Genomic DNA, 54,116 nt, shown 5'->3' with positions numbered 1-54,116 from the left:
AGAAATGCATGACATACCTGTGTGTGTGTGTGTACGCATGTATGTATATATAGGGAGAGAGAGAGCGTCAATATAAACAGACTTTATTTCAATCAAGCTGTCTTTTCTATACTTCAGGAGCAGAATGTTCTGATCATCAGCGCTCCAGAATGTTGTGTTTTCTTCGCAAGCATCACATATTGTGATGTGTTAGCTAAAAGTTCCATATCCTACAGACTGATATATTCCTCTGTACTTGCACCTTGGGGATTCATCAAAACCTGGCATAATAAGCAGCTTTCTACTGCTCACAGACTGGACAGCGAAACAATTTAAAATATCCCAGAAAAAGAAAATAAGCATGCTTAATCAGAGCTTTCTGGACAGGAAGGACATTTGAGCAAGTGAGGAATAAGCACTGCTTTTGTTAATTTGCATAGGCAGAATAGAGACTTCTGGGAAAAGGCCGAAATTACAGACACAGAAAATGGCTGCATCTATAGAGAACGCTAAGAAGTGTTGGCAGCTTTTCCTCTGACCCTGGCCACTTTTACAAGCAATCCTATGATAGTCAGCAGGACCCACCCTAAAAAGGAAGGGGCATCCACTTGGACCCTTTCCACCTTTTCTAAGTCTCGCCTGATTGAGCACTGATTGAGCAGATAAGCACATGTAATTCTCATTTCAGAAAGGTATTGGTTAGCTTGCTGCTAGCAGCTCAGTTATGTTATGATGTTAGAGGCTATGCAAGGAATGCTTTAGTCCAGCGATATGCAGTTTTTATTGCGCCTTGCATTCAGCAGGAAGATCTTTAGCTTGAATCTGTGGCCTAGGTATTCACCTTGGTATTTCTATTGGCTCAAAGTGAAGGAGTATTTGAGAGAAAATGCACAATGTGTTTCTTATGTTGTTATGAACAACTTGTTACTCTTTCTCATTAAGCTTCAGCCACTGCAGAAATATATAAATAAGGGCTGACTTCCTGTAAGACGTGTCCAAAGCTGGGACGAAATAAAAGGAGACACTTGTAAATGATAGTGCTATCGTTTGAGAAAGGGTAAGTTGAGACTGACTTTCATGCGTATTCACAGACCAAGCATCATAAAGATACCAGCATGATCTTCATTGCGGGCTTAGAGCCGGTATTGGCTTTTGAGAGGTAAGAGGATTTTGAGGGCTCGTTGGTCTAGGGGTATGATTCTCGCTTTGGGTGCGAGAGGTCCCGGGTTCAAATCCCGGATGAGCCCTTTTCTTGGTACTCTTTTCAAGTTGTTTTGAAGTTTGCGTTTCAAAGCCAACATCAATTTTTTCTTTGCAGTAGTGGATAATTCTTTGCTAGAGTCTCATGCTTCAGCCCTGCCCAGTCTGAGCTAATACCAAACATCTGGTCTTGCATGGCATGTACGAGCGTTCAGCTAGGGATGTCGGGCAGGTTGCATGAAAGAAATCTAAAGCCAGAGGCCCATGGAATAGCCAGTTCGGAGCAGTTTCATTACAGAAAAATCAACTGTAGGTATCTGTTTCTGTAGTGTAGTGGTTATCACGTTCGACTCACACGCGAAAGGTCCCCGGTTCGAAACTGGGCAGAAACAGTTGTTATATTGTGTTGGCTACAATGTTGATTGGTGCCGTTTTGCCATGGAATTGTCCAAGCCCTGAAGATTATTTCATGCAATCTCGTTCCAAGAAAGGGAATTCTCTCAAAACACTAAAGTAATCGGCGTGTGGATGTATCTGTTGGTTCTCAGACCTTGCTTTCAAAAGAGCCCAGCAATCGGTTCGCTGCTCACCTAGAACAAGCATTAACATGAAGAATTGTTGGCACCAACAGGAATCTTATTTTAGTGGAGTGTTTCTGGCTTTGAGTGCAGAGGCCCTCGGCTCAATTCCAAGATGATCCTTCTCAAGGTGATGATACAAATGCATTGTCACCTTTACGTTTAATGTCAGAATCATTTATTTCCAGTTGGTGGTGTAAGAATGTTTGCAACAGTATGGCGATTTTTCCTAGCCATGCATGAATGAAAGCATATCACTCGCCTTTAGGTGTTTTTCTAATACATTGATATTTGCATCTTCCTTCCTAGCCTGCATGTTTGACTATCTTACAGGAAGCATGTAATAAGTATCACATCAGGGCCCTTCTTCTACTCAAATCACAACTGTTCTATCACGACATAGATAAGAAAGCTGCATCTGCTTTTGTTGTGTAGTGGTAATCAGGTTTACCTGACGTGTGAAAGCCCCATGCTTTGAAATTACACAGTAACAAAGAAACCGATGACTTTTATAAAAAAGGTGTCATGTGTGTATCTTACTTTGCACAAAAAGTGCCAGAGATGACTTCATTTGCAGTCACTTGAAAAGTAGGGATTCTCCAATAAATGGTAAATGGTTGAAACAAATCTGAAGAAATGCATGACATACCTGTGTGTGTGTGTATACGCATGTATGTATATATAGGGAGAGAGAGAGCGTCAATATAAACAGACTTTATTTCAATCAAGCTGTCTTTTCTATCCTTCAGGAGCAGAATGTTCTGATCATCAGCGCTCCAGAATGTAGTGTTTTCTTGGCAAGCATCACATATTGTGATGTGTTAGCTAAAAGTTCCATATCCTACAGACTGATATATTCCTCTGTACTTGCACCTTGGGGATTCATCAAAACCTGGCATCATAAGCAGCTTTCTACTGCCACAGACTGGACAGCGAAACAATTTAAAATATCCCAGAAAAAGAAAATAAGCATGCTTAATCAGAGCTTTCTGGACAGGAAGGACATTTGAGCAAGTGAGGAATAAGCACTGCTTTTGTTAATTTGCATAGGCAGAATAGAGACTTCTGGGAAAAGGCCGAAATTACAGACACAGAAAATGGCTGCATCTATAGAGAACGCTAAGAAGTGTTGGCAGCTTTTCCTCTGACCCTCGCCACTTTTACAAGCAATCCTATGATAGTCAGCAGGACCCACCCTAAAAAGGAAGGGGCATCCACTTGGACCCTTTCCACCTTTTCTAAGTCTCGCCTGATCGAGCCTAATTGAGCACTGATTGAGCAGATAAGCACATGTAATTCTCATTTCAGAAAGGTATTGGTTAGCTTGCTGCTAGCAGCTCAGCTCAGTTATGTTATGATGTTAGAGGCTATGCAAGGAATGCTTTAGTCCAGCGATATGCAGTTTTTATTGCGCCTTGCATTCAGCAGGAAGATCTTTAGCTTGAATCTGTGGCCTAGGTATTCACCTATTGGCACAAAGTGAAGGAGTATTTGAGAGAAAATGCACAATGTGTTTCTTATGTTGTTATGAACAACTTGTTACTCTTTCTCATTAAGCTTCAGCCACTGCAGAAATATATAAATAAGGGCTGACTTCCTGTAAGACGTGTCCAAAGCTGGGACGAAATAAAAGGAGACACTTGTAAATGATAGTGCTATCGTTTGAGAAAGGGTAAGTTGAGACTGACTTTCATGCGTATTCACAGACCAAGCATCATAAAGATACCAGCATGATCTTCATTGCGGGCTTAGAGCCGGTATTGGCTTTTGAGAGGTAAGAGAATTTTGAGGGCTCGTTGGTCTAGGGGTATGATTCTCGCTTTGGGTGCGAGAGGTCCCGGGTTTAAATCCCGGACGAGCCCTTTTCTTGGTACTCTTTGCAAGTTGTTTTGAAGTTTGCGTTTCAAAGCCAACATCAATTTTTTCTTTGCAGTAGTGGATAATTCTTTGCTAGAGTCTCATGCTTCAGCCCTGCCCAGTCTGAGCTAATACCAAACATCTGGTCTTGCATGGCATGTACGAGCGTTCAGCTAGGGATGTCGGGCAGGTTGCATGAATTAAATCTAAAGCCAGAGGCCCATGGAATAGCCAGTTCGGAGCAGTTTCATTACAGAAAAATCAACTGTAGGTATCTGTTTCTGTAGTGTAGTGGTTATCACGTTCGCCTCACACGCGAAAGGTCTCCGGTTCGAAACCGGGCAGAAACAGTTGTTATATTGTGTTGGCTACAATGTTGATAGGTGCCGTTTTGCCATGGAATTGTCCAAGCCCTGAAGATTATGTCATGCAATCTCGTTCCAAGAAAGGGAATTCTCTCAAAACACTAAAGTAATCGGCGTGTGGATGTATCTGTTGGTTCTCAGACCTTGCTTTCAAAAGAGCCCTGCAATCGGTTCGCTGCTCACCTAGAACAAGCATTAACATGAAGAATTGTTGGCACCAACAGGAATCTTATTTTAGTGGAGTGTTTCTGGCTTTGAGTGCAGAGGCCCTCGGCTCAATTCCAAGATGATCCTTCTCAAGGTGATGATACAAATGCATTGTCACCTTTACGTTTAATGTCAGAATCATTTATTTCCAGTTGGTGGTGTAAGAATGTTTGCAACAGTATGGCGATTTTTCCTAGCCATGCATGAATGAAAGCATATCACTCGCCTTTAGGTGTTTTTCTAATACATTGATATTTGCATCTTCCTTCCTAGCCTGCATGTTTGACTATCTTACAGGAAGCATGTAATAAGTATCACATCAGGGCCCTTCTTCTACTCAATTCACAACTGTTCTATCACGACATAGATAAGAAAGCTGCATCTGCTTTTGTTGTGTAGTGGTAATCAGGTTTACCTGACGTGTGAAAGCCCCATGCTTTGAAAGTACACAGTAACAAAGAAACCGATGATTTTTATAAAAAGGTGTCATGTGTGTCTCTTACTTTGCACAAAAAGTGCCAGAGATGACTTCATTTGCAGTCACTTGAAAAGTAGGGATTCTCCAATAAATGATAAAGGGTTGAAACAAATCTGAAGAAATGCATGACATACCTGTGTGTGTGTGTGTACGCATGTATGTATATATAGGGAGAGAGAGAGCGTCAATATAAACAGACTTTATTTCAATCAAGCTGTCTTTTCTATCCTTCAGGAGCAGAATGTTCTGATCATCAGCGCTCCAGAATGTAGTGTTTTCTTGGCAAGCATCACATATTGTGATGTGTTAGCTAAATGTTCCATATCCCACAGACTGATATATTCCTCTGTACTTGCACCTTGGGGATTCATCAAAACCTGGCATCATAAGCAGCTTTCTACTGCCACAGACTGGACAGCGAAACAATTTAAAATATCCCAGAAAAAGAAAATAAGCATGCTTAATCAGAGCTTTCTGGACAGGAAGGACATTTGAGCAAGTGAGGAATAAGCACTGCTTTTGTTAATTTGCATAGGCAGAATAGAGACTTCTGGGAAAAGGACGAAATTACAGACACAGAAAATGGCTGCATCTATAGAGAACGCTAAGAAGTGTTGGCAGCTTTTCCTCTGACCCTGGCCACTTTTACAAGCAATCCTATGATAGTCAGCAGGACCCACCCTAAAAAGGAAGGGGCATCCACTTGGACCCTTTCCACCTTTTCTAAGTCTCGCCTGATTGAGCACTGATTGAGCAGATAAGCACATGTAATTCTCATTTCAGAAAGGTATTGGTTAGCTTGCTGCTAGCAGCTCAGTTATGTTATGATGTTAGAGGCTATGCAAGGAATGCTTTAGTCCAGCGATATGCAGTTTTTATTGCGCCTTGCATTCAGCAGGAAGATCTTTAGCTTGAATCTGTGGCCTAGGTATTCACCTTGGTATTTCTATTGGCACAAAGTGAAGGAGTATTTGAGAGAAAATGCACAATGTGTTTCTTATGTTGTTATGAACAACTTGTTACTCTTTCTCATTAAGCTTCAGCCACTGCAGAAATATATAAATAAGGGCTGACTTCCTGTAAGACGTGTCCAAAGCTGGGACGAAATAAAAGGAGACACTTGTAAATGATAGTGCTATCGTTTGAGAAAGGGTAAGTTGAGACTGACTTTCATGCGTATTCACAGACCAAGCATCATAAAGATACCAGCATGATCTTCATTGCGGGCTTAGAGCCGGTATTGGCTTTTGAGAGGTAAGAGGATTTTGAGGGCTCGTTGGTCTAGGGGTATGATTCTCGCTTTGGGTGCGAGAGGTCCCGGGTTCAAATCGCGGACGAGCCCTTTTCTTGGTACTCTTTTCAAGTTGTTTTGAAGTTTGCGTTTCAAAGCCAACATCAATTTTTTCTTTGCAGTAGTGGATAATTCTTTGCTAGAGTCTCATGCTTCAGCCCTGCCCAGTCTGAGCTAATACCAAACATCTGGTCTTGCATGGCATGTACGAGCGTTCAGCTAGGGATGTCGGGCAGGTTGCATGAATTAAATCTAAAGCCAGAGGCCCATGGAATAGCCAGTTCGGAGCAGTTTCATTACAGAAAAATCAACTGTAGGTATCTGATTCTGTAGTGTAGTGGTTATCACGTTCGCCTCACACGCGAAAGGTCCCTGGTTCGAAACCGGGCAGAAACAGTTGTTATATTGTGTTGGCTACAATGTTGATAGGTGCCGTTTTGCCATGGAATTGTCCAAGCCCTGAAGATTATTTCATGCAATCTCGTTTCAAGAAAGGGAATTCTCTCAAAACACTAAAGTAATCGGCGTGTGGATGTATCTGTTGGTTCTCAGACCTTGCTTTCAAAAGAGCCCTGCAATCGGTTCGCTGCTCACCTAGAACAAGCATTAACATGAAGAATTGTTGGCACCAACAGGAATCTTATTTTAGTGGAGTGTTTCTGGCTTTGAGTGCAGAGGCCCTCGGCTCAATTCCAAGATGATCCTTCTCAAGGTGATGATACAAATGCATTGTCACCTTTACGTTTAATGTCAGAATCATTTATTTCCAGTTGGTGGTGTAAGAATGTTTGCAACAGTATGGCGATTTTTCCTAGCCATGCATGAATGAAAGCATATCACTCGCCTTTAGGTGTTTTTCTAATACATTGATATTTGCATCTTCCTTCCTAGCCTGCATGTTTGACTATCTTACAGGAAGCATGTAATAAGTATCACATCAGGGCCCTTCTTCTACTCAATTCACAACTGTTCTATCACGACATAGATAAGAAAGCTGCATCTGCTTTTGTTGTGTAGTGGTAATCAGGTTTACCTGACGTGTGAAAGCCCCATGCTTTGAAAGTACACAGTAACAAAGAAACCGATGACTATTATCAAAAGGTGCCATGTGTGTCTCTTACTTTGCACAAAAAGTGCCAGAGATGACTTCATTTGCAGTCACTTGAAAAGTAGGGATTCTCCAATAAATGGTAAATGGTTGAAACAAATCTGAAGAAATGCATGACATACCTGTGTGTGTGTGTGTACGCATGTATGTATATATAGGGAGAGAGAGAGCGTCAATATAAACAGACTTTATTTCAATCAAGCTGTCTTTTCTATCCTTCAGGAGCAGAATGTTCTGATCATCAGCGCTCCAGAATGTAGTGTTTTCTTGGCAAGCATCACATATTGTGATGTGTTAGCTAAAAGTTCCATATCCTACAGACTGATATATTCCTCTGTACTTGCACCTTGGGGATTCATCAAAACCTGGCATAATAAGCAGCTTTCTACTGCCACAGACTGGACAGCGAAACAATTTAAAATATCCCAGAAAAAGAAAATAAGCATGCTTAATCAGAGCTTTCTGGACAGGAAGGATATTTGAGCAAGTGAGGAATAAGCACTGCTTTTGTTAATTTGCATAGGCAGAATAGAGACTTCTGGGAAAAGGCCGAAATTACAGACACAGAAAATGGCTGCATCTATAGAGAACGCTAAGAAGTGTTGGCAGCTTTTCCTCTGAACCTGGCCACTTTTACAAGCAATCCTATGATAGTCAGCAGGACCCACCCTAAAAAGGAAGGGGCATCCACTTGGACCCTTTCCACCTTTTCTAAGTCTCGCTTGATCGAGCCTGATTGAGCACTGATTGAGCAGATAAGCACATGTAATTCTCATTTCAGAAAGGTATTGGTTAGCTTGCTGCTAGCAGCTCAGTTATGTTATGATGTTAGAGGCTATGCAAGGAATGCTTTAGTCCAGCGATATGCAGTTTTTATTGCGTCTTGCATTCAGCAGGAAGATCTTTAGCTTGAATCTGTGGCCTAGGTATTCACCTTGGTATTTCTATTGGCACAAAGTGAAGGAGTATTTGAGAGAAAATGCACAATGTGTTTCTTATGTTGTTATGAACAACTTGTTACTCTTTCTCATTAAGCTTCAGCCACTGCAGAAATATATAAATAAGGGCTGACTTCCTGTAAGACGTGTCCAAAGCTGGGACGAAATAAAAGGAGACACTTGTAAATGATAGTGCTATAGTTTGAGAAAGGGTAAGTTGAGACTGACTTTCATGCGTATTCACAGACCAAGCATCATAAAGATACCAGCATGATCTTCATTGCGGGCTTAGAGCCGGTATTGGCTTTTGAGAGGTAAGAGGATTTTGAGGGCTCGTTGGTCTAGGGGTATGATTCTCGCTTTGGGTGCGAGAGGTCCCGGGTTCAAATCCCGGATGAGCCCTTTTCTTGGTACTCTTTTCAAGTTGTTTTGAAGTTTGCGTTTCAAAGCCAACATCAATTTTTTCTTTGCAGTAGTGGATAATTCTTTGCTAGAGTCTCATGCTTCAGCCCTGCCCAGTCTGAGCTAATACCAAACATCTGGTCTTGCATGGCATGTACGAGCGTTCAGCTAGGGATGTCGGGCAGGTTGCATGAATTAAATCTAAAGCCAGAGGCCCATGGAATAGCCAGTTCGGAGCAGTTTCATTACAGAAAAATCAACTGTAGGTAACTGTTTCTGTAGTGTAGTGGTTATCACGTTCGCCTCACACGCGAAAGGTCCCCGGTTCGAAACCGGGCAGAAACAGTTGTTATATTGTGTTGGCTACAATGTTGATAGGTGCCGTTTTGCCATGGAATTGTCCAAGCCCTGAAGATTATTTCATGCAATCTCGTTCCAAGAAAGGGAATTCTCTCAAAACACTAAAGTAATCGGCGTGTGGATGTATCTGTTGGTTCTCTGACCTTGCTTTCAAAAGAGCCCTGCAATCGGTTCGCTGCTCACCTAGAACAAGCATTAACATGAAGAATTGTTGGCACCAACAGGAATCCTATTTTAGTGGAGTTTTTCTGGCTTTGAGTGCAGAGGCCCTCGGCTCAATTCCAAGATGATCCTTCTCAAGGTGATGATACAAATGCATTGTCACTTTTACGTTTAATGTCAGAATCATTTATTTCCAGTTGGTGGTGTAAGAATGTTTGCAACAGTATGGCGATTTTTCCTAGCCATGCATGAATGAAAGCATATCACTCGCCTTTAGGTGTTTTTCTAATACATTGATATTTGCATCTTCCTTCCTAGCCTGCATGTTTGACTATCTTACAGGAAGCATGTAATAAGTATCACATCAGGGCCCTTCTTCTACTCAATTCACAACTGTTCTATCACGACATAGATAAGAAAGCTGCATCTGCTTTTGTTGTGTAGTGGTAATCAGGTTTACCTGACGTGTGAAAGCCCCATGCTTTGAAAGTACACAGTAACAAAGAAACCGATGACTTTTATAAAAAGGTGTCATGTGTGTCTCTTACTTTGCACAAAAAGTGCCAGAGATGACTTCATTTGCAGTCACTTGAAAAGTAGGGATTCTCCAATAAATGGTAAATGGTTGAAACAAATCTGAAGAAATGCATGACATACCTGTGTGTGTGTGTGTACGCATGTATGTATATATAGGGAGAGAGAGAGCGTCAATATAAACAGACTTTATTTCAATCAAGCTGTCTTTTCTATCCTTCAGGAGCAGAATGTTCTGATCATCAGCGCTCCAGAATGTAGTGTTTTCTTGGCAAGCATCACATATTGTGATGTGTTAGCTAAAAGTTCCATATCCTACAGACTGATATATTCCTCTGTACTTGCACCTTGGGGATTCATCAAAACCTGGCATAATAAGCAGCTTTCTACTGCTCACAGACTGGACAGCGAAACAATTTAAAATATCCCAGAAAAAGAAAATAAGCATGCTTAATCAGAGCTTTCTGGACAGGAAGGACATTTGAGCAAGTGAGGAATAAGCACTGCTTTTGTTAATTTGCATAGGCAGAATAGAGACTTCTGGGAAAAGGCCGAAATTACAGACACAGAAAATGGCTGCATCTATAGAGAACGCTAAGAAGTGTTGGCAGCTTTTCCTCTGACCCTGGCCACTTTTACAAGCAATCCTATGATAGTCAGCAGGACCCGCCCTAAAAAGGAAGGGGCATCCACTTGGACCCTTTCCACCTTTTCTAAGTCTCGCCTGATCGAGCCTGATTGAGCACTGATTGAGCAGATAAGCACATGTAATTCTCATTTCAGAAAGGTATTGGTTAGCTTGCTGCTAGCAGCTCAGTTATGTTATGATGTTAGAGGCTATGCAAGGAATGCTTTAGTCCAGCGATATGCAGTTTTTATTGCGCCTTGCATTCAGCAGGAAGATCTTTAGCTTGAATCTGTGGCCTAGGTATTCACCTTGGTATTTCTATTGGCACAAAGTGAAGGAGTATTTGAGAGAAAATGCACAATGTGTTTCTTATGTTGTTATGAACAACTTGTTACTCTTTCTCATTAAGCTTCAGCCACTGCAGAAATATATAAATAAGGGCTGACTTCCTGTAAGACGTGTCCAAAGCTGGGACGAAATAAAAGGAGACACTTGTAAATGATAGTGCTATTGTTTGAGAAAGGGTAAGTTGAGACTGACTTTCATGCGTATTCACAGACCAAGCATCATAAAGATACCAGCATGATCTTCATTGCGGGCTTAGAGCCGGTATTGGCTTTTGAGAGGTAAGAGGATTTTGAGGGCTCGTTGGTCTAGGGGTATGATTCTCGCTTTGGGTGCGAGAGGTCCCGGGTTCAAAGCCCGGACGAGCCCTTTTCTTGGTACTCTTTTCAAGTTGTTTTGAAGTTTGCGTTTCAAAGCCAACATCAATTTTTTCTTTGCAGTAGTGGATAATTCTTTGCTAGAGTCTCATGCTTCAGCCCTGCCCAGTCTGAGCTAATACCAAACATCTGGTCTTGCATGGCATGTACGAGCGTTCAGCTAGGGATGTCGGGCAGGTTGCATGAATTAAATCTAAAGCCAGAGGCCCATGGAATAGCCAGTTCGGAGCAGTTTCATTACAGAAAAATCAACTGTAGGTATCTGTTTCTGTAGTGTAGTGGTTATCACGTTCGCCTCACACGCGAAAGGTCCCCGGTTCGAAACCGGGCAGAAACAGTTGTTATATTGTGTTGGCTACAATGTTGATAGGTGCCGTTTTGCCATGGAATTGTCCAAGCCCTGAAGATTATTTCATGCAATCTCGTTCCAAGAAAGGGAATTCTCTCAAAACACTAAAGTAATCGGCGTGTGGATGTATCTGTTGGTTCTCAGACCTTGCTTTCAAAAGAGCCCTGCAATCGGTTCGCTGCTCACCTAGAACAAGCATTAACATGAAGAATTGTTGGCACCAACAGGAATCTTATTTTAGTGGAGTGTTTCTGGCTTTGAGTGCAGAGGCCCTCGGCTCAATTCCAAGATGATCCTTCTCAAGGTGATGATACAAATGCATTGTCACCTTTACGTTTAATGTCAGAATCATTTATTTCCAGTTGGTGGTGTAAGAATGTTTGCAACAGTATGGCGATTTTTCCTAGCCATGCATGAATGAAAGCATATCACTCGCCTTTAGGTGTTTTTCTAATACATTGATATTTGCATCTTCCTTCCTAGCCTGCATGTTTGACTATCTTACAGGCTGCATGTAATAAGTATCACATCAGGGCCCTTCTTCTACTCAATTCACAACTGTTCTATCACGATATAGATAAGAAAGCTGCATCTGCTTTTGTTGTGTAGTGGTAATCAGGTTTACCTGACGTGTGAAAGCCCCATGCTTTGAAAGTACACAGTAACAAAGAAACCGATGACTTTTATAGAAAGGTGTCATGTGTGTCTCTTACTTTGCACAAAAAGTGCCAGAGATGACTTCATTTGCAGTCACTTGAAAAGTAGGGATTCTCCAATAAATGGTAAATGGTTGAAACAAATCTGAAGAAATGCATGACATACCTGTGTGTGTGTGTGTACGCATGTATGTATATATAGGGAGAGAGAGAGCGTCAATATAAACAGACTTTATTTCAATCAAGCTGTCTTTTCTATACTTCAGGAGCAGAATGTTCTGATCATCAGCGCTCCAGAATGTTGTGTTTTCTTGGCAAGCATCACATATTGTGATGTGTTAGCTAAAAGTTCCATATCCTACAGACTGATATATTCCTCTGTACTTGCACCTTGGGGATTCATCAAAACCTGGCATAATAAGCAGCTTTCTACTGCTCACAGACTGGACAGCGAAACAATTTAAAATATCCCAGAAAAAGAAAATAAGCATGCTTAATCAGAGCTTTCTGGACAGGAAGGACATTTGAGCAAGTGAGGAATAAGCACTGCTTTTGTTAATTTGCATAGGCAGAATAGAGACTTCTGGGAAAAGGCCGAAATTACAGACACAGAAAATGGCTGCATCTATAGAGAACGCTAAGAAGTGTTGGCAGCTTTTCCTCTGACCCTGGCCACTTTTACAAGCAATCCTATGATAGTCAGCAGGACCCACCCTAAAAAGGAAGGGGCATCCACTTGGACCCTTTCCACCTTTTCTAAGTCTCGCCTGATTGAGCACTGATTGAGCAGATAAGCACATGTAATTCTCATTTCAGAAAGGTATTGGTTAGCTTGCTGCTAGCAGCTCAGTTATGTTATGATGTTAGAGGCTATGCAAGGAATGCTTTAGTCCAGCGATATGCAGTTTTTATTGCGCCTTGCATTCAGCAGGAAGATCTTTAGCTTGAATCTGTGGCCTAGGTATTCACCTTGGTATTTCTATTGGCTCAAAGTGAAGGAGTATTTGAGAGAAAATGCACAATGTGTTTCTTATGTTGTTATGAACAACTTGTTACTCTTTCTCATTAAGCTTCAGCCACTGCAGAAATATATAAATAAGGGCTGACTTCCTGTAAGACGTGTCCAAAGCTGGGACGAAATAAAAGGAGACACTTGTAAATGATAGTGCTATCGTTTGAGAAAGGGTAAGTTGAGACTGACTTTCATGCGTATTCACAGACCAAGCATCATAAAGATACCAGCATGATCTTCATTGCGGGCTTAGAGCCGGTATTGGCTTTTGAGAGGTAAGAGGATTTTGAGGGCTCGTTGGTCTAGGGGTATGATTCTCGCTTTGGGTGCGAGAGGTCCCGGGTTCAAATCCCGGATGAGCCCTTTTCTTGGTACTCTTTTCAAGTTGTTTTGAAGTTTGCGTTTCAAAGCCAACATCAATTTTTTCTTTGCAGTAGTGGATAATTCTTTGCTAGAGTCTCATGCTTCAGCCCTGCCCAGTCTGAGCTAATACCAAACATCTGGTCTTGCATGGCATGTACGAGCGTTCAGCTAGGGATGTCGGGCAGGTTGCATGAAAGAAATCTAAAGCCAGAGGCCCATGGAATAGCCAGTTCGGAGCAGTTTCATTACAGAAAAATCAACTGTAGGTATCTGTTTCTGTAGTGTAGTGGTTATCACGTTCGACTCACACGCGAAAGGTCCCCGGTTCGAAACTGGGCAGAAACAGTTGTTATATTGTGTTGGCTACAATGTTGATTGGTGCCGTTTTGCCATGGAATTGTCCAAGCCCTGAAGATTATTTCATGCAATCTCGTTCCAAGAAAGGGAATTCTCTCAAAACACTGAAGTAATCGGCGTGTGGATGTATCTGTTGGTTCTCAGACCTTGCTTTCAAAAGAGCCCAGCAATCGGTTCGCTGCTCACCTAGAACAAGCATTAACATGAAGAATTGTTGGCACCAACAGGAATCTTATTTTAGTGGAGTGTTTCTGGCTTTGAGTGCAGAGGCCCTCGGCTCAATTCCAAGATGATCCTTCTCAAGGTGATGATACAAATGCATTGTCACCTTTACGTTTAATGTCAGAATCATTTATTTCCAGTTGGTGGTGTAAGAATGTTTGCAACAGTATGGCGATTTTTCCTAGCCATGCATGAATGAAAGCATATCACTCGCCTTTAGGTGTTTTTCTAATACATTGATATTTGCATCTTCCTTCCTAGCCTGCATGTTTGACTATCTTACAGGAAGCATGTAATAAGTATCACATCAGGGCCCTTCTTCTACTCAAATCACAACTGTTCTATCACGACATAGATAAGAAAGCTGCATCTGCTTTTGTTGTGTAGTGGTAATCAGGTTTACCTGACGTGTGAAAGCCCCATGCTTTGAAATTACACAGTAACAAAGAAACCGATGACTTTTATAAAAAAGGTGTCATGTGTGTATCTTACTTTGCACAAAAAGTGCCAGAGATGACTTCATTTGCAGTCACTTGAAAAGTAGGGATTCTCCAATAAATGGTAAATGGTTGAAACAAATCTGAAGAAATGCATGACATACCTGTGTGTGTGTGTATACGCATGTATGTATATATAGGGAGAGAGAGAGCGTCAATATAAACAGACTTTATTTCAATCAAGCTGTCTTTTCTATCCTTCAGGAGCAGAATGTTCTGATCATCAGCGCTCCAGAATGTAGTGTTTTCTTGGCAAGCATCACATATTGTGATGTGTTAGCTAAAAGTTCCATATCCTACAGACTGATATATTCCTCTGTACTTGCACCTTGGGGATTCATCAAAACCTGGCATCATAAGCAGCTTTCTACTGCCACGGACTGGACAGCGAAACAATTTAAAATATCCCAGAAAAAGAAAATAAGCATGCTTAATCAGAGCTTTCTGGACAGGAAGGACATTTGAGCAAGTGAGGAATAAGCACTGCTTTTGTTAATTTGCATAGGCAGAATAGAGACTTCTGGGAAAAGGCCGAAATTACAGACACAGAAAATGGCTGCATCTATAGAGAACGCTAAGAAGTGTTGGCAGCTTTTCCTCTGACCCTGGCCACTTTTACAAGCAATCCTATGATAGTCAGCAGGACCCACCCTAAAAAGGAAGGGGCATCCACTTGGACCCTTTCCACCTTTTCTGATCGAGCCTGATTGAGCACTGATTGAGCAGATAAGCACATGTAATTCTCATTTCAGAAAGGTATTGGTTAGCTTGCTGCTAGCAGCTCAGTTATGTTATGATGTTAGAGGCTATGCAAGGAATGCTTTAGTCCAGCGATATGCAGTTTTTATTGCGCCTTGCATTCAGCAGGAAGATCTTTAGCTTGAATCTGTGGCCTAGGTATTCACCTTGGTATTTCTATTGGCACAAAGTGAAGGAGTATTTGAGAGAAAATGCACAATGTGTTTCTTATGTTGTTATGAACAACTTGTTACTCTTTCTCATTAAGCTTCAGCCACTGTAGAAATATATAAATAAGGGCTGACTTCCTGTAAGACGTGTCCAAAGCTGGGACGAAATAAAAGGAGACACTTGTAAATGATAGTGCTATCGTTTGAGAAAGGGTAAGTTGAGACTGACTTTCATGCGTATTCACAGACCAAGCATCATAAAGATACCAGCATGATCTTCATTGCGGGCTTAGAGCCGGTATTGGCTTTTGAGAGGTAAGAGGATTTTGAGGGCTCGTTGGTCTAGGGGTATGATTCTCGCTTTGGGTGCGAGAGGTCTCGGGTTCAAATCCCGGACGAGCCCTTTTCTTGGTACTCTTTTCAAGTTGTTTTGAAGTTTGCGTTTCAAAGCCAACATCAATTTTTTCTTTGCAGTAGTGGATAATTCTTTGCTAGAGTCTCATGCTTCAGCCCTGCCCAGTCTGAGCTAATACCAAACATCTGGTCTTGCATGGCATGTACGAGCGTTCAGCTAGGGATGTCGGGCAGGTTGCATGAAAGAAATCTAAAGCCAGAGGCCCATGGAATAGCCAGTTCGGAGCAGTTTCATTACAGAAAAATCAACTGTAGGTATCTGTTTCTGTAGTGTAGTGGTTATCATGTTTGCCTCACACGCGAAAGGTCCTCGGTTCGAAACCGGGCAGAAATAGTTGTTATATTGTGTTGGCTACAATGTTGATAGGTGCCGTTTTGCCATGGAATTGTCCAAGCCCTGAAGATTATTTCATGCAATCTCGTTCCAAGAAAGGGAATTCTCTCAAAACACTAAAGTAATCGGCGTGTGGATGTATCTGTTGGTTCTCAGACCTTGCTTTCAAAAGAGCCCAGCAATCGGTTCGCTGCTCACCTAGAACAAGCATTAACATGAAGAATTGTTGGCACCAACAGGAATCTTATTTTAGTGGAGTGTTTCTGGCTTTGAGTGCAGAGGCCCTCGGCTCAATTCCAAGATGATCCTTCTCAAGGTGATGATACAAATGCATTGTCACCTTTACGTTTAATGTCAGAATCATTTATTTCCAGTTGGTGGTGTAAGAATGTTTGCAACAGTATGGCGATTTTTCCTAGCCATGCATGAATGAAAGCATATCACTCGCCTTTAGGTGTTTTTCTAATACATTGATATTTGCATCTTCCTTCCTAGCCTGCATGTTTGACTATCTTACAGGAAGCATGCAATAAGTATCACATCAGGGCCCTTCTTCTACTCAAATCACAACTGTTCTATCACGACATAGATAAGAAAGCTGCATCTGCTTTTGTTGTGTAGTGGTAATCAGGTTTACCTGACGTGTGAAAGCCCCATGCTTTGAAATTACACAGTAACAAAGAAACCGGTGACTTTTATAAAAAGGTGTCATGTGTGTATCTTACTTTGCACAAAAAGTGCCAGAGATGACTTCATTTGCAGTCACTTGAAAAGTAGGGATTCTCCAATAAATGGTAAATGGTTGAAACAAATCTGAAGAAATGCATGACATACCTGTGTGTGTGTGTATACGCATGTATGTATATATAGGGAGAGAGAGAGCGTCAATATAAACAGACTTTATTTCAATCAAGCTGTCTTTTCTATCCTTCAGGAGCAGAATGTTCTGATCATCAGCGCTCCAGAATGTAGTGTTTTCTTGGCAAGCATCACATATTGTGATGTGTTAGCTAAAAGTTCCATATCCTACAGACTGATATATTCCTCTGTACTTGCACCTTGGGGATTCATCAAAACCTGGCATCATAAGCAGCTTTCTACTGCCACAGACTGGACAGCGAAACAATTTAAAATATCCCAGAAAAAGAAAATAAGCATGCTTAATCAGAGCTTTCTGGACAGGAAGGACATTTGAGCAAGTGAGGAATAAGCACTGCTTTTGTTAATTTGCATAGGCAGAATAGAGACTTCTGGGAAAAGGCGGAAATTACAGACACAGAAAATGGCTGCATCTATAGAGAACGCTAAGAAGTGTTGGCAGCTTTTCCTCTGACCCTGGCCACTTTTACAAGCAATCCTATGATAGTCAGCAGGAACCACCCTAAAAAGGAAGGGGCATCCACTTGGACCCTTTCCACCTTTTCTAAGTCTCGCCTGATCGAGCCTAATTGAGCCCTGATTGAGCAGATAAGCACATGTAATTCTCATTTCAGAAAGGTATTGGTTAGCTTGCTGCTAGCAGCTCAGCTCAGTTATGTTATGATGTTAGAGGCTATGCAAGGAATGCTTTAGTCCAGCGATATGCAGTTTTTATTGCGCCTTGCATTCAGCAGGAAGATCTTTAGCTTGAATCTGTGGCCTAGGTATTCACCTATTGGCACAAAGTGAAGGAGTATTTGAGAGAAAATGCACAATGTGTTTCTTATGTTGTTATGAACAACTTGTTACTCTTTCTCATTAAGCTTCAGCCACTGCAGAAATATATAAATAAGGGCTGACTTCCTGTAAGACGTGTCCAAAGCTGGGACGAAATAAAAGGAGACACTTGTAAATGATAGTGCTATCGTTTGAGAAAGGGTAAGTTGAGACTGACTTTCATGCGTATTCACAGACCAAGCATCATAAAGATACCAGCATGATCTTCATTGCGGGCTTAGAGCCGGTATTGGCTTTTGAGAGGTAAGAGAATTTTGAGGGCTCGTTGGTCTAGGGGTATGATTCTCGCTTTGGGTGCGAGAGGTCCCGGGTTTAAATCCCGGACGAGCCCTTTTCTTGGTACTCTTTGCAAGTTGTTTTGAAGTTTGCGTTTCAAAGCCAACATCAATTTTTTCTTTGCAGTAGTGGATAATTCTTTGCTAGAGTCTCATGCTTCAGCCCTGCCCAGTCTGAGCTAATACCAAACATCTGGTCTTGCATGGCATGTACGAGCGTTCAGCTAGGGATGTCGGGCAGGTTGCATGAATTAAATCTAAAGCCAGAGGCCCATGGAATAGCCAGTTCGGAGCAGTTTCATTACAGAAAAATCAACTGTAGGTATCTGTTTCTGTAGTGTAGTGGTTATCACGTTCGACTCACACGCGAAAGGTCTCCGGTTCGAAACCGGGCAGAAACAGTTGTTATATTGTGTTGGCTACAATGTTGATAGGTGCCGTTTTGCCATGGAATTGTCCAAGCCCTGAAGATTATGTCATGCAATCTCGTTCCAAGAAAGGGAATTCTCTCAAAACACTAAAGTAATCGGCGTGTGGATGTATCTGTTGGTTCTCAGACCTTGCTTTCAAAAGAGCCCTGCAATCGGTTCGCTGCTCACCTAGAACAAGCATTAACATGAAGAATTGTTGGCACCAACAGGAATCTTATTTTAGTGGAGTGTTTCTGGCTTTGAGTGCAGAGGCCCTCGGCTCAATTCCAAGATGATCCTTCTCAAGGTGATGATACAAATGCATTGTCACCTTTACGTTTAATGTCAGAATCATTTATTTCCAGTTGGTGGTGTAAGAATGTTTGCAACAGTATGGCGATTTTTCCTAGCCATGCATGAATGAAAGCATATCACTCGCCTTTAGGTGTTTTTCTAATACATTGATATTTGCATCTTCCTTCCTAGCCTGCATGTTTGACTATCTTACAGGAAGCATGTAATAAGTATCACATCAGGGCCCTTCTTCTACTCAATTCACAACTGTTCTATCACGACATAGATAAGAAAGCTGCATCTGCTTTTGTTGTGTAGTGGTAATCAGGTTTACCTGACGTGTGAAAGCCCCATGCTTTGAAAGTACACAGTAACAAAGAAACCGATGATTTTTATAAAAAGGTGTCATGTGTGTCTCTTACTTTGCACAAAAAGTGCCAGAGATGACTTCATTTGCAGTCACTTGAAAAGTAGGGATTCTCCAATAAATGATAAAGGGTTGAAACAAATCTGAAGAAATGCATGACATACCTGTGTGTGTGTGTGTACGCATGTATGTATATATAGGGAGAGAGAGAGCGTCAATATAAACAGACTTTATTTCAATCAAGCTGTCTTTTCTATCCTTCAGGAGCAGAATGTTCTGATCATCAGCGCTCCAGAATGTAGTGTTTTCTTGGCAAGCATCACATATTGTGATGTGTTAGCTAAATGTTCCATATCCCACAGACTGATATATTCCTCTGTACTTGCACCTTGGGGATTCATCAAAACCTGGCATCATAAGCAGCTTTCTACTGCCACAGACTGGACAGCGAAACAATTTAAAATATCCCAGAAAAAGAAAATAAGCATGCTTAATCAGAGCTTTCTGGACAGGAAGGACATTTGAGCAAGTGAGGAATAAGCACTGCTTTTGTTAATTTGCATAGGCAGAATAGAGACTTCTGGGAAAAGGACGAAATTACAGACACAGAAAATGGCTGCATCTATAGAGAACGCTAAGAAGTGTTGGCAGCTTTTCCTCTGACCCTGGCCACTTTTACAAGCAATCCTATGATAGTCAGCAGGACCCACCTAAAAAGGAAGGGGCATCCACTTTGACCCTTTCCACCTTTTCTGATCGAGCCTGATTGAGCACTGATTGAGCAGATAAGCACATGTAATTCTCATTTCAGAAAGGTATTGGTTAGCTTGCTGCTAGCAGCTCAGTTATGTTATGATGTTAGAGGCTATGCAAGGAATGCTTTAGTCCAGCGATATGCAGTTTTTATTGCGCCTTGCATTCAGCAGGAAGATCTTTAGCTTGAATCTGTGGCCTAGGTATTCACCTTGGTATTTCTATTGGCACAAAGTGAAGGAGTATTTGAGAGAAAATGCACAATGTGTTTCTTATGTTGTTATGAACAACTTGTTACTCTTTCTCATTAAGCTTCAGCCACTGCAGAAATATATAAATAAGGGCTGACTTCCTGTAAGACGTGTCCAAAGCTGGGACGAAATAAAAGGAGACACTTGTAAATGATAGTGCTATCGTTTGAGAAAGGGTAAGTTGAGACTGACTTTAATGCGTATTCACAGACCAAGCATCATAAAGATACCAGCATGATCTTCATTGCGGGCTTAGAGCCGGTATTGGCTTTTGAGAGGTAAGAGGATTTTGAGGGCTTGTTGGTCTAGGGGTATGATTCTCGCTTTGGGTTCGAGAGGTCCCGGGTTCAAATCCCGGACGAGCCCTTTTCTTGGTACTCTTTTCAAGTTGTTTTGAAGTTTGCGTTTCAAAGCCAACATCAATTTTTTCTTTGCAGTAGTGGATAATTCTTTGCTAGAGTCTCATGCTTCAGCCCTGCCCAGTCTGAGCTAATACCAAACATCTGGTCTTGCATGGCATGTACGAGCGTTCAGCTAGGGATGTCGGGCAGGTTGCATGAAAGAAATCTAAAGCCAGAGGCCCATGGAATAGCCAGTTCGGAGCAGTTTCATTACAGAAAAATCAACTGTAGGTATCTGTTTCTGTAGTGTAGTGGTTATCATGTTCGCCTCACACGCGAAAGGTCCTCGGTTCGAAACCGGGCAGAAACAGTTGTTATATTGTGTTGGCTACAATGTTGATAGGTGCCGTTTTGCCATGGAATTGTCCAAGCCCTGAAGATTATTTCATGCAATCTCGTTCCAAGAAAGGGAATTCTCTCAAAACACTAAAGTAATCGGCGTGTGGATGTATCTGTTGGTTCTCAGACCTTGCTTTCAAAAGAGCCCAGCAATCGGTTCGCTGCTCACCTAGAACAAGCATTAACATGAAGAATTGTTGGCACCAACAGGAATCTTATTTTAGTGGAGTGTTTCTGGCTTTGAGTGCAGAGGCCCTCGGCTCAATTCCAAGATGATCCTTCTCAAGGTGATGATACAAATGCATTGTCACCTTTACGTTTAATGTCAGAATCATTTATTTCCAGTTGGTGGTGTAAGAATGTTTGCAACAGTATGGCGATTTTTCCTAGCCATGCATGAATGAAAGCATATCACTCGCCTTTAGGTGTTTTTCTAATACATTCATATTTGCATCTTCCTTCCTAGCCTGCATGTTTGACTATCTTACAGGAAGCATGTAATAAGTATCACATCAGGGCCCTTCTTCTACTCAAATCACAACTGTTCTATCACGACATAGATAAGAAAGCTGCATCTGCTTTTGTTGTGTAGTGGTAATCAGGTTTACCTGACGTGTGAAAGCCCCATGCTTTGAAATTACACAGTAACAAAGAAACCGATGACTTTTATAAAAAGGTGTCATGTGTGTATCTTACTTTGCACAAAAAGTGCCAGAGATGACTTCATTTGCAGTCACTTGAAAAGTAGGGATTCTCCAATAAATGGTAAATGGTTGAAACAAATCTGAAGAAATGCATGACATACCTGTGTGTGTGTGTATACGCATGTATGTATATATAGGGAGAGAGAGAGCGTCAATATAAACAGACTTTATTTCAATCAAGCTGTCTTTTCTATCCTTCAGGAGCAGAATGTTCTGATCATCAGCGCTCCAGAATGTAGTGTTTTCTTGGCAAGCATCACATATTGTGATGTGTTAGCTAAAAGTTCCATATCCTACAGACTGATATATTCCTCTGTACTTGCACCTTGGGGATTCATCAAAACCTGGCATCATAAGCAGCTTTCTACTGCCACAGACTGGACAGCGAAACAATTTAAAATATCCCAGAAAAAGAAAATAAGCATGCTTAATCAAAGCTTTCTGGACAGGAAGGACATTTGAGCAAGTGAGGAATAAGCACTGCTTTTGTTAATTTGCATAGGCAGAATAGAGACTTCTGGGAAAAGGCGGAAATTACAGACACAGAAAATGGCTGCATCTATAGAGAACGCTAAGAAGTTTTGGCAGCTTTTCCTCTGACCCTGGCCACTTTTACAAGCAATCCTATGATAGTCAGCAGGACCCACCCTAAAAAGGAAGGGGCATCCACTTGGACCCTTTCCACCTTTTCTAAGTCTCGCCTGATCGAGCCTAATTGAGCACTGATTGAGCAGATAAGCACATGTAATTCTCATTTCAGAAAGTTATTGGTTAGCTTGCTGCTAGCAGCTCAGTTATGTTATGATGTTAGAGGCTATGCAAGGAATGCTTTAGTCCAGCGATATGCAGTTTTTATTGCGCCTTGCATTCAGCAGGAAGATCTTTAGCTTGAATCTGTGGCCTAGGTATTCACCTTGGTATTTCTATTGGCACAAAGTGAAGGAGTATTTGAGAGAAAATGCACAATGTGTTTCTTATGTTGTTATGAACAACTTGTTACTCTTTCTCATTAAGCTTCAGCCACTGCAGAAATATATAAATAAGGGCTGACTTCCTGTAAGACGTGTCCAAAGCTGGGACGAAATAAAAGGAGACACTTGTAAATGATAGTGCTATCGTTTGAGAAAGGGTAAGTTGAGACTGACTTTCATGCGTATTCACAGACCAAGCATCATAAAGATACCAGCATGATCTTCATTGCGGGCTTAGAGCCGGTATTGGCTTTTGAGAGGTAAGAGGATTTTGAGGGCTCGTTGGTCTAGGGGTATGATTCTCGCTTTGGGTACGAGAGGTCCCGGGTTCAAATCCCGGACGAGCCCTTTTCTTGGTACTCTTTTCAAGTTGTTTTGAAGTTTGCGTTTCAAAGCCAACATCAATTTTTTCTTTGCAGTAGTGGATAATTCTTTGCTAGAGTCTCATGCTTCAGCCCTGCCCAGTCTGAGCTAATACCAAACATCTGGTCTTGCATGGCGTGTACGAGCGTTCAGCTAGGGATGTCGGGCAGGTTGCATGAATTAAATCTAAAGCCAGAGGCCCATGGAATAGCCAGTTCGGAGCAGTTTCATTACAGAAAAATCAACTGTAGGTATCTGTTTCTGTAGTGTAGTGGTTATCACGTTCGCCTCACACGCCAAAGGTCCCCGGTTCGAAACCGGGCAGAAACAGTTGTTATATTGTGTTGGCTACAATGTTGATAGGTGCCGTTTTGCCATGGAATTGTCCAAGCCCTGAAGATTATTTCATGCAATCTCGTTCCAAGAAAGGGAATTCTCTCAAAACACTAAAGTAATCGGCGTGTGGATGTATCTGTTGGTTCTCAGACCTTGCTTTCAAAAGAGCCCTGCAATCGGTTCGCTGCTCACCTAGAACAAGCATTAACATGAAGAATTGTTGGCACCAACAGGAATCTTATTTTAGTGGAGTGTTTCTGGCTTTGAGTGCAGAGGCCCTCGGCTCAATTCCAAGATGATCCTTCTCAAGGTGATGATACAAATGCATTGTCACCTTTACGTTTAATGTCAGAATCATTTATTTCCAGTTGGTGGTGTAAGAATGTTTGCAACAGTATGGCGATTTTTCCTAGCCATGCATGAATGAAAGCATATCACTCGCCTTTAGGTGTTTTTCTAATACATTGATATTTGCATCTTCCTTCCTAGCCTGCATGTTTGACTATCTTACAGGAAGCATGTAATAAGTATCACATCAGGGCCCTTCTTCTACTCAATTCACAACTGTTCTATCACGACATAGATAAGAAAGCTGCATCTGCTTTTGTTGTGTAGTGGTAATCAGGTTTACCTGACGTGTGAAAGCCCCATGCTTTGAAAGTACACAGTAACAAAGAAACCGATGACTTTTATAAAAAGGTGCCATGTGTGTCTCTTACTTTGCACAAAAAGTGCCAGAGATGACTTCATTTGCAGTCACTTGAAAAGTAGGGATTCTCCAATAAATGGTAAATGGTTGAAACAAATCTGAAGAAATGCATGACATACCTGTGTGTGTGTGTGTACGCATGTATGTATATATAGGGAGAGAGAGAGCGTCAATATAAACAGACTTTATTTCAATCAAGCTGTCTTTTCTATCCTTCAGGAGCAGAATGTTCTGATCATCAGCGCTCCAGAATGTAGTGTTTTCTTGGCAAGCATCACATATTGTGATGTGTTAGCTAAAAGTTCCATATCCTACAGACTGATATATTCCTCTGTACTTGCACCTTGGGGATTCATCAAAACCTGGCATAATAAGCAGCTTTCTACTGCCACAGACTGGACAGCGAAACAATTTAAAATATCCCAGAAAAAGAAAATAAGCATGCTTAATCAGAGCTTTCTGGACAGGAAGGACATTTGAGCAAGTGAGGAATAAGCACTGCTTTTGTTAATTTGCTTAGGCAGAATAGAGACTTCTGGGAAAAGGCCGAAATTACAGACACAGAAAATGGCTGCATCTATAGAGAACGCTAAGAAGTGTTGGCAGCTTTTCCTCTGACCCTGGCCACTTTTACAAGCAATCCTATGATAGTCAGCAGGACCCACCCTAAAAAGGAAGGGGCATCCACTTGGACCCTTTCCACCTTTTCTGATCGAGCCTGATTGAGCACTGATTGAGCAGATAAGCACATGTAATTCTCATTTCAGAAAGGTATTGGTTAGCTTGCTGCTAGCAGCTCAGTTATGTTATGATGTTAGAGGCTATGCAAGGAATGCTTTAGTCCAGCGATATGCAGTTTTTATTGCGCCTTGCATTCAGCAGGAAGATCTTTAGCTTGAATCTGTGGCCTAGGTATTCACCTTGGTATTTCTATTGGCACAAAGTGAAGGAGTATTTGAGAGAAAATGCACAATGTGTTTCTTATGTTGTTATGAACAACTTGTTACTCTTTCTCATTAAGCTTCAGCCACTGCAGAAATATATAAATAAGGGCTGACTTCCTGTAAGACGTGTCCAAAGCTGGGACGAAATAAAAGGAGACACTTGTAAATGATAGTGCTATCGTTTGAGAAAGGGTAAGTTGAGACTGACTTTCATGCGTATTCACAGACCAAGCATCATAAAGATACCAGCATGATCTTCATTGCGGGCTTAGAGCCGGCATTGGCTTTTGAGAGGTAAGAGGATTTTGAGGGCTCGTTGGTCTAGGGGTATGATTCTCGCTTTGGGTGCGAGAGGTCCCGGGTTCAAATCCCGGACGAGCCCTTTTCTTGGTACTCTTTTCAAGTTGTTTTGAAGTTTGCGTTTCAAAGCCAACATCAATTTTTTCTTTGCAGTAGTGGATAATTCTTTGCTAGAGTCTCATGCTTCAGCCCTGCCCAGTCTGAGCTAATACCAAACATCCGGTCTTGCATGGCATGTACGAGCGTTCAGCTAGGGATGTCGGGCAGGTTGCATGAATTAAATCTAAAGCCAGAGGCCCATGGAATAGCCAGTTCGGAGCAGTTTCATTACAGAAAAATCAACTGTAGGTATCTGTTTCTGTAGTGTAGTGGTTATCACGTTCGCCTCACACGCGAAAGGTCCCCGGTTCGAAACCGGGCAGAAACAGTTGTTATATTGTGTTGGCTACAATGTTGATAGGTGCCGTTTTGCCATGGAATTGTCCAAGCCCTGAAGATTATTTCATGCAATCTCGTTCCAAGAAAGGGAATTCTCTCAAAACACTAAAGTAATCGGCGTGTGGATGTATCTGTTGGTTCTCAGACCTTGCTTTCAAAAGAGCCCTGCAATCGGTTCGCTGCTCACCTAGAACAAGCATTAACATGAAGAATTGTTGGCACCAACAGGAATCCTATTTTAGTGGAGTGTTTCTGGCTTTGAGTGCAGAGGCCCTCGGCTCAATTCCAAGATGATCCTTCTCAAGGTGATGATACAAATGCATTGTCACCTTTACGTTTAATGTCAGAATCATTTATTTCCAGTTGGTGGTGTAAGAATGTTTGCAACAGTATGGCGATTTTTCCTAGCCATGCATGAATGAAAGCATATCACTCGCCTTTAGGTGTTTTTCTAATACATTGATATTTGCATCTTCCTTCCTAGCCTGCATGTTTGACTATCTTACAGGAAGCATGTAATAAGTATCACATCAGGGCCCTTCTTCTACTCAATTCACAACTGTTCTATCACGACATAGATAAGAAAGCTGCATCTGCTTTTGTTGTGTAGTGGTAATCAGGTTTACCTGACGTGTGAAAGCCCCATGCTTTGAAAGTACACAGTAACAAAGAAACCGATGACTTTTATAAAAAGGTGCCATGTGTGTCTCTTACTTTGCACAAAAAGTGCCAGAGATGACTTCATTTGCAGTCACTTGAAAAGTAGGGATTCTCCAATAAATGGTAAATGGTTGAAACAAATCTGAAGAAATGCATGACATACCTGTGTGTGTGTACGCATGTATGTATATATAGGGAGAGAGAGAGCGTCAATATAAACAGACTTTATTTCAATCAAGCTGTCTTTTCTATCCTTCAGGAGCAGAATGTTCTGATCATCAGCGCTCCAGAATGTAGTGTTTTCTTGGCAAGCATCACATATTGTGATGTGTTAGCTAAAAGTTCCATATCCTACAGACTGATATATTCCTCTGTACTTGCACCTTGGGGATTCATCAAAACCTGGCATAATAAGCAGCTTTCTACTGCTCACAGACTGGACAGCGAAACAATTTAAAATATCCCAGAAAAAGAAAATAAGCATGCTTAATCAGAGCTTTCTGGACAGGAAGGACATTTGAGCAAGTGAGGAATAAGCACTGCTTTTGTTAATTTGCATAGGCAGAATAGAGACTTCTGGGAAAAGGCCGAAATTACAGACACAGAAAATAACTGCATCTATAGAGAACGCTAAGAAGTGTTGGCAGCTTTTCCTCTGACCCTGGCCACTTTTACAAGCAATCCTATGATAGTCAGCAGGACCCGCCCTAAAAAGGAAGGGGCATCCACTTGGACCCTTTCCACCTTTTCTAAGTCTCGCCTGATCGAGCTTGATCGAGCACTGATTGAGCAGATAAGCACATGTAATTCTCATTTCAGAAAGGTATTGGTTAGCTTGCTGCTAGTAGCTCAGTTATGTTATGATGTTAGAGGCTATGCAAGGAATGCTTTAGTCCAGCGATATGCAATTTTTATTGCGCCTTGCATTCAGCAGGAAGATCTTTAGCTTGAATCTGTGGCCTAGGTATTCACCTTGGTATTTCTATTGGCACAAAGTGAAGGAGTATTTGAGAGAAAATGCACAATGTGTTTCTTATGTTGTTATGAACAACTTGTTACTCTTTCTCATTAAGCTTCAGCCACTGCAGAAATATATAAATAAGGGCTGACTTCCTGTAAGACGTGTCCAAAGCTGGGACGAAATAAAAGGAGACACTTGTAAATGATAGTGCTATCGTTTGAGAAAGGGTAAGTTGAGACTGACTTTCATGCGTATTCACAGACCAAGCATCATAAAGATACCAGCATGATCTTCATTGCGGGCTTAGAGCCGGCATTGGCTTTTGAGAGGTAAGAGGATTTTGAGGGCTCGTTGGTCTAGGGGTATGATTCTCGCTTTGGGTGCGAGAGGTCCCGGGTTCAAATCCCGGACGAGCCCTTTTCTTGGTACTCTTTTCAAGTTGTTTTGAAGTTTGCGTTTCAAAGCCAACATCAATTTTTTCTTTGCAGTAGTGGATAATTCTTTGCTAGAGTCTCATGCTTCAGCCCTGCCCAGTCTGAGCTCATACCAAACATCCTGTCTTGCATGGCATGTACGAGCGTTCAGCTAGGGATGTCGGGCAGGTTGCATGAATTAAATCTAAAGCCAGAGGCCCATGGAATAGCCAGTTCGGAGCAGTTTCATTACAGAAAAATCAACTGTAGGTATCTGTTTCTGTAGTGTAGTGGTTATCACGTTCGCCTCACACGCGAAAGGTCCCCGGTTCGAAACCGGGCAGAAACAGTTGTTATATTGTGTTGGCTACAATGTTGATAGGTGCCGTTTTGCCATGGAATTGTCCAAGCCCTGAAGATTATTTCATGCAATCTCGTTCCAAGGAAGGGAATTCTCTCAAAACACTAAAGTAATCGGCGTGTGGATGTATCTGTTGGTTCTCAGACCTTGCTTTCAAAAGAGCCCTGCAATCGGTTCGCTGCTCACCTAGAACAAGCATTAACATGAAGAATTGTTGGCACCAACAGGAATCCTATTTTAGTGGAGTGTTTCTGGCTTTGAGTGCAGAGGCCCTCGGCTCAATTCCAAGATGATCCTTCTCAAGGTGATGATACAAATGCATTGTCACCTTTACGTTTAATGTCAGAATCATTTATTTCCAGTTGGTGGTGTAAGAATGTTTGCAACAGTATGGCGATTTTTCCTAGCCATGCATGAATGAAAGCATATCACTCGCCTTTAGGTGTTTTTCTAATACATTGATATTTGCATCTTCCTTCCTAGCCTGCATGTTTGACTATCTTACAGGAAGCATGTAATAAGTATCACATCAGGGCCCTTCTTCTACTCAATTCACAACTGTTCTATCACGACATAGATAAGAAAGCTGCATCTGCTTTTGTTGTGTAGTGGTAATCAGGTTTACCTGACGTGTGAAAGCCCCATGCTTTGAAAGTACACAGTAACAAAGAAACCGATGACTTTTATAAAAAGGTGCCATGTGTGTCTCTTACTTTGCACAAAAAGTGCCAGAGATGACTTCATTTGCAGTCACTTGAAAAGTAGGGATTCTCCAATAAATGGTAAATGGTTGAAACAAATCTGAAGAAATGCATGACATACCTGTGTGTGTGTGTGTACGCATGTATGTATATATAGGGAGAGAGAGAGCGTCAATATAAACAGACTTTATTTCAATCAAGCTGTCTTTTCTATCCTTCAGGAGCAGAATGTTCTGATCATCAGCGCTCCAGAATGTAGTGTTTTCTTGGCAAGCATCACATATTGTGATGTGTTAGCTAAAAGTTCCATATCCTACAGACTGATATATTCCTCTGTACTTGCACCTTGGGGATTCATCAAAACCTGGCATAATAAGCAGCTTTCTACTGCTCACAGACTGGACAGCGAAACAATTTAAAATATCCCAGAAAAAGAAAATAAGCATGCTTAATCAGAGCTTTCTGGACAGGAAGGACATTTGAGCAAGTGAGGAATAAGCACTGCTTTTGTTAATTTGCATAGGCAGAATAGAGACTTCTGGGAAAAGGCCGAAATTACAGACACAGAAAATAACTGCATCTATAGAGAACGCTAAGAAGTGTTGGCAGCTTTTCCTCTGACCCTGGCCACTTTTACAAGCAATCCTATGATAGTCAGCAGGACCCACCCTAAAAAGGAAGGGGCATCCACTTGGACCCTTTCCACCTTTTCTAAGTCTCGCCTGATCGAGCTTGATCGAGCACTGATTGAGCAGATAAGCACATGTAATTCTCATTTCAGAAAGGTATTGGTTAGCTTGCTGCTAGCAGCTCAGTTATGTTATGATGTTAGAGGCTATGCAAGGAATGCTTTAGTCCAGCGATATGCAATTTTTATTGCGCCTTGCATTCAGCAGGAAGATCTTTAGCTTGAATCTGTGGCCTAGGTATTCACCTTGGTATTTCTATTGGCACAAAGTGAAGGAGTATTTGAGAGAAAATGCACAATGTGTTTCTTATGTTGTTATGAACAACTTGTTACTCTTTCTCATTAAGCTTCAGCCACTGCAGAAATATATAAATAAGGGCTGACTTCCTGTAAGACGTGTCCAAAGCTGGGACGAAATAAAAGGAGACACTTGTAAATGATAGTGCTATCGTTTGAGAAAGGGTAAGTTGAGACTGACTTTCATGCGTATTCACAGACCAAGCATCATAAAGATACCAGCATGATCTTCATTGCGGGCTTAGAGCCGGCATTGGCTTTTGAGAGGTAAGAGGATTTTGAGGGCTCGTTGGTCTAGGGGTATGATTCTCGCTTTGGGTGCGAGAGGTCCCGGGTTCAAATCCCGGACGAGCCCTTTTCTTGGTACTCTTTTCAAGTTGTTTTGAAGTTTGCGTTTCAAAGCCAACATCAATTTTTTCTTTGCAGTAGTGGATAATTCTTTGCTAGAGTCTCATGCTTCAGCCCTGCCCAGTCTGAGCTAATACCAAACATCCGGTCTTGCATGGCATGTACGAGCGTTCAGCTAGGGATGTCGGGCAGGTTGCATGAATTAAATCTAAAGCCAGAGGCCCATGGAATAGCCAGTTCGGAGCAGTTTCATTACAGAAAAATCAACTGTAGGTATCTGTTTCTGTAGTGTAGTGGTTATCACGTTCGCCTCACACGCGAAAGGTCCCCGGTTCGAAACCGGGCAGAAACAGTTGTTATATTGTGTTGGCTACAATGTTGATAGGTGCCGTTTTGCCATGGAATTGTCCAAGCCCTGAAGATTATTTCATGCAATCTCGTTCCAAGAAAGGGAATTCTCTCAAAACACTAAAGTAATCGGCGTGTGGATGTATCTGTTGGTTCTCAGACCTTGCTTTCAAAAGAGCCCTGCAATCGGTTCGCTGCTCACCTAGAACAAGCATTAACATGAAGAATTGTTGGCACCAACAGGAATCCTATTTTAGTGGAGTGTTTCTGGCTTTGAGTGCAGAGGCCCTCGGCTCAATTCCAAGATGATCCTTCTCAAGGTGATGATACAAATGCATTGTCACCTTTACGTTTAATGTCAGAATCATTTATTTCCAGTTGGTGGTGTAAGAATGTTTGCAACAGTATGGCGATTTTTCCTAGCCATGCATGAATGAAAGCATATCACTCGCCTTTAGGTGTTTTTCTAATACATTGATATTTGCATCTTCCTTCCTAGCCTGCATGTTTGACTATCTTACAGGAAGCATGTAATAAGTATCACATCAGGGCCCTTCTTCTACTCAATTCACAACTGTTCTATCACGACATAGATAAGAAAGCTGCATCTGCTTTTGTTGTGTAGTGGTAATCAGGTTTACCTGACGTGTGAAAGCCCCATGCTTTGAAAGTACACAGTAACAAAGAAACCGATGACTTTTATAAAAAGTTGCCATGTGTGTCTCTTACTTTGCACAAAAAGTGCCAGAGATGACTTCATTTGCAGTCACTTGAAAAGTAGGGATTCTCCAATAAATGGTAAATGGTTGAAACAAATCTGAAGAAATGCATGACATACCTGTGTGTGTGTGTGTACGCATGTATGTATATATAGGGAGAGAGAGAGCGTCAATATAAACAGACTTTATTTCAATCAAGCTGTCTTTTCTATCCTTCAGGAGCAGAATGTTCTGATCATCAGCGCTCCAGAATGTAGTGTTTTCTTGGCAAGCATCACATATTGTGATGTGTTAGCTAAAAGTTCCATATCCTACAGACTGATATATTCCTCTGTACTTGCACCTTGGGGATTCATCAAAACCTGGCATAATAAGCAGCTTTCTACTGCTCACAGACTGGACAGCGAAACAATTTAAAATATCCCAGAAAAAGAAAATAAGCATGCTTAATCAGAGCTTTCTGGACAGGAAGGACATTTGAGCAAGTGAGGAATAAGCACTGCTTTTGTTAATTTGCATAGGCAGAATAGAGACTTCTGGGAAAAGGCGGAAATTACAGACACAGAAAATGGCTGCATCTATAGAGAACGCTAAGAAGTTTTGGCAGCTTTTCCTCTGACCCTGGCCACTTTTACAAGCAATCCTATGATAGTCAGCAGGACCCACCCTAAAAAGGAAGGGGCATCCACTTGGACCCTTTCCACCTTTTCTAAGTCTCGCCTGATCGAGCCTAATTGAGCACTGATTGAGCAGATAAGCACATGTAATTCTCATTTCAGAAAGTTATTGGTTAGCTTGCTGCTAGCAGCTCAGTTATGTTATGATGTTAGAGGCTATGCAAGGAATGCTTTAGTCCAGCGATATGCAGTTTTTATTGCGCCTTGCATTCAACAGGAAGATCTTTAGCTTGAATCTGTGGCCTAGGTATTCACCTTGGTATTTCTATTGGCACAAAGTGAAGGAGTATTTGAGAGAAAATGCACAATGTGTTTCTTATGTTGTTATGAACAACTTGTTACTCTTTCTCATTAAGCTTCAGCCACTGCAGAAATATATAAATAAGGGCTGACTTCCTGTAAGACGTGTCCAAAGCTGGGACGAAATAAAAGGAGACACTTGTAAATGATAGTGCTATCGTTTGAGAAAGGGTAAGTTGAGACTGACTTTCATGCGTATTCACAGACCAAGCATCATAAAGATACCAGCATGATCTTCATTGCGGGCTTAGAGCCGGTATTGGCTTTTGAGAGGTAAGAGGATTTTGAGGGCTCGTTGGTCTAGGGGTATGATTCTCGCTTTGGGTGCGAGAGGTCCCGGGTTCAAATCCCGGACGAGCCCTTTTCTTGGTACTCTTTTCAAGTTGTTTTGAAGTTTGCGTTTCAAAGCCAACATCAATTTTTTCTTTGCAGTAGTGGATAATTCTTTGCTAGAGTCTCATGCTTCAGCCCTGCCCAGTCTGAGCTAATACCAAACATCCGGTCTTGCATGGCATGTACGAGCGTTCAGCTAGGGATGTCGGGCAGGTTGCATGAATTAAATCTAAAGCCAGAGGCCCATGGAATAGCCAGTTCGGAGCAGTTTCATTACAGAAAAATCAACTGTAGGTATCTGTTTCTGTAGTGTAGTGGTTATCACGTTCGCCTCACACGCGAAAGGTCCCCGGTTCGAAACCGGGCAGAAACAGTTGTTATATTGTGTTGGCTACAATGTTGATAGGTGCCGTTTTGCCATGGAATTGTCCAAGCCCTGAAGATTATTTCATGCAATCTCGTTCCAAGAAAGGGAATTCTCTCAAAACACTAAAGTAATCGGCGTGTGGATGTATCTGTTGGTTCTCAGACCTTGCTTTCAAAAGAGCCCTGCAATCGGTTCGCTGCTCACCTAGAACAAGCATTAACATGAAGAATTGTTGGCACCAACAGGAATCCTATTTTAGTGGAGTGTTTCTGGCTTTGAGTGCAGAGGCCCTCGGCTCAATTCCAAGATGATCCTTCTCAAGGTGATGATACAAATGCATTGTCACCTTTACGTTTAATGTCAGAATCATTTATTTCCAGTTGGTGGTGTAAGAATGTTTGCAACAGTATGGCGATTTTTCCTAGCCATGCATGAATGAAAGCATATCACTCGCCTTTAGGTGTTTTTCTAATACATTGATATTTGCATCTTCCTTCCTAGCCTGCATGTTTGACTATCTTACAGGAAGCATGTAATAAGTATCACATCAGGGCCCTTCTTCTACTCAATTCACAACTGTTCTATCACGACATAGATAAGAAAGCTGCATCTGCTTTTGTTGTGTAGTGGTAATCAGGTTTACCTGACGTGTGAAAGCCCCATGCTTTGAAAGTACACAGTAACAAAGAAACCGATGACTTTTATAAAAAGGTGCCATGTGTGTCTCTTACTTTGCACAAAAAGTGCCAGAGATGACTTCATTTGCAGTCACTTGAAAAGTAGGGATTCTCCAATAAATGGTAAATGGTTGAAACAAATCTGAAGAAATGCATGACATACCTGTGTGTGTGTGTGTACGCATGTATGTATATATAGGGAGAGAGAGAGCGTCAATATAAACAGACTTTATTTCAATCAAGCTGTCTTTTCTATCCTTCAGGAGCAGAATGTTCTGATCATCAGCGCTCCAGAATGTAGTGTTTTCTTGGCAAGCATCACATATTGTGATGTGTTAGCTAAAAGTTCCATATCCTACAGACTGATATATTCCTCTGTACTTGCACCTTGGGGATTCATCAAAACCTGGCATAATAAGCAGCTTTCTACTGCTCACAGACTGGACAGCGAAACAATTTAAAATATCCCAGAAAAAGAAAATAAGCATGCTTAATCAGAGCTTTCTGGACAGGAAGGACATTTGAGCAAGTGAGGAATAAGCACTGCTTTTGTTAATTTGCATAGGCAGAATAGAGACTTCTGGGAAAAGGCCGAAATTACAGACACAGAAAATAACTGCATCTATAGAGAACGCTAAGAAGTGTTGGCAGCTTTTCCTCTGACCCTGGCCACTTTTACAAGCAATCCTATGATAGTCAGCAGGACCCGCCCTAAAAAGGAAGGGGCATCCACTTGGACCCTTTCCACCTTTTCTAAGTCTCGCCTGATCGAGCTTGATCGAGCACTGATTGAGCAGATAAGCACATGTAATTCTCATTTCAGAAAGGTATTGGTTAGCTTGCTGCTAGCAGCTCAGTTATGTTATGATGTTAGAGGCTATGCAAGGAATGCTTTAGTCCAGCGATATGCAATTTTTATTGCGCCTTGCATTCAGCAGGAAGATCTTTAGCTTGAATCTGTGGCCTAGGTATTCACCTTGGTATTTCTATTGGCACAAAGTGAAGGAGTATTTGAGAGAAAATGCACAATGTGTTTCTTATGTTGTTATGAACAACTTGTTACTCTTTCTCATTAAGCTTCAGCCACTGCAGAAATATATAAATAAGGGCTGACTTCCTGTAAGACGTGTCCAAAGCTGGGACGAAATAAAAGGAGACACTTGTAAATGATAGTGCTATCGTTTGAGAAAGGGTAAGTTGAGACTGACTTTCATGCGTATTCACAGACCAAGCATCATAAAGATACCAGCATGATCTTCATTGCGGGCTTAGAGCCGGCATTGGCTTTTGAGAGGTAAGAGGATTTTGAGGGCTCGTTGGTCTAGGGGTATGATTCTCGCTTTGGGTGCGAGAGGTCCCGGGTTCAAATCCGGACGAGCCCTTTTCTTGGTACTCTTTTCAAGTTGTTTTGAAGTTTGCGTTTCAAAGCCAACATCAATTTTTTCTTTGCAGTAGTGGATAATTCTTTGCTAGAGTCTCATGCTTCAGCCCTGCCCAGTCTGAGCTAATACCAAACATCCGGTCTTGCATGGCATGTACGAGCGTTCAGCTAGGGATGTCGGGCAGGTTGCATGAATTAAATCTAAAGCCAGAGGCCCATGGAATAGCCAGTTCGGAGCAGTTTCATTACAGAAAAATCAACTGTAGGTATCTGTTTCTGTAGTGTAGTGGTTATCACGTTCGCCTCACACGCGAAAGGTCCCCGGTTCGAAACCGGGCAGAAACAGTTGTTATATTGTGTTGGCTACAATGTTGATAGGTGCCGTTTTGCCATGGAATTGTCCAAGCCCTGAAGATTATTTCATGCAATCTCGTTCCAAGAAAGGGAATTCTCTCAAAACACTAAAGTAATCGGCGTGTGGATGTATCTGTTGGTTCTTAGACCTTGCTTTCAAAAGAGCCCTGCAATCGGTTCGCTGCTCACCTAGAACAAGCATTAACATGAAGAATTGTTGGCACCAACAGGAATCCTATTTTAGTGGAGTGTTTCTGGCTTTGAGTGCAGAGGCCCTCGGCTCAATTCCAAGATGATCCTTCTCAAGGTGATGATACAAATGCATTGTCACCTTTACGTTTAATGTCAGAATCATTTATTTCCAGTTGGTGGTGTAAGAATGTTTGCAACAGTATGGCGATTTTTCCTAGCCATGCATGAATGAAAGCATATCACTCGCCTTTAGGTGTTTTTCTAATACATTGATATTTGCATCTTCCTTCCTAGCCTGCATGTTTGACTATCTTACAGGAAGCATGTAATAAGTATCACATCAGGGCCCTTCTTCTACTCAATTCACAACTGTTCTATCACGACATAGATAAGAAAGCTGCATCTGCTTTTGTTGTGTAGTGGTAATCAGGTTTACCTGACGTGTGAAAGCCCCATGCTTTGAAAGTACACAGTAACAAAGAAACCGATGACTTTTATAAAAAGGTGCCATGTGTGTCTCTTACTTTGCACAAAAAGTGCCAGAGATGACTTCATTTGCAGTCACTTGAAAAGTAGGGATTCTCCAATAAATGGTAAATGGTTGAAACAAATCTGAAGAAATGCATGACATACCTGTGTGTGTGTGTGTACGCATGTATGTATATATAGGGAGAGAGAGAGCGTCAATATAAACAGACTTTATTTCAATCAAGCTGTCTTTTCTATCCTTCAGGAGCAGAATGTTCTGATCATCAGCGCTCCAGAATGTAGTGTTTTCTTGGCAAGCATCACATATTGTGATGTGTTAGCTAAAAGTTCCATATCCTACAGACTGATATATTCCTCTGTACTTGCACCTTGGGGATTCATCAAAACCTGGCATAATAAGCAGCTTTCTACTGCTCACACACTGGACAGCGAAACAATTTAAAATATCCCAGAAAAAGAAAATAAGCATGCTTAATCAGAGCTTTCTGGACAGGAAGGACATTTGAGCAAGTAAGGAATAAGCACTGCTTTTGTTAATTTGCATAGGCAGAATAGAGACTTCTGGGAAAAGGCCGAAATTACAGACACAGAAAATAACTGCATCTATAGAGAACGCTAAGAAGTGTTGGCAGCTTTTCCTCTGACCCTGGCCACTTTTACAAGCAATCCTTTGATAGTCAGCAGGACCCACCCTAAAAAGGAAGGGGCATCCACTTGGACCCTTTCCACCTTTTCTAAGTCTCGCCTGATCGAGCTTGATCGAGCACTGATTGAGCAGATAAGCACATGTAATTCTCATTTCAGAAAGGTATTGGTTAGCTTGCTGCTAGCAGCTCAGTTATGTTATGATGTTAGAGGCTATGCAAGGAATGCTTTAGTCCAGCGATATGCAGTTTTTATTGCGCCTTGCATTCAACAGGAAGATCTTTAGCTTGAATCTGTGGCCTAGGTATTCACCTTGGTATTTCTATTGGCACAAAGTGAAGGAGTATTTGAGAGAAAATGCACAATGTGTTTCTTATGTTGTTATGAACAACTTGTTACTCTTTCTCATTAAGCTTCAGCCACTGCAGAAATATATAAATAAGGGCTGACTTCCTGTAAGACGTGTCCAAAGCTGGGACGAAATAAAAGGAGACACTTGTAAATGATAGTGCTATCGTTTGAGAAAGGGTAAGTTGAGACTGACTTTCATGCGTATTCACAGACCAAGCATCATAAAGATACCAGCATGATCTTCATTGCGGGCTTAGAGCCGGTATTGGCTTTTGAGAGGTAAGAGGATTTTGAGGGCTCGTTGGTCTAGGGGTATGATTCTCGCTTTGGGTGCGAGAGGTCCCGGGTTCAAATCCCGGACGAGCCCTTTTCTTGGTACTCTTTTCAAGTTGTTTTGAAGTTTGCGTTTCAAAGCCAACATCAATTTTTTCTTTGCAGTAGTGGATAATTCTTTGCTAGAGTCTCATGCTTCAGCCCTGCCCAGTCTGAGCTAATACCAAACATCCGGTCTTGCATGGCATGTACGAGCGTTCAGCTAGGGATGTCGGGCAGGTTGCATGAATTAAATCTAAAGCCAGAGGCCCATGGAATAGCCAGTTCGGAGCAGTTTCATTACAGAAAAATCAACTGTAGGTATCTGTTTCTGTAGTGTAGTGGTTATCACGTTCGCCTCACACGCGAAAGGTCCCCGGTTCGAAACCGGGCAGAAACAGTTGTTATATTGTGTTGGCTACAATGTTGATAGGTGCCGTTTTGCCATGGAATTGTCCAAGCCCTGAAGATTATTTCATGCAATCTCGTTCCAAGAAAGGGAATTCTCTCAAAACACTAAAGTAATCGGCGTGTGGATGTATCTGTTGGTTCTCAGACCTTGCTTTCAAAAGAGCCCTGCAATCGGTTCGCTGCTCACCTAGAACAAGCATTAACATGAAGAATTGTTGGCACCAACAGGAATCCTATTTTAGTGGAGTGTTTCTGGCTTTGAGTGCAGAGGCCCTCGGCTCAATTCCAAGATGATCCTTCTCAAGGTGATGATACAAATGCATTGTCACCTTTACGTTTAATGTCAGAATCATTTATTTCCAGTTGGTGGTGTAAGAATGTTTGCAACAGTATGGCGATTTTTCCTAGCCATGCATGAATGAAAGCATATCACTCGCCTTTAGGTGTTTTTCTAATACATTGATATTTGCATCTTCCTTCCTAGCCTGCATGTTTGACTATCTTACAGGAAGCATGTAATAAGTATCACATCAGGGCCCTTCTTCTACTCAATTCACAACTGTTCTATCACGACATAGATAAGAAAGCTGCATCTGCTTTTGTTGTGTAGTGGTAATCAGGTTTACCTGACGTGTGAAAGCCCCATGCTTTGAAAGTACACAGTAACAAAGAAACCGATGACTTTTATAAAAAGGTGCCATGTGTGTCTCTTACTTTGCACAAAAAGTGCCAGAGATGACTTCATTTGCAGTCACTTGAAAAGTAGGGATTCTCCAATAAATGGTAAATGGTTGAAACAAATCTGAAGAAATGCATGACATACCTGTGTGTGTGTGTGTACGCATGTATGTATATATAGGGAGAGAGAGAGCGTCAATATAAACAGACTTTATTTCAATCAAGCTGTCTTTTCTATCCTTCAGGAGCAGAATGTTCTGATCATCAGCGCTCCAGAATGTAGTGTTTTCTTGGCAAGCATCACATATTGTGATGTGTTAGCTAAAAGTTCCATATCCTACAGACTGATATATTCCTCTGTACTTGCACCTTGGGGATTCATCAAAACCTGGCATAATAAGCAGCTTTCTACTGCTCACAGACTGGACAGCGAAACAATTTAAAATATCCCAGAAAAAGAAAATAAGCATGCTTAATCAGAGCTTTCTGGACAGGAAGGACATTTGAGCAAGTGAGGAATAAGCACTGCTTTTGTTAATTTGCATAGGCAGAATAGAGACTTCTGGGAAAAGGCCGAAATTACAGACACAGAAAATAACTGCATCTATAGAGAACGCTAAGAAGTGTTGGCAGCTTTTCCTCTGACCCTGGCCACTTTTACAAGCAATCCTATGATAGTCAGCAGGACCCGCCCTAAAAAGGAAGGGGCATCCACTTGGACCCTTTCCACCTTTTCTAAGTCTCGCCTGATCGAGCTTGATCGAGCACTGATTGAGCAGATAAGCACATGTAATTCTCATTTCAGAAAGGTATTGGTTAGCTTGCTGCTAGCAGCTCAGTTATGTTATGATGTTAGAGGCTATGCAAGGAATGCTTTAGTCCAGCGATATGCAATTTTTATTGCGCCTTGCATTCAGCAGGAAGATCTTTAGCTTGAATCTGTGGCCTAGGTATTCACCTTGGTATTTCTATTGGCACAAAGTGAAGGAGTATTTGAGAGAAAATGCACAATGTGTTTCTTATGTTGTTATGAACAACTTGTTACTCTTTCTCATTAAGCTTCAGCCACTGCAGAAATATATAAATAAGGGCTGACTTCCTGTAAGACGTGTCCAAAGCTGGGACGAAATAAAAGGAGACACTTGTAAATGATAGTGCTATCGTTTGAGAAAGGGTAAGTTGAGACTGACTTTCATGCGTATTCACAGACCAAGCATCATAAAGATACCAGCATGATCTTCATTGCGGGCTTAGAGCCGGCATTGGCTTTTGAGAGGTAAGAGGATTTTGAGGGCTCGTTGGTCTAGGGGTATGATTCTCGCTTTGGGTGCGAGAGGTCCCGGGTTCAAATCCCGGACGAGCCCTTTTCTTGGTACTCTTTTCAAGTTGTTTTGAAGTTTGCGTTTCAAAGCCAACATCAATTTTTTCTTTGCAGTAGTGGATAATTCTTTGCTAGAGTCTCATGCTTCAGCCCTGCCCAGTCTGAGCTAATACCAAACATCCGGTCTTGCATGGCATGTACGAGCGTTCAGCTAGGGATGTCGGGCAGGTTGCATGAATTAAATCTAAAGCCAGAGGCCCATGGAATAGCCAGTTCGGAGCAGTTTCATTACAGAAAAATCAACTGTAGGTATCTGTTTCTGTAGTGTAGTGGTTATCACGTTCGCCTCACACGCGAAAGGTCCCCGGTTCGAAACCGGGCAGAAACAGTTGTTATATTGTGTTGGCTACAATGTTGATAGGTGCCGTTTTGCCATGGAATTGTCCAAGCCCTGAAGATTATTTCATGCAATCTCGTTCCAAGAAAGGGAATTCTCTCAAAACACTAAAGTAATCGGCGTGTGGATGTATCTGTTGGTTCTCAGACCTTGCTTTCAAAAGAGCCCTGCAATCGGTTCGCTGCTCACCTAGAACAAGCATTAACATGAAGAATTGTTGGCACCAACAGGAATCCTATTTTAGTGGAGTGTTTCTGGCTTTGAGTGCAGAGGCCCTCGGCTCAATTCCAAGATGATCCTTCTCAAGGTGATGATACAAATGCATTGTCACCTTTACGTTTAATGTCAGAATCATTTATTTCCAGTTGGTGGTGTAAGAATGTTTGCAACAGTATGGCGATTTTTCCTAGCCATGCATGAATGAAAGCATATCACTCGCCTTTAGGTGTTTTTCTAATACATTGATATTTGCATCTTCCTTCCTAGCCTGCATGTTTGACTATCTTACAGGAAGCATGTAATAAGTATCACATCAGGGCCCTTCTTCTACTCAATTCACAACTGTTCTATCACGACATAGATAAGAAAGCTGCATCTGCTTTTGTTGTGTAGTGGTAATCAGGTTTACCTGACGTGTGAAAGCCCCATGCTTTGAAAGTACACAGTAACAAAGAAACCGATGACTTTTATAAAAAGGTGCCATGTGTGTCTCTTACTTTGCACAAAAAGTGCCAGAGATGACTTCATTTGCAGTCACTTGAAAAGTAGGGATTCTCCAATAAATGGTAAATGGTTGAAACAAATCTGAAGAAATGCATGACATACCTGTGTGTGTGTGTGTACGCATGTATGTATATATAGGGAGAGAGAGAGCGTCAATATAAACAGACTTTATTTCAATCAAGCTGTCTTTTCTATCCTTCAGGAGCAGAATGTTCTGATCATCAGCGCTCCAGAATGTAGTGTTTTCTTGGCAAGCATCACATATTGTGATGTGTTAGCTAAAAGTTCCATATCCTACAGACTGATATATTCCTCTGTACTTGCACCTTGGGGATTCATCAAAACCTGGCATAATAAGCAGCTTTCTACTGCTCACAGACTGGACAGCGAAACAATTTAAAATATCCCAGAAAAAGAAAATAAGCATGCTTAATCAGAGCTTTCTGGACAGGAAGGACATTTGAGCAAGTGAGGAATAAGCACTGCTTTTGTTAATTTGCATAGGCAGAATAGAGACTTCTGGGAAAAGGCCGAAATTACAGACACAGAAAATAACTGCATCTATAGAGAACGCTAAGAAGTGTTGGCAGCTTTTCCTCTGACCCTGGCCACTTTTACAAGCAATCCTATGATAGTCAGCAGGACCCACCCTAAAAAGGAAGGGGCATCCACTTGGACCCTTTCCACCTTTTCTAAGTCTCGCCTGATCGAGCTTGATCGAGCACTGATTGAGCAGATAAGCACATGTAATTCTCATTTCAGAAAGGTATTGGTTAGCTTGCTGCTAGCAGCTCAGTTATGTTATGATGTTAGAGGCTATGCAAGGAATGCTTTAGTCCAGCGATATGCAGTTTTTATTGCGCCTTGCATTCAGCAGGAAGATCTTTAGCTTGAATCTGTGGCCTAGGTATTCACCTTGGTATTTCTATTGGCACAAAGTGAAGGAATATTTGAGAGAAAATGCACAATGTGTTTCTTATGTTGTTATGAACAACTTGTTACTCTTTCTCATTAAGCTTCAGCCACTGCAGAAATATATAAATAAGGGCTGACTTCCTGTAAGACGTGTCCAAAGCTGGGACGAAATAAAAGGAGACACTTGTAAATGATAGTGCTATCGTTTGAGAAAGGGTAAGTTGAGACTGACTTTCATGCGTATTCACAGACCAAGCATCATAAAGATACCAGCATGATCTTCATTGCGGGCTTAGAGCCGGTATTGGCTTTTGAGAGGTAAGAGGATTTTGAGGGCTCGTTGGTCTAGGGGTATGATTCTCGCTTTGGGTGCGAGAGGTCCCGGGTTCAAATCCCGGACGAGCCCTTTTCTTGGTACTCTTTTCAAGTTGTTTTGAAGTTTGCGTTTCAAAGCCAACATCAATTTTTTCTTTGCAGTAGTGGATAATTCTTTGCTAGAGTCTCATGCTTCAGCCCTGCCCAGTCTGAGCTAATACCAAACATCCGGTCTTGCATGGCATGTACGAGCGTTCAGCTAGGGATGTCGGGCAGGTTGCATGAATTAAATCTAAAGCCAGAGGCCCATGGAATAGCCAGTTCGGAGCAGTTTCATTACAGAAAAATCAACTGTAGGTATCTGTTTCTGTAGTGTAGTGGTTATCACGTTCGCCTCACACGCGAAAGGTCCCCGGTTCGAAACCGGGCAGAAACAGTTGTTATATTGTGTTGGCTACAATGTTGATAGGTGCCGTTTTGCCATGGAATTGTCCAAGCCCTGAAGATTATTTCATGCAATCTCGTTCCAAGAAAGGGAATTCTCTCAAAACACTAAAGTAATCGGCGTGTGGATGTATCTGTTGGTTCTCAGACCTTGCTTTCAAAAGAGCCCTGCAATCGGTTCGCTGCTCACCTAGAACAAGCATTAACATGAAGAATTGTTGGCACCAACAGGAATCCTATTTTAGTGGAGTGTTTCTGGCTTTGAGTGCAGAGGCCCTCGGCTCAATTCCAAGATGATCCTTCTCAAGGTGATGATACAAATGCATTGTCACCTTTACGTTTAATGTCAGAATCATTTATTTCCAGTTGGTGGTGTAAGAATGTTTGCAACAGTATGGCGATTTTTCCTAGCCATGCATGAATGAAAGCATATCACTCGCCTTTAGGTGTTTTTCTAATACATTGATATTTGCATCTTCCTTCCTAGCCTGCATGTTTGACTATCTTACAGGAAGCATGTAATAAGTATCACATCAGGGCCCTTCTTCTACTCAATTCACAACTGTTCTATCACGACATAGATAAGAAAGCTGCATCTGCTTTTGTTGTGTAGTGGTAATCAGGTTTACCTGACGTGTGAAAGCCCCATGCTTTGAAAGTACACAGTAACAAAGAAACCGATGACTTTTATAAAAAGGTGCCATGTGTGTCTCTTACTTTGCACAAAAAGTGCCAGAGATGACTTCATTTGCAGTCACTTGAAAAGTAGGGATTCTCCAATAAATGGTAAATGGTTGAAACAAATCTGAAGAAATGCATGACATACCTGTGTGTGTGTGTGTACGCATGTATGTATATATAGGGAGAGAGAGAGCGTCAATATAAACAGACTTTATTTCAATCAAGCTGTCTTTTCTATCCTTCAGGAGCAGAATGTTCTGATCATCAGCGCTCCAGAATGTAGTGTTTTCTTGGCAAGCATCACATATTGTGATGTGTTAGCTAAAAGTTCCATATCCTACAGACTGATATATTCCTCTGTACTTGCACCTTGGGGATTCATCAAAACCTGGCATAATAAGCAGCTTTCTACTGCTCACAGACTGGACAGCGAAACAATTTAAAATATCCCAGAAAAAGAAAATAAGCATGCTTAATCAGAGCTTTCTGGACAGGAAGGACATTTGAGCAAGTGAGGAATAAGCACTGCTTTTGTTAATTTGCATAGGCAGAATAGAGACTTCTGGGAAAAGGCCGAAATTACAGACACAGAAAATAACTGCATCTATAGAGAACGCTAAGAAGTGTTGGCAGCTTTTCCTCTGACCCTGGCCACTTTTACAAGCAATCCTATGATAGTCAGCAGGACCCGCCCTAAAAAGGAAGGGGCATCCACTTGGACCCTTTCCACCTTTTCTAAGTCTCGCCTGATCGAGCTTGATCGAGCACTGATTGAGCAGATAAGCACATGTAATTCTCATTTCAGAAAGGTATTGGTTAGCTTGCTGCTAGCAGCTCAGTTATGTTATGATGTTAGAGGCTATGCAAGGAATGCTTTAGTCCAGCGATATGCAATTTTTATTGCGCCTTGCATTCAGCAGGAAGATCTTTAGCTTGAATCTGTGGCCTAGGTATTCACCTTGGTATTTATATTGGCACAAAGTGAAGGAGTATTTGAGAGAAAATGCACAATGTGTTTCTTATGTTGTTATGAACAACTTGTTACTCTTTCTCATTAAGCTTCAGCCACTGCAGAAATATATAAATAAGGGCTGACTTCCTGTAAGACGTGTCCAAAGCTGGGACGAAATAAAAGGAGACACTTGTAAATGATAGTGCTATCGTTTGAGAAAGGGTAAGTTGAGACTGACTTTCATGCGTATTCACAGACCAAGCATCATAAAGATACCAGCATGATCTTCATTGCGGGCTTAGAGCCGGCATTGGCTTTTGAGAGGTAAGAGGATTTTGAGGGCTCGTTGGTCTAGGGGTATGATTCTCGCTTTGGGTGCGAGAGGTCCCGGGTTCAAATCCCGGACGAGCCCTTTTCTTGGTACTCTTTTCAAGTTGTTTTGAAGTTTGCGTTTCAAAGCCAACATCAATTTTTTCTTTGCAGTAGTGGATAATTCTTTGCTAGAGTCTCATGCTTCAGCCCTGCCCAGTCTGAGCTAATACCAAACATCCGGTCTTGCATGGCATGTACGAGCGTTCAGCTAGGGATGTCGGGCAGGTTGCATGAATTAAATCTAAAGCCAGAGGCCCATGGAATAGCCAGTTCGGAGCAGTTTCATTACAGAAAAATCAACTGTAGGTATCTGTTTCTGTAGTGTAGTGGTTATCACGTTCGCCTCACACGCGAAAGGTCCCCGGTTCGAAACCGGGCAGAAACAGTTGTTATATTGTGTTGGCTACAATGTTGATAGGTGCCGTTTTGCCATGGAATTGTCCAAGCCCTGAAGATTATTTCATGCAATCTCGTTCCAAGAAAGGGAATTCTCTCAAAACACTAAAGTAATCGGCGTGTGGATGTATCTGTTGGTTCTCAGACCTTGCTTTCAAAAGAGCCCTGCAATCGGTTCGCTGCTCACCTAGAACAAGCATTAAGATGAAGAATTGTTGGCACCAACAGGAATCCTATTTTAGTGGAGTGTTTCTGGCTTTGAGTGCAGAGGCCCTCGGCTCAATTCCAAGATGATCCTTCTCAAGGTGATGATACAAATGCATTGTCACCTTTACGTTTAATGTCAGAATCATTTATTTCCAGTTGGTGGTGTAAGAATGTTTGCAACAGTATGGCGATTTTTCCTAGCCATGCATGAATGAAAGCATATCACTCGCCTTTAGGTGTTTTTCTAATACATTGATATTTGCATCTTCCTTCCTAGCCTGCATGTTTGACTATCTTACAGGAAGCATGTAATAAGTATCACATCAGGGCCCTTCTTCTACTCAATTCACAACTGTTCTATCACGACATAGATAAGAAAGCTGCATCTGCTTTTGTTGTGTAGTGGTAATCAGGTTTACCTGACGTGTGAAAGCCCCATGCTTTGAAAGTACACAGTAACAAAGAAACCGATGACTTTTATAAAAAGGTGCCATGTGTGTCTCTTACTTTGCACAAAAAGTGCCAGAGATGACTTCATTTGCAGTCACTTGAAAAGTAGGGATTCTCCAATAAATGGTAAATGGTTGAAACAAATCTGAAGAAATGCATGACATACCTGTGTGTGTGTGTGTACGCATGTATGTATATATAGGGAGAGAGAGAGCGTCAATATAAACAGACTTTATTTCAATCAAGCTGTCTTTTCTATCCTTCAGGAGCAGAATGTTCTGATCATCAGCGCTCCAGAATGTAGTGTTTTCTTGGCAAGCATCACATATTGTGATGTGTTAGCTAAAAGTTCCATATCCTACAGACTGATATATTCCTCTGTACTTGCACCTTGGGGATTCATCAAAACCTGGCATAATAAGCAGCTTTCTACTGCTCACAGACTGGACAGCGAAACAATTTAAAATATCCCAGAAAAAGAAAATAAGCATGCTTAATCAGAGCTTTCTGGACAGGAAGGACATTTGAGCAAGTGAGGAATAAGCACTGCTTTTGTTAATTTGCATAGGCAGAATAGAGACTTCTGGGAAAAGGCCGAAATTACAGACACAGAAAATAACTGCATCTATAGAGAACGCTAAGAAGTGTTGGCAGCTTTTCCTCTGACCCTGGCCACTTTTACAAGCAATCCTATGATAGTCAGCAGGACCCACCCTAAAAAGGAAGGGGCATCCACTTGGACCCTTTCCACCTTTTCTAAGTCTCGCCTGATCGAGCTTGATCGAGCACTGATTGAGCAGATAAGCACATGTAATTCTCATTTCAGAAAGGTATTGGTTAGCTTGCTGCTAGCAGCTCAGTTATGTTATGATGTTAGAGGCTATGCAAGAAATGCTTTAGTCCAGCGATATGCAATTTTTATTGCGCCTTGCATTCAGCAGGAAGATCTTTAGCTTGAATCTGTGGCCTAGGTATTCACCTTGGTATTTCTATTGGCACAAAGTGAAGGAGTATTTGAGAGAAAATGCACAATGTGTTTCTTATGTTGTTATGAACAACTTGTTACTCTTTCTCATTAAGCTTCAGCCACTGCAGAAATATATAAATAAGGGCTGACTTCCTGTAAGACGTGTCCAAAGCTGGGACGAAATAAAAGGAGACACTTGTAAATGATAGTGCTATCGTTTGAGAAAGGGTAAGTTGAGACTGACTTTCATGCGTATTCACAGACCAAGCATCATAAAGATACCAGCATGATCTTCATTGCGGGCTTAGAGCCGGCATTGGCTTTTGAGAGGTAAGAGGATTTTGAGGGCTCGTTGGTCTAGGGGTATGATTCTCGCTTTGGGTGCGAGAGGTCCCGGGTTCAAATCCCGGACGAGCCCTTTTCTTGGTACTCTTTTCAAGTTGTTTTGAAGTTTGCGTTTCAAAGCCAACATCAATTTTTTCTTTGCAGTAGTGGATAATTCTTTGCTAGAGTCTCATGCTTCAGCCCTGCCCAGTCTGAGCTAATACCAAACATCCGGTCTTGCATGGCATGTACGAGCGTTCAGCTAGGGATGTCGGGCAGGTTGCATGAATTAAATCTAAAGCCAGAGGCCCATGGAATAGCCAGTTCGGAGCAGTTTCATTACAGAAAAATCAACTGTAGGTATCTGTTTCTGTAGTGTAGTGGTTATCACGTTCGCCTCACACGCGAAAGGTCCCCGGTTCGATACCGGGCAGAAACAGTTGTTATATTGTGTTGGCTACAATGTTGATAGGTGCCGTTTTGCCATGGAATTGTCCAAGCCCTGAAGATTATTTCATGCAATCTCGTTCCAAGAAAGGGAATTCTCTCAAAACACTAAAGTAATCGGCGTGTGGATGTATCTGTTGGTTCTCAGACCTTGCTTTCAAAAGAGCCCTGCAATCGGTTCGCTGCTCACCTAGAACAAGCATTAACATGAAGAATTGTTGGCACCAACAGGAATCCTATTTTAGTGGAGTGTTTCTGGCTTTGAGTGCAGAGGCCCTCGGCTCAATTCCAAGATGATCCTTCTCAAGGTGATGATACAAATGCATTGTCACCTTTACGTTTAATGTCAGAATCATTTATTTCCAGTTGGTGGTGTAAGAATGTTTGCAACAGTATGGCGATTTTTCCTAGCCATGCATGAATGAAAGCATATCACTCGCCTTTAGGTGTTTTTCTAATACATTGATATTTGCATCTTCCTTCCTAGCCTGCATGTTTGACTATCTTACAGGAAGCATGTAATAAGTATCACATCAGGGCCCTTCTTCTACTCAATTCACAACTGTTCTATCACGACATAGATAAGAAAGCTGCATCTGCTTTTGTTGTGTAGTGGTAATCAGGTTTACCTGACGTGTGAAAGCCCCATGCTTTGAAAGTACACAGTAACAAAGAAACCGATGACTTTTATAAAAAGGTGCCATGTGTGTCTCTTACTTTGCACAAAAAGTGCCAGAGATGACTTCATTTGCAGTCACTTGAAAAGTAGGGATTCTCCAATAAATGGTAAATGGTTGAAACAAATCTGAAGAAATGCATGACATACCTGTGTGTGTGTGTGTACGCATGTATGTATATATAGGGAGAGAGAGAGCGTCAATATAAACAGACTTTATTTCAATCAAGCTGTCTTTTCTATCCTTCAGGAGCAGAATGTTCTGATCATCAGCGCTCCAGAATGTAGTGTTTTCTTGGCAAGCATCACATATTGTGATGTGTTAGCTAAAAGTTCCATATCCTACAGACTGATATATTCCTCTGTACTTGCACCTTGGGGATTCATCAAAACCTGGCATAATAAGCAGCTTTCTACTGCTCACAGACTGGACAGCGAAACAATTTAAAATATCCCAGAAAAAGAAAATAAGCATGCTTAATCAGAGCTTTCTGGACAGGAAGGACATTTGAGCAAGTGAGGAATAAGCACTGCTTTTGTTAATTTGCATAGGCAGAATAGAGACTTCTGGGAAAAGGCCGAAATTACAGACACAGAAAATAACTGCATCTATAGAGAACGCTAAGAAGTGTTGGCAGCTTTTCCTCTGACCCTGGCCACTTTTACAAGCAATCCTATGATAGTCAGCAGGACCCACCCTAAAAAGGAAGGGGCATGCACTTGGACCCTTTCCACCTTTTCTAAGTCTCGCCTGATCGAGCCTGATTGAGCACTGATTGAGCAGATAAGCACATGTAATTCTCATTTCAGAAAGGTATTGGTTAGCTTGCTGCTAGCAGCTCAGTTATGTTATGATGTTAGAGGCTATGCAAGGAATGCTTTAGTCCAGCGATATGCAGTTTTTATTGCGCCTTGCATTCAGCAGGAAGATCTTTAGCTTGAATCTGTGGCCTAGGTATTCACCTTGGTATTTCTATTGGCACAAAGTGAAGGAATATTTGAGAGAAAATGCACAATGTGTTTCTTATGTTGTTATGAACAACTTGTTACTCTTTCTCATTAAGCTTCAGCCACTGCAGAAATATATAAATAAGGGCTGACTTCCTGTAAGACGTGTCCAAAGCTGGGACGAAATAAAAGGAGACACTTGTAAATGATAGTGCTATCGTTTGAGAAAGGGTAAGTTGAGACTGACTTTCATGCGTATTCACAGACCAAGCATCATAAAGATACCAGCATGATCTTCATTGCGGGCTTAGAGCCGGTATTGGCTTTTGAGAGGTAAGAGGATTTTGAGGGCTCGTTGGTCTAGGGGTATGATTTTCGCTTTGGGTGCGAGAGGTCCCGGGTTCAAAGCCCGGACGAGCCCTTTTCTTGGTACTCTTTTCAAGTTGTTTTGAAGTTTGCGTTTCAAAGCCAACATCAATTTTTTCTTTGCAGTAGTGGATAATTCTTTGCTAGAGTCTCATGCTTCAGCCCTGCCCAGTCTGAGCTAATACCAAACATCTGGTCTTGCATGGCATGTACGAGCGTTCAGCTAGGGATGTCGGGCAGGTTGCATGAATTAAATTTAAAGCCAGAGGCCCATGGAATAGCCAGTTCGGAGCAGTTTCATTACAGAAAAATCAACTGTAGGTATCTGTTTCTGTAGTGTAGTGGTTATCACGTTCGCCTCACTCGCGAAAGGTCCCCGGTTCGAAACCGGGCAGAAACAGTTGTTATATTGTGTTGGCTACAATGTTGATAGGTGCCGTTTTGCCATGGAATTGTCCAAGCCCTGAAGATTATTTCATGCAATCTCGTTCCAAGAAAGGGAATTCTCTCAAAACACTAAAGTAATCGGCGTGTGGATGTATCTGTTGGTTCTCAGACCTTGCTTTCAAAAGAGCCCTGCAATCGGTTCGCTGCTCACCTAGAACAAGCATTAACATGAAGAATTGTTGGCACCAACAGGAATCCTATTTTAGTGGAGTGTTTCTGGCTTTGAGTGCAGAGGTGTAGTGAGTTCTCTCTGAATACGTACAGGCATTGTTAAGTTAGCATAACCACGTTAGATGTTAGAAAGCCATCTTTTTGCTTTTGCACACGGCACTGCGTTTACATGTTATTTCTTAAAACAAACTGTTGACTCGAGACTTGCTTCACACAAGCGCGATCTGTTGTTACTATCCCAGGCTCTGCGCAGCGACCTTGGTCTGTACATGGTGTCACAAACAGTCTGGGTTATTACACAATGCATGTTTTTCGCTCTAGGTTGATCGGCCCACTATTTAGCCATAACACACGCGCAGCTGCAAATGCCTGAAAATTAGTGCTTTTAGTATCACAGACATCATGTTTATTATTCAGACCGAAGACGAGCCTTCCTGCGAGAAGTCTCCTGATGCTCCTGTGATGTGATTTCACTAAGCTGATCTTTGAGGTATGGGGTCCCCTATTCAAGCCTAAGAGACCTTCTATTAGCATACTAATAATATTAGCTTCATAGTAAAGGGAAGGTGGTAGTATCCACTGACATTATAATATGATCACCCCTTTTATATTCTATGGTATTGTAACTATGTTGCTGGTTTTGATATTAATCATTTGTCTGCTTGTATTAGCCAAAGTACTGCATCTTAGGACACGTGGTCTATAAAAATAAACCCCTTTTATTTACAACGTGTCTCTGTTGATTATTGTTGTGGACTGATGTGAGAATAATATACGAACAGGTATTTCCGATTCCCACCATTCCTGAGTATGTACTGAGTCGCTTGTTCTGGGTTGTCTACACATTGGGACCGCCGAGCTAAATCTCGGATAACTAATGGGACACTTATGCTAGCCGGATACTGGGTTCTGGGTTCTGAGGTGAGTTTCTGGTACACCACAATTCACTGAGGTCCTGGGGTTCTTCGCATAGTTCTGTGTATCAGCAGAATCCCTGCAACATGGCGCACCTAACGTTTGGTCTATGAGTTGAAACGCCTTAGTAGTGCTTACATTTAGTCCACAGCACCCTCATTCTTGTTTCCGGATAACAAGTCTGACGGATTTCAAACCTACCTAGTTCTATTGATATAGGTTCCTTCAAGCTTGATTATTAAAAAGGTTATTGAACCCTTGTGCTACTGAATACTTGAAGTGTAGCTTGTCCTTATGGCAATTAATATTGCGGCGCATAGCCGTGCGGCCCTGAAACGTCACTTGACGCAGTATGGGGTGCCGGACGCGGGCATGGACGTCATCTTTGTGGTGGGAGCCGATGCGGCTCACCCCTTTGAGTTGTTCTACTCTTGGGTGACGATTCCGGCAGTCAGTGGAAATGATAATACATTTCATTCTTACACTGCCACTGCCGTGCCTGCCGCCTATGCGCCTTATAGGACACAGGAGATACCAATATCTGCTTGGCAACATCAGATTTGGTTTAATGGCGCCCTCCCCCATGTGGTTATACCGCCGAGAATGGGCCCTTTATCAATTGCGGGGGCCACTTGGCCGGTACTAGCCGGATTTACGCCTCATCCCCGTTACCTCACGGTGACGGTGGATGAATTGCGTGTACTACACACTGCCCTTATAACAGTATATAGGGCGTTAGTGCAGTATGTGTCGCGCACTGTACAGGCGGGGGCGCCTGTTAGTGCGGGACAACCTAGTGATCGCCACGCGGTGGTCATTAGTCCTGTTATGGTCAATTCTGTTGTGGGCAAGCGCCCCCTCACAAGGGATGATTATCCTTTTTGGCTTGCTGAAAAATTTGACCAAATAGAGGCGGTGTATCCGCATACATCACCTGTGGAGAAACACAGGATCCTCACCATTAGTTTGCCTAAAGACTTAGTTCCCCATATAGATGACTGTGTATCCTGGGGTAAGATTTTTGCTGCGACGTACGCGCAGTGCTTCGGCACTCCGTCTATGTTACAGCTGCCCTCCATCATTAAACAGGTTCAAGAGGACCATGGAGCGGAGTCTGCGATAGAATTGGGGATGCGGCTCCTCGGAGATTTTGGCCTGGTGGCTACCATGATAATGGGAAACCTTAAGGGTGATGCGTTGCACTTTCAGGTTCGTAATGAGCTGAAGAAGGTTGCTGAAGAGGACAAGCCGCAGGAATTTGCTAAAATAATCGCAGAAGCATATCGTGATTTGGGTCGTAGCTCTTTAGGAGTTAAGCCTGTGATCAAGAATCCCGATTCTAAGCAGCAGGGTAAGGCAGGAACTTCTGGTAAGGATGAACGACCCTTTTTTCCAAAACAAAAGTGGCCGTTTAAACAACAGGGCAAGCAGCAGCAGAAACAGGGCTCTCGGCCTGCCTCTCCCGTACAGTCAAGTAGTGAACGCACTTATGATCTGCGAGATCGTGCTACTATTAAGTCTCCTGATAGATTTCAGGTTTCTGAACCGCGTTCTCCTCGTTCTTCACAGGAAACATCGGCTACACAGTCTGGTGGCGGAGGCGGTGGCAAAGGTCGGGGTGCTCCACAACAGCGTGACCAACCCCGACAGACTGAGGGTAAAGGCAAGCAGGACGAGTTTGCTCGACAAAGACCCCCGTTTCAGAAGAAGAAAGTGGCGGCTCTGACGGCAACATATGCCTCAGATAGTGCGGACACAGCTTCAGAACCGGACATGGGCGCTGACGCTACTAGACAGCGCAGCGGAAATTACCATAGTCCGTCAAGCTCTGCGTCCATTTCTGGCGGCGACAGCAACTGATGTATTGGTTACTGTTGAAACAGCTGACACCAGAGTGGCTCCCCCTGATAGACTTTATGAAATAGTCTTATTAATAGAGGGTGACATACAACGTACTATAAAAGGGATTTTTTGGGATAATCTGACCACCACCTATGATATCCTCCTAGCGGAGGCAGATTGGCCCCCGGCCTTCATTTTGGAAGCTCCTAGAGGGGAGGAGAAAATCCTCCCGTCCTTTGCGCACACGGTGCCTAAGGACCAAGCTGAAATGTACGCTGGTGAGTGGGCGCTGGCGCTTGCGCCAGCGGTATATCGTACTCAGGTGGGTTGGGACCGGTTGTCCCCCTGCCATGAGATTCCATTGCGGTCTATGCCCCAGCCTCAGCCCCAATATCCCATGCGTCGTGAGGCTAGACCTCACGTCGCGGCGATCCTTGAACAATTGGAATATCAGGGTGTAATTGAAACATGTGTGTCCCCTATGAATAACCCTTTATTCACTGTGACGAAGCCTGACGGCTCGTACCGTTTAGTTTTGGATTACCGGCACCTAAACTCCCATTGCCGGACCTGCGCGGTACAAAATACACATAGCTCGGCTCTAGTCGACAGTCTCGTGCGTAAACGATTTAAAACGACACTTGACATTTCCAATGGCTTTTTTAGCCATAACCTGTCCACACTGAGTAGCCAGTGGACAGCGTTTACTTCGGGCGGTAAACAAAAACAGTTTACGAGATTAGCCATGGGCTACAAAAATAGCCCTGGCGTCTTTTCCGCTCGCGTGGTTTCCCTCTTAGAAAGAATAGACCCCGAGGCATACTCCTATGTTGACGATATCTACCTCACGGATGACGAGCTGTTGCCGCATCTGTCTCGGGTCGACAATATTGTAGTGAGTTTTGCTGACTATGGCTACAAATTCAATTTTGCGAAGTCTCACATCGCGGAATATACAGTGTTGTTTTTGGGCTACGAGCTCAATAATGAAGGAAAGGGGTTAGCTCCCCACTTTCTGGAGAAGTGCGCATGCTTGAGTGCGCCAACGACACTAAAGAAGTTACAATCTCTACTGGGCTTTCTGAATTTCGGCCGTACGTACATTCCTGATTATGCCCAGCGTATCAAGCCGCTTTACGCCTTGGTACAACCCACATTTTCGAAGTCTAGCTGGCAGCTGGAACATTCAAAAATTTTACAGTCTTTACAGGCTGACCTTCTTGCTTCACAATATTTGCTGACACGTGATAACCGCACCAACCTGGTAATAAGAATAGTGCCAGGCGCCGTGGGTTTCACGTATTTGACGTTTAATGAGGGCGATACAGTCCCCATTGCGTACAAATCCCACTTGTACACCTCTGCTGAATTACGTTTTTCCGCGGTCGAAAAAGTTCTGACTGCTGTACAGATGGCGATCCTTAAAGAACGCGCACTGTCACATGGGAAACAGATTCTGGTTGTAACACCCTATCCCGCCTTAGAAGCGGTGACAAAGGCAAGTGTACCAAATTCTAAAGCTTTGCATCCTCGGTGGATACAATGGGCCACAACACTGACGTCGCCAGACGTCACCTACATCTTTGATGCCTCATTACAGACTCAAGAGTTCTTGCAGTATGAATTCGTTCATCCGGCTCCTCTGTCTTTGCGCCCGCTCGAAGAATACCATTGTGTCATATACA

At 42.2% G+C, this 54,116-nt stretch overlaps 12 non-coding genes across 12 annotated transcripts; all 12 read left to right on the top strand.

Moving 5' to 3' along the window:
* Positions 1-8,675: 8,675 nt before the first annotated feature.
* TRNAV-CAC (transfer RNA valine (anticodon CAC)) lies at positions 8,676-8,748 on the top strand. The gene has a single exon. It is a non-coding gene; the product is annotated as a tRNA-Val (tRNA).
* Positions 8,749-11,073: 2,325 nt separating this feature from the next.
* Positions 11,074-11,146, top strand: TRNAV-CAC (transfer RNA valine (anticodon CAC)). The gene has a single exon. It is a non-coding gene; the product is annotated as a tRNA-Val (tRNA).
* A 14,262-nt stretch (positions 11,147-25,408) lies between these two features.
* Positions 25,409-25,481, top strand: TRNAV-CAC (transfer RNA valine (anticodon CAC)). Its single transcript has one exon. It is a non-coding gene; the product is annotated as a tRNA-Val (tRNA).
* A 2,321-nt stretch (positions 25,482-27,802) lies between these two features.
* Positions 27,803-27,875, top strand: TRNAV-CAC (transfer RNA valine (anticodon CAC)). The gene has a single exon. It is a non-coding gene; the product is annotated as a tRNA-Val (tRNA).
* Positions 27,876-30,200: 2,325 nt separating this feature from the next.
* Positions 30,201-30,273, top strand: TRNAV-CAC (transfer RNA valine (anticodon CAC)). The gene has a single exon. It is a non-coding gene; the product is annotated as a tRNA-Val (tRNA).
* A 2,325-nt stretch (positions 30,274-32,598) lies between these two features.
* On the top strand, positions 32,599-32,671 carry TRNAV-CAC (transfer RNA valine (anticodon CAC)). The gene has a single exon. It is a non-coding gene; the product is annotated as a tRNA-Val (tRNA).
* A 2,324-nt stretch (positions 32,672-34,995) lies between these two features.
* On the top strand, positions 34,996-35,068 carry TRNAV-CAC (transfer RNA valine (anticodon CAC)). The gene has a single exon. It is a non-coding gene; the product is annotated as a tRNA-Val (tRNA).
* A 2,325-nt stretch (positions 35,069-37,393) lies between these two features.
* On the top strand, positions 37,394-37,466 carry TRNAV-CAC (transfer RNA valine (anticodon CAC)). Its single transcript has one exon. It is a non-coding gene; the product is annotated as a tRNA-Val (tRNA).
* Positions 37,467-39,791: 2,325 nt separating this feature from the next.
* On the top strand, positions 39,792-39,864 carry TRNAV-CAC (transfer RNA valine (anticodon CAC)). The gene has a single exon. It is a non-coding gene; the product is annotated as a tRNA-Val (tRNA).
* A 2,325-nt stretch (positions 39,865-42,189) lies between these two features.
* TRNAV-CAC (transfer RNA valine (anticodon CAC)) lies at positions 42,190-42,262 on the top strand. Its single transcript has one exon. It is a non-coding gene; the product is annotated as a tRNA-Val (tRNA).
* Positions 42,263-44,587: 2,325 nt separating this feature from the next.
* On the top strand, positions 44,588-44,660 carry TRNAV-CAC (transfer RNA valine (anticodon CAC)). The gene has a single exon. It is a non-coding gene; the product is annotated as a tRNA-Val (tRNA).
* A 2,325-nt stretch (positions 44,661-46,985) lies between these two features.
* On the top strand, positions 46,986-47,058 carry TRNAV-CAC (transfer RNA valine (anticodon CAC)). The gene has a single exon. It is a non-coding gene; the product is annotated as a tRNA-Val (tRNA).
* The last annotated feature ends 7,058 nt before the right edge of the window (positions 47,059-54,116 follow it).

This window comes from Triturus cristatus, chromosome 8 (genome assembly GCF_964204655.1).
Source record: "Triturus cristatus chromosome 8, aTriCri1.1, whole genome shotgun sequence".
Taxonomy (NCBI): Eukaryota; Metazoa; Chordata; class Amphibia; order Caudata; family Salamandridae; genus Triturus; species Triturus cristatus.
This window is presented reverse-complemented; position numbering and strand designations above follow the sequence as displayed.